General features: G+C 41.2%; 1 protein-coding gene and 1 long non-coding RNA gene across 4 annotated transcripts; one reads left to right on the top strand and one right to left on the bottom strand.

Annotated features, from left to right (window-relative positions):
- The first annotated feature begins 13113 nt into the window (after positions 1-13113).
- On the top strand, positions 13114-15375 carry LOC129060075 (uncharacterized). Its single transcript, XR_008526464.2, has 2 exons — positions 13114-13323; positions 14900-15375. It is a non-coding gene; the product is annotated as an uncharacterized LOC129060075 (long non-coding RNA).
- Positions 15376-30456: 15081 nt separating this feature from the next.
- Positions 30457-68617, bottom strand: MYB (MYB proto-oncogene, transcription factor). 3 transcript variants are annotated; one of them, XM_024248972.3, is made up of 16 exons: positions 68328-68617; positions 63893-64010; positions 62006-62077; positions 60044-60136; positions 59579-59799; positions 57362-57596; positions 56004-56084; positions 55464-55568; positions 53920-54174; positions 52599-52961; positions 50875-51017; positions 49726-49840; positions 49510-49635; positions 48153-48263; positions 46255-46362; positions 30457-31760 (listed from the first exon to the last, which is right to left on the bottom strand). In XM_024248972.3, the coding sequence occupies exons 1-16, from the start codon at positions 68348-68350 to the stop codon at positions 31644-31646; spliced, it is 2286 nt and encodes a 761-aa protein (XP_024104740.1). In that variant the 5' UTR covers positions 68351-68617; the 3' UTR covers positions 30457-31643. The 3 variants fall into 3 exon arrangements, with proteins under 3 accessions (XP_024104740.1, XP_054414159.2, XP_024104741.1); XM_054558184.2 differs by lacking the exon at positions 52599-52961 and adding an exon at positions 46885-47166 and having other exon boundaries at positions 68328-68426; XM_024248973.3 differs by lacking the exon at positions 52599-52961.
- Positions 68618-72089: the final 3472 nt, after the last annotated feature.

Genomic DNA, 72089 nt, shown 5'->3' with positions numbered 1-72089 from the left:
ACTTTCTAACTAAACTCTTTCCTCACATCCTGATTATAATATTTACATTTTTTCATTATTTCTAGCTATTGTTTAGTTCGTTCTATCGGCAATACACTGTGCCAGGCGTTTGACTCATGGGAACATCTTTATTCTTCAAAACAATCACATCAGGTGGAATTATTATTATTATTATTATTGTTTTTTGAGACGGAGTTTTGCCTTTGTTGCCCAGGCTGGAGTGCAATGGCATGATCTCGGCTCACTGCAACCTCTGCCTCCCAGGTTCAAGTGATTCTCCTGCCTCAGCCTCCTGAGTAGCTGGGGTTACAGGCATGTGCCACCATGCCCAGCTAATTTTGTATTTTTAGTAGAGACGAGGTTTTTCCATGTTGGTCGGGCTGGTCTCGAACTCCTGACCTCAGGTGATCCGCCCACCTCAGCCTCCCAAAGTGCTGGGATTATAGGCGTGAGCCACTGCTCCGGCTAGGTGGAATTATTATCTCCATTTTACCGAAGAGGACGCTGAGGCCCATCTACATTGAGAAAGGAACATGAACAAGAAAGTATATGGGTCTGCTACAAAGCAGGCCCCACAGTGGAGCAGATCTTGGGGTCTCCTGCCCTTCAAGGCCTCTTCTCTGATACTCTCCAGTGGAAGGATGGCCTGAATAACCTCACAAAAGGAGTTTGGAGCCTGGAAGGCCCAAGTCAGCTGTCAAGGTCCCCAGTAAAAGCAGATACTCATCAGCCCTCACTGAAGAAGTCACCAGTAAAGACTGCCAAGACATCATGGGCACATCCTGTGGTCGCTCCTGGCAAACTGAACTTCTTTTGTCTAAAATACAAATTGTATCCATGTGAACCTGAAGATTTCTTAAATTTCTGAATTTTCTTTAGTGTCATGCTTGGAAGCACCTGCATGTTGTGAGATGTTTACATTATGGGAAAAGAGGGGAAAATTTAAATACAGTAGTCCACCTGTTACAGGGGGTCCTTGCTCCCAGAGTTCCCAAGATAGTGACGGGCCGCTTCCAAGATGGTGGAAGCCTCTTGTTCTCTGACCTGGGGCTCTTGGCCTCAGGGATTCCAAGGAATGGAATCTTGGGCCATGCGGTGAGTGTTATAGCTCTATTAGAAGACGTGGGTCACAGAAGAGAACTGTGGAACCCGGCGACTAGTGTTCAGCTCGATTAGGACAAACCCGTGCACTTATCCATGCAGGAACAATGGCGAGCCATTAGCCTGAGCGAGAGCCACAATGGGCGCCTCGCTGGATCAGGAGCACAGGGAACACCCTGCTGGATCCAGAGGGGTGGAAGTCAGCGGCGGGTCTGCGATAGCAGCAAACAGCAGTGGTGGACGGCGAGGGAAAGCTCAGCTCGAGCTATAACAAACACGAACCAGAAGAGTGTGCAGTTGCAAGATTTAATAGAATGAAAACAGAGCTCCCATAAAACGGGAGGGGACCCAAAGGGGGTTGCCGTCGCTGGCTCAAATGCCTGGGTTTATATCCCGATCATTGTCCTCCCCCTGTGCTCTGAGGCAATAGATGATTGGCTATTTCTTTACCTCCTGTTTTAGCCTAATTAGCATTTTAGTGAGCTCTCTTTACTACCTGATTGGTCGGGTGTGAGCTAAGTTGCAAGCCCCGTTTTTAAAGGTGGATGCGGTCACCTTCTCAGCTAGGCTTAGGGATTCTTAGTTGACCAGCTAGTCCTGTCTCTCACACCTTTATCCTTGGTGGATTATGTCCCAAGTCCCACAGTGTGTGTCTGAAACCCTGGATAGCACAAACCCTGTATATATTCTGTTTCTTTTTATTTTTTAATAAAGGTGGATGCGGTCACCTTCTCAGTTAGGCTTAGGGATTCTTAGTTGGCCAGCTAGTCCTGTCTCTCACACCTTTATCCTTGGTGGATTATGTCCCAAGTCCCACAGTGTGTGTCTGAAACCCTGGATAGCACAAACCCTGTATATATTCTGTTTCTTTTTATACATACATACCCGTGAGAAAGTCTAATGTGTAAATTAGGCATAGTAAGAGATTAACAACAATAACTAATAATAAAATAGAACAATTATAACAATAGACTGTAATAAAAGTTATGTGAATGTGGTCTTTCTCTCAAAACATCTTATTGTGAATACTGAACCTCAAAAAGTGAAACTGTGAATAACAGGGGACTACTGTAATGCAGACAAATATTTTCTAAAAAATATTGCCTCAGTAAGGCAGATAAAGAATTGTGTCTGATAATCTACATATAAAACAAAATTTTGCATCTTTTTGACTGATTGGGTTGTAAGGGAGAAAACCCAATCTTTCTCTCACCCATCACTAGGTCTCTGGCTGAGGCACCTATCAGAAGCATTTGAACCAGAGCAACTCTGTCTTGAACAGGAGCTGGGTAAAATGAGGCTGAGGCCTACTGGGCTGCATTCCCGGATGATCATGCATTCTAAGTCACAGGACGAGATACGAGGTCAGCACAAGATACAGGTCTAAAGACCTTGCTGATAAAATAGGTTGCAGTAAAGAAGCCAGCCAAGACCCACCAAAACCAAGATGGCGATGAGAGTGACCTCTGGTCGTCCTGACTGCCACACTCCCACCAGCGCCATGACAGTTTACAAATGCCATGGCAACATAAGCAAGTTACCCTATACGGTCTGAAAAAGGGAGGCATGAATAATCCACCCCTTGTTTAGCATATTATCAAGAAATAACCATAAAAATGGGCAACCAGCAGCCCTCGGGGCTGCTCTGTCTATGGAGTAGCCATTCTTCTATTCCTCTACTTTCTTAATAAACTTGCTTTCACTTTATGGACTTGCCCTGAATTCTTTCTTGTGCAAGATCCAACAACCCTCTCTTGGCATCTGGATCCAGACCCCTTTACCCTAACATACCTATAACAACAGACAGATTAACAAGAAAAAGAGCAGACAAATTTATTTAATACCACAACCCAAACAAATGTTTTCTCTTGCCGGCCTGAATTGAGAAAGGAAGCACCAGGAGAAATTTTTACCCCGTCTTTTTTTTTTTTGGAGACAGAGTCTCGCTCTGTCACCCAGGCTGGAGGGCAGTGGCTCACTGCAACCTCCGCCTCCCAGGTTCAGGCGATTCTCATGCCTCAGCCTCCCAGGTAGCTGGGATTACAGATGTGAGCCACCATGCCCAGCTAATTTTGTATTTCTAGTAGAGACGGGGTTTCACCATGTTGGCTAGGCTGGTCTTGAACTCCTGACCTCAGGTGATCCACTTGCCTTGGCCTCCCAAAGTGCTAGGATTACACGGGTGAGCCACCGCACCCGGCCTTACCTCCTCTTTTGACTGGGCATTATAGACAGAGACTCAGAGAGCTGACCTAGGTGAGAATTCCTACCTTCTGCTGGCTTTTTGTCGGTTGTCTCAGGATCTTTTCTGCAGGCTTCAGAGGGAGTGTAATGTCTCCGTTGCCCCACGTTGGGCACCAGAAACTGTAGAGGAGAAAAGTAATATCTTTTCATCACATCAAGATGCAAGGCTGAGGCCCTACACAGAAGACAGATTAACAAGAGAAAAGCATACGAATTTACTTAATGTAAGTTTTATGTGACACAGGAGGCTTCAGAAATAAAGACCCAAGGAGACAAGGAAACCTGTGTATTTTTATGTTAAGTTTGATGAAGAAGTGGATCCTTGTGGAGAAGTGAGACTGGACAAAAGAGATATGATCAAATGGTGATAAACTGGGGGGAACTTAGCAAGGGCTACTTGTTCAGATTCTTCTCCATATCCTTGTGTCTTCAGAGACAAGGACACTATTTCCCTATGGGATAGAACAGCATCCCTGGAATGAGAGTTTTATGACCTGCTACAGAGAGAAGAGTATGGGGAAGGTGAGGGAGGCTTTCCTGCTTCTGCTGTTTTCTCAAGTGCCAAGCAAGGTACTGTATCTAGGAGAGCATGTCCTGAACCCTATTATTGTATTATACGTAACTTTTAAATGGTCTGTGGCCTCAGCACAATATTTAGAGTCAGGATTCTTGTCTTGTTCCAGTTTATTGCTCATATCAGTGTCTACAAGAGAGTCAATTCTTTTTTTTTTTTTTCTTAAACAATGTCTTGCTCTGTCACCCAGGCTGGACTGCAGTGGCCCAATCACGGCTCACCTGGGCCAACCTGGGCTCAAATGATCCTCCTACCTCAGTCTCCCAAGTAGCTGGGATCACAGGTGTGAACCATTGTATCCAGCTAATTTCTTTATTTTTTCATAGAGATGGGGTCTCCCTGTGCTGTCTAGGCTGGTCTCAAACTCCTATACTCAAGCAATCCTCCTGCCTCAGCCTCCCAAAGTGCTAGGATTACAGGCATCAGCTGCTGCGCTCAGCTGGAGTCAATTATTTACCAAGACCCAAATTATATTAGCTATACAATATAGAACAGTAAACAAGCTGTCAGTCTGAAGCCAGAACTGTACTAGAAGTATTTTAAAGGCCCGTATTCCTTATATAAAACGCAGATTGCAGTAACACTTTGCTAACTAACAACCACGGCTTCCTCCAAGTGTCCCTTCTCAGCATCTCCACTGCAGGGTCAGTGGAATTCTGAAAGACGTGCAGCTGAATGCCGCCCTAGAAACTAAATTGTACCCTGCCTTTCAGATGTTCTAAAACCATCAGTGTAAGCACTGGAAAATAAAAAATGAAAAAAAAACCCAAACTCACCTTTCAACTTTAAAGATTCTGATGAGAAGTAGGGGGCAGGAAATGGAGATCCTTTTTTACTTGTAGTCTTGGGCTTAGGTATTGAAAGGAAATAGGCACTTGGAGCGTTTCACAGTTGAGGAAGCTAAAGCAGGTACAGCTGAAAATCTGCTGTCTCTTCCACCTGAAACTGTCAGCTCAGAAACACTGCTGCCCATTGATTCCAAGCCAGGGCAGTGGTTTCTAGGGTTGTTAGAGGGGTTTTTCTTGGCTGCTAGGCTGACAGCAACACAGAGCTTAGAAATGACAACTGAACAATAGGAAAATTCCACCATGTTGGTATTAATCATTACAAAGGAAAGCCTGTTCCCTGATGCCAGCAGCAAAAACCTAGAGCAGGGAGTGAGTCCCTTTGCTCCCTTCCTTCTGACCAAATTCAGGCACCAAAGCAATCAAACAAGAGTAAGGTGGATAGGAAGAGGGAGAAAGCCTGTTCAAAGGCCAAATTATCCTATTTTCTTAGAAAAAGTACCTTTGTAACTATGGTGAAGTGCATTGTTATCAGATAAAGGCCCGTGTAGCAGCCTGTACGACTGAGTGACTGATAGTTTATTATTTGATTCTGGTGATTAATACAACAAAGCGCCAATAAGTGACTCAATCCTCAATCCCTAGTCAGAAGATTTTATCAGGTGCTTGCTAAAAGCTTGCATGGAAATATGAATAATCGTTTACCTGAATAATATTCTTCCATGTATATGTAGAAAGGGGATGTGTTTCAGCATCTCCTGACTTAAATGAATACATAAATAGATCTATTTTATTTATTTATTTATTAAGATGGAATCTCACTCTATTGCCCAGGCTGGAGTGCAGTGGCGCAGTCTTGGCTCACTGCAGCCTTTGCCTCCCGGGTTCAAGTGATCCTCCTGTCTCAGCCTCCCGAATAGCTGGGACTACAGGCACATGCCACCACGTCTGGCTAATTTTTGTATTTTTAGCAGAGTTGGGGTTTCACCACGTTGGCCAGGCTTGTCTCAAACTCCTTACCTCAAGTGATCCACCTGCCTTGGCCTCCCAGAGGGCTGGAATTACAGTCATGAGCCACTGTGCCCGACCAGGTCTATTTCTTTTAATTTTCCTATGTTTTCTTTGTCATCCATATTCTAGCAACATGCAGGGTCAATGAAAAGCTGCTCGTCTCCTTGTGAACACTGAAGAGTGGGTCATGTCTGCTGGCCTGGAGGTGTTGGGGTTTGCATTAGTTTCCTTCTCATCATTGTCTATGATTTGTTACTATTGTTAGGGATATAAAGTAACAGTAAAGAAAATTTGGAAGATGGACACAGTAAATCCCAACTATTTTCCCTTTTGAAAATTTCCATCTAATATTAGTTCTTCGGCATTCTCATTTGTTTACATGGTAGCTCATTTCATATGTGCATAATGATAGACCCTGTGTTCCTTTACTGAACATTTCACAGTGGCCATTTTACCTCCTTTATGTAGGCTACTATACATATATATATATATGTGTGTGTGTATATACATATATATATGTGTATATATATATAATTTTTAAAACATAGATAGGTTCTTGCTCTACCACCCAGGCAGGAGTAGGAGTGTAGTGGCATGATTACTGCTCGCTGTAGCCTCATCCTCCCTAGCTCAATCCATCCTCCAGCCTCAGCCTCATGAGTAGTTGGGACTACAATTGTACACCACTGAGCATGGCTAATTTTTTTAATTTTTTTTGTAGAGATGAGGTCTTGCTATGTTGGCCGGGCTGGTCTCAAACTCCTGGGCTCAAACACTCCTCCTGTATCAGCCTCCCAAAGTGCTGAGATTACAGATGTAAGCCACTGTACCTGGTCATATTTCAAATGGCTTCATTGTACCATAATTTAATTAATGCCTTATTGTTGAATGTATAGCTTGTTTTCTTCCTTTCTTCCAACTTCTTAACTTCAAATCCTGTCTTCTTCCTTTCTTCCTGTGCTAAATCCTACCTCTTCTTATTTATTTTGGCATTTTTATACCGAGTTTCCAGAAGTGGAATTATTATCTCAAGGCAAATAAAGATTTTTACTGTTCTTTATATAATATTGTTAAATTGTTTTCCAAAATATTAGTAGCAATTCACACTGCCAGCAACAGAAGATGAGAGTAGCAAATTCCACACCCTCTTTTAACAGTTTGAATTGCCAAAAAATCCTCACACTTCGAGGCATATATTTTATTTTTAGTGAGGTTCATAATTTTAAGTCTTTTATTTACTAATTATGCTTCTTTTGTTGAAATATTCATTGATCTACTAGGATCTCTGTGTTTTTCTTACCAGCTTGTATGACTGTTTTAAATAGTAAAGAATTGCTGTATTTAACATTTTTGCTATATTCAGTTTTCACAGCCTCTTGTATGACTTTCTACTTTGGTTAAGGAAGTTTTTTTTTTTTTTGAGATGTAAATGCTTTCAACATTTCCTTCCTTCCTTCCTTCCTTCCTTCCTCCCTCCCTCCCTCCCTTCCTTGCTTCCTTCCTCTCTTTCTTTCTTCTTCTTTTTTTTTTTCGGAGTCTGGCTCATTGCCCAGGCTGGAGTGCAGTGGCGCAATCTGTGCTCACTGCAACCTCCGCCTCCCAGGTTCAAGCAATTCTCCTGCCTCAGCCTCTCGAGTAGCTGGGATTACAGGTGCACGCCACCATGCCCGGCTAAGTTTTGTGTTTTCAGTAGAGACAATGTTTCACCATGTTGGCCAGGCTGGTCTCGAACTCCTTACCTCAAGTGATTCACCCACCTCGGCCTCCCAAAGTGCTGGGATTAAAAGGTGTGAGCCATCGCACCAGGCCTCAACATTTCTTTTTTCTGTTGTTTTTTTTTTTTCTCACTCTGTCACCGGGCTGGAGTGCAATGGCACAACCTCAGCTCACTGCAACCTCTGCCTCTCAGGTTCAAGCGAATCTTCTGCCTCAGCCTCCTGAATAACTGAGATTATAGGCGCGCGCTACCACACCCAGCTAATTTTTGGATTTTTAGTAGAGATGGGATTTTACCACATTGGCCAGGCTGGTCTTGAACACCTGACCTCATGATCCCCCCACCTCAGCCTCCCAAAGTGCTAGGATTACAGGTGTGAGCCACCTCATTTACAGGTGTGAGCCAGCTCATTTCTTTAGCTAAATTTATTGACTTTTGGCATTCTGATTTCATCTTCTAAAGTTAATAAAGTAATCCAGCAATTAGATATTTGATAAATATTCAACTTTTTCTATAAATTAAAATAATATTTAGTTTTTTTACTATATCATGTAGCATATGATACAAGTATAAATGGATTTTTTACTCCAATTACTAACCACTAACCACTGTTCCTTTCTTTCCTGGTCATTTTATGCAGCCTCCCTTATGATATATTAAATTCTTATAAACACAGCGCTATCTCAACCCAGTGCTACATATGCATTTAGTGTCACTTTGGAATATGCTCCCTTATAGGGCAGTGCTGGCTTTCTTCTTCATCTTTTTCTTTTCTAGAATATTCTTTGATATTTAACATATTCCTTCTTTTAAATGAAATTTGAAATCACATCATCAACTTTAAAGCATCATGTTGGGATTTGGTGGTATTGCTTTAAACCTGAGAAATTATTTCTTGTGCTACCTGGGATAAAGTAACAAACGATGACTGGAATATTTTAGCAATGGATATTGTGAGCCAAGCTGGACTACACGAATTTTCGCTCAGAACAGCCTGAGGCAGATATGAATGGAGAGGCCAATATACATCATAGCCAGTAGGAGGATTGTAGATCCATATCAGAGAGAAATGTCAAGAATCAGGTCCAAGGGGAGTGAGTCAAGCCTTGAAAGGTATAGACTATTAAGACATTTAAAACCAAGGAGCAAGAATAGACCAGAAAACAGGTGCTACGTGGCCATCGGTGCATAAGCAAACCCTTGATTCTTCCTCCTGGAACTTTTCTACAACTCCATTGACTTTCCCTTCATCTTAGCAGTATTGTCCTGTGCCTGGCTATCATTTTTGTAAACTGGAAATAAGCTTTCCTGATCCATTGTAAACTGTCCTCATGAATGAAATCCAAGTATCTCTGAGCTTTCTCCAGCCTTCAATGTGATCTCAGTGTTTAATGAATTCTGTAAAAATCTCCAGCAAATTGAGAATGCCTCTTTCCTTGCAGCTACCTCATTCTGTATTTTTTTAATAGGTTGAAGAAACATTTGCTTTATAAAATTCTGTAATATTTTGTTTCAAAATATGTACTCTTGGAATCACCTTTAAATTGTAATATATACCTTTAATAATTTTCCAACTTCAAAATTGCTTTTTTAAAAAAATAAAGAAGACATGATGCTCTCTTAACTCTAAACATTGTTTTCTAAGACTAAAATATTTTCAACAAAAAATTTCAGGTATATTCTATTTTCTTCAATCGAGATCAAGATAGCAGAGAATAGCCAGATAAGTTCCCCATAAATCTGTCTTTACTCAAATGCTGCTATGAGTTCAAACACATTTTATTTATGAATGGTTTCTGAAATTCTCCAGAGCTTTTTATTTCTATTAGAAACTCTTTTTACAAATGACATCTCCATGAGTAAATATTTAAAAGAACAAGTGTCATAAAGTACTGAATGTTGCATCCATTATAATACTGTATTCCAATGTTAGATCTCAAGACCAAGACTCCTTGAAACTTCAATGTTATCCGCAGAATTCCGGTTTGAAAGTGCTTTCATGTTCTTAATCTTTTAGGAGTATTTTTAGTAGACAATTATATTTTACCTGTCTATCACATTCCTTTGGAGGAACTTCTTCTCCTAGTTTTAGCCATGAGATCCAATGGTAGCAGCCATCATTTATGTCACCCCACATTCTTGGCCACATCGCTGTTCAAGAAGAGAGACCTTGAATCAACAGAGGATGCATGGAATTCCAAGGCACTTGAAAAAGCCTCGTGTAACAGACACTCTTGGTTCTTTGTGCCACTCCACTGGCGTACCCATTTCTGCATGCCTGTGCTCTTGGCTCTGTGTGCTTTGTGTCTAAGAGCTCACATCTGTGACTCTTTTCTGAGGTCTATCCTAGGCTACTGAAGATGCTTTGCCTTCATATGTTGCCTGCAGGCAAGTGCAAAGAGTCAGAAGCACTTGAAATTCATGCTCCCTGGGGTGGCCTTTAGCCAATGCCTGACTGCTTTGGGAGTTTAAAGCCCAGGAAACTTGTCTGGTGTCTGGATAACTCAGAGCATCATTTATACACTAGAGCGACCTTGCAGGATAAGCCTAAGACTGGAATTTTCCTGAAATCATGCCCTTGCTTGGCTTCTTCCCCATTCCCTGTCCTGTTCCCTGTACTTTCCCCGAGCCCCCTACCTCTCATTTCCTTTCTCTTAGAGCACTTTCATTATATTAGTTTGGTGCAAAAGTAATTGCCCGTTTTGTCATTACTTTTAATGGCAAAAAACCCCAATTACTTTTGTACCAACCTAATACATCACACTCGCACACACAGCCTCATGGCAGGGTCTGCTTCTAGGGAATCTGATCCAAGCAGCATGGACTCAGGCTGGGCCAGTGAGGGAGTGTCTTTCCCTGAGATGTTCATACTTGGAGCTGGGAGGTAGCAAGCTTATCAGGATGTGAGTCTGAAGCTGCTGGTGGCTTGAGAGAATGAAGCTGACCCACAGAAGAAGCAGAAACAACCCTGACACTATTGTAGTCTCTGCCTCCAGCTGCCTTTGAGGCTATCCCCGTGCCTTCCTTCTGAAGATGTGGTTGAGATAGTTAAGTTAGGTTCCTGTCATTTGCATCCAAGAAAACCATAACTAAAGGGGTCAAGACTAAAGAGTTCTCAAATCCTAAAGACCCTTTTTGTGGAGAAAAGCACAGTTATACATAACTTTGTATGCAATCGCAGGGGTACACAGTCCCATTCCTTATAGTTCAGCTCAACTGTATTAGCATCTTACGTACACTTATGATTTTATGAGCATTAAATACTTATGGTTTGCTCATGACTTTTCCTGACAACAGAGTTTGCCTTGCTAATCTCTTAGACATTTTTGAGAAAAACAATAACCAGGACTTCTGTTTTGGGTTTTTTCCCAAAGTAAACACAGTCACCATCACAGAAATCACAACTGATCAAGTCAGTAAATAAGGAAGTTAAAAAAAAGTATGCGCAAGCAGAGTATATATTCAAAGCTGTGCAAATGGCCAAATGGCCAGGCGCGGTGCCTCATGCCTGTAATCCCAGCACTTTGGAAGGCGGAGGCGGGCAGATCACTTGAGGTCAGGAGTTTGAGACCAGCCTGCCCAACATGGTGAAACCCCGTCTCTACTAAAAGTACAAAATTTTGCTGGGTATGGTGGCGCACGCCTGTAATCCCAGCTACTCGGGAGGCTGAGGCAGGAGAATTGCTTGAACCCGGGAGGTGGAGGTTGCAGTGAGCAGAGATGGCGCCATTGCACTCCAGCCTGGGGGACAAGAGCAAAACTCTATCTAAAAAAAAAACAAAAAACAAGCAAATATTAACATGAATAGAAAATGCATGAAGACAAGGAGGCAGGAAAGATGTATCACTGGACCATTGGACTATCATCTCACATTCTTTTTTTTTTAAATTATTTTTTGTAGAAACGGGGTCTCACTATGTTTACCAGGCTGGTCATGAGCTCCTGGCCTCAAACGATCCTCCCACCTCAGCCTCCCAGAATGCTGGGATTACAAGCATGAGCCACTGTGTCTGGCCTATCATCTCACGCTGAGCAACATGGAAGTGACTGTAGTACATCTTTGGTTGGGAAAAAATATTTACACTATTGTAAGATCAATAGAACTATGACTTAAATCCCACAATTCCCCTAGAGTTTATGAATTTTGTCATTTTTTCATGTGTCCAAGTGAAAAAACAACAATTCTCTCAGCACACTTGGGAAAGCTCCTGTGTTCTCCCTGCCCTTCCCGCTTCAGCACCCTGACTCCACCCCCGACACAGTACATTATGTCAGAAAGATTAAGTAGCTTAGCACCACCAAGCCCAAAATGACAGAGTCATGTTCAGGGCCTACATTTCTTTTTTTCTTCCTTTCTTTTTTTGGAGATGGGGTCTTGCTTTGTTGCCCAGGCTGCAGTACAGTGGCACAATCATAGCTCACTACCACCTGGAACTCCTGGGCTCAAGCGATCCTCCTGCCTTGGCCTCCCAAAGTGCTGGGATTACAAGCATGAGCCGCTGCACCCGGCCCCACATTTCTTTTTTGAGTGCTAATTCACTTCTCAGATGCACCTCACATTGTTTTCTCTGAGCCTTCTGAAGCTCCCCTTCTATCACCAAGAAACCCTCATGGTGCTGAGCATGGCAGGTTATACCTGTAATTCCAGCACTCTGAGGCTGAGGCAGGAGAATCTCTTGAGGGCAGGAGTTTGAGACCAGCCTAGGTAACATAGTGAGCCCGTCTCTACAAAAAATAAAAAAATTAGCTGGGTGAGGCAGCACGTGCGTATCATCCCAGCTACTCCAGAGGCTGAGATGGGAGGATTGCTTGAGTCCAGGAGTTTGAGCCTGCAGTGAGTCATGATTGTACCACTGCACTCCAGCCTGGGCAACAGAGTAAGACCCTGTCTCAAAACAAAACGAAACAAAACCAGCCATGGGTTGGGGCTTCAGACCAGCCTGAAGCTAAGCCTGCTCACGGTGCTCTTTGGACATTTGCCTTCATCTCGCTGCATCTAGAGCAAACAGGAAGGTGTTAGGAGAGGCGGGAAGGCAGGGTTTCCATCAGCATCAGGCAGGAGGGGACAAAGGAGTTTTTCATGCCTGGCAGAATCTTCATTCTAAGATGGTAGGAACGTACAGTTACAGCTATATATCCCTTTGGGAAACTTTTTGGGAAGTAGGAAGATCTACCTCCATCTGACTGGTATTTTCCGCTTTATGAAAAGCAGAGATATGTGCTTTTCATGTAGCTTTATGAATGTAATCTTCTATCCTGTGACAGAAAAAGAAAGAGGAAGGAAGAAAGAGGGAGAAAAAAGGAAGGAAAGAAAGAAGAAAATGAAGGAAAGAAAGAAGAAAAGGAAGGAAAGAAAGAAGAAAAGGAAGGAAGGAAGAAAGGAAGGAAGGACAGAAGGAGAACTTGATATTTGATAACTGTGTTTGTGAGCATCTTTCTGGTCATCCTATCATCTTCTCATTTTGACAGGCACATGTCAAACTTCAGTGCTGCCTGATCTCTTTCTCTTCACTGAGACTTGATTTTATTTGGTGACAGTTTTCCTTTTAACCAGTTATCAGGAGTAGGCGGCTTGTATTCCCTTTCCCCTTTAAACTTCACACCTTTAAACTTCCTAGTCACACATGTTGCTACATAACATATTACCACAAACTTAGCCACTTAAAACAACCCTCCTTTATGAGCTCACAGGGATGTGGTCCACAGGCTAGGAGGAGAGGGCTGGTTTCTTAGGGTCTCACAGGGCCGAAATGGAGGCAGATGCTGGATGGAGCGCTTATCTGGACGTCCTGGGGAAGAAGAATCAGCTTTCAAGCTCCTTCAGGCTGTTGACAGAATTCAGATCCTGTGGTTGGTGAGGACAGAGGACTCCCTTCCTTGCTGGCTGTCAGGTGGGAGTGACTCTCAGCTCTAGGGGCTTCTCTCCGTTCCTTGCATGAGGACCCCTATATCCTCAAAGCCAGTAATAGGTGTGAATCCCCTCACGCTTTGAATTTCTCTGACTTCCTCTTCTATTACTTTCTAGAGAAAATTATTTTCTTTAAAGGGCTTGCCTGCTGGGCTAGGCCCACCAGTATCTTCATGCAGGGTGGCTGACTGGGGAGTTTAGTGACAACTGCAAAACTCTTTCATAGCTGTGCCTAGCTTAGCATTTGCATAAGTAGGGCACAGGACTCTGCATGAAGGGGTCATCTTTAGAATTCTGCCCACCACAGCTACCAACCTGGAAGCACTTTAGTCCCCTCTAGGGGTCCCGGATGAATATGGAGGTCTCCATGTTCCAGAGCTAGTAAGAGAATGTTCTCCCAGGGTGGCTTCCGCTTTTGGGGTTACTTGCTGCATATGGCTTGGATTTTGTCTGCTAGGCCTCTCTGTCCTCTTATTCTTTGTCTTCCTTGGGTGGGAGGTTTAGAGATTCCTCCTACATTTTTGCGAGGCTAAAAATTCTTTTTAAAAGTGTGTTTGTTGAAATGTATACAGGAGCTAGTTATATTGGACTAGGAGGGCATTTTGGAGTATATAATCCCGTATAATAATAGATTCAATGTCCACAGATTCTTTATTAGTCAAATGAATCTCTCCCTCTCCCTGTGTGTGTGTGCATGCGTGCATGCATGCGTGTGTGTGTTTATTTACCAGTGATATGGTATGGCTACTAAGCAATCAGAATGAACACCAACTATGAGTGACACACACAGCTAAATAACAGCCCTGCTCTGCTCCCAGTATCTAGGAGGCACTGTATTAAGTGCTATGGGAGACACCAAGATGAACACAAAAAAAGAGGTCTGACATAAAAATCTTGTGAGAAGCTAGACATGGTGGCTCATTCCTATAATCCCAGCAATTTGGGAGGCTGAGGTAGGAGGATCACTTGATGCCAGGAGTTTCAGGCTGCAGTGAGCCGTGATCGCACCACTGCACTCTAGCCTGGGTGATGGAGTGAGACCCTGTCTCAAAAAATAAATAAATAAATAAATAAATCTTGTGAGGAAGATGAAGTATGTGTATAAAGGGTAAAGAGAGATGAAAATATTCATAAACTGTTCTTTGAGGTGAGAGGGGAGAAGGATTATTTCTAGCTCAGGAGTCCAGAAGATTCCATGGGCTTCCTGCTCATGAGGAGAAGCCTGCAGACTAGGCACTCAGGACTTACACATCTCAGCTAGGGAAAAGCTGTTTCTCAAGGTTTCTCTAGAATATGCACACGAATGTACTGCAGAATATAAAAGGCCCTTTGATGTCCAACACAGGAATATCTCTGTTTTCTGAGTTAGACCTAATTTTGAATATTTAAAAAATAAATCATGACATCATGATGTCATCAATTTCATGACGACAGGAGACTCAGAGACTAGTGAACAGATTATCTATTGCTATTTTGTTCTCCATCCAAAGTAATATTATAGAATGTTCAGATGTTATCTTACTAGCCTTCCACCTGCTCACAAGATTTCCTTGTTTCAGGTTTCTCATCTTTTGATGAGCAATCTTGAAACTGGATTCTGTTTCAACAACTGCACTTATGCTTTAAAGGGGAAGACATGCTGACCCTTCTGGTGGCACCTTTCAGGGTGCAGAGGATTGCTGTGGTGCTCGCTTTGATGGATTGTTTGCAAAAGTGGCTGCAATTATTCAGCTCCCTCTGCAGTGGTGGACTCTGTGTCCACTCCGCTTGACTCTCAGCTGATCCTGTGGCCTGCTTAGACCAAGAGACTGCAAAAGAAGTGACTGTCTGTGCTGAGCGCTCATCTCTAGAGACAATGCATGCTTCCACCTGCTCCTTTCAAACTCTGCTGAGCCGCCTTGTGAACAGCCCAGGCTCCTCATCCAGCCCAATCCAGAGGCAGAGCGGATGGCAGTTGCTTGAGGGAAGGCATCTGAGGTCAGCAGAAGTGGAGATTCACCAGAAGGAATTTATGACTGTTATTTTAAGACACTAAGTTTTGGGTTGCTTTGCTAATATGATCATAGTTCCATTTCTCTTCGGAGTCAGGTCAAACTGATAAGTCCCACCCTGTTCTTGGGAGCAACATTAAACAGTAGTCTGGGACAAAGGTTTCTCACAGAAACTTCACAAGCATGATAGACTCCATATGTTTCAGTAACAGGCAAAGTATCTTTCTGTGAAAGTCACACTCAGATTTTGTGTAATTTATTGAAGAACTCCAGTTAAAAGCCACAATATTTTGTTTCCATCTTTTTCCTAAGAGTGGAAAAAAACCATTAAATGTATGATACATTTTAGGAGCTTCAGACTTAAAGGAGAATTTAATTGAGGGTCTTCAGGACCTCTGATCTTTCAAAATGCTCTAGTGGTGCCATTCATACAGCATTGACCAAATTTTGGGGGTCGTGTCTGAAACGTTTGGATAACAAAAAAGTCTTTTTATGTTAAAAATTATTTTACTTGATTTCTTTTCTTAAGTAATATTTACAGGGTACTTTATCTTTTTTACTTTATCTCTTACAGAACATTTAAACCTTATGACTTTAAGATGTAGGTATTATCCCCCAAATTCTCCCCCACAAAACACACATGATACATGAAAAAAACTGAGGCTCAGAGAGATGAAGTCACTTCCCATAATGGAAGAGGCAGGGCATGTTCTTATTACCATCTGACACCAAAACTCATCCTTTTTCCACATGTTAGTAAATGATCAGTGGTTTGGCATCAGATAGTATATTTCCTTTAAGGCCTTCAAAATGTTGATCATTTCTCTTCTTGCACATTTTTTTTTTTTTCCAGAGACGGAGTTTCATTCTTGTTGCCCAGGCTGGAGGGCAATGGTGCGATCTCAGCTCACTGCAACCTCTGCCTCCCTGGTTCAAGTGATTCTCCTGCCTCAGCCTCCTGAGTAGCCTGGATTACAGGCACGCGCCACCACACCTAGCTAATTTTGTGTTTTTAGTAGAGATGGGGTTTTACCATGTTGTCCAGGCTAGTCTCGAACACCTGACCTCAGGTGATCCACCCACCTTGTCCTCCCAAAGTGCTGGGATTACAGGCATGAGCCTTCATACCCGGTCTAACATCTGTCTTTAATTTGGAAAATATGGAGTAAAGAAATCGTTAACTTATAACTATAAGCCATTAAATTTTTTAAAAAGGTCAAGTCCAGTTGCTCACATCTGTGATCCCAGCACTTTGGGAGGCGGAGGCAGGTGGATCACTTGAGACCAGGAGTTCGACAGCAGCTTGGGCAACATGGCGAAACCCTGTCTCTACAAAAAATACAAAAATTAGCCCCATGTGGTGTCGCATGCCTGCAGTCCCAGCTATTCAGGAGGCTGAGGTAGGAGGACAGCTTGAGCCTGGGAGGCAGAGGTTGCAGTGAGCCATGATAGTGCCACTATGCTCCAGCCTGGGCAACAGAGCCAGACCGTGCCTCCAAAAAAAACAAACACATACACACGCACACACACACACACACAAAACCCCACAAAAAATCCCAAAATATCTCTCCAGTCTTACTTGTATGCTCAACTTTCAAATGTTTATAATGTACCACTAACCTTACCATTGCATGGCGTTCACCCTTCCTATCAACATTTTATTACGAATATTTTAAAAGTCCAGAAAAATCAAAAGTTTTTTCTTTTTTTTGTCAGAGTCTTGCTCTGTCGCCCAGTCTGGAGTGCAGTGGTGAGATCCCGGCTCACTGCAACCTCCGCCTCCCAGGTTCATGTGATTCTCCTGCCTCAGCCTCCGGAGTAGCTGGGAATACAGGTGCACACCACCACACCCGGCTAATTTTTATATTTTTAGCAGAGATGGGGTTTTGCCAGTGTTGGCCAGGCTGGTCTTGAACTCCTGACCTCAAGTGATCTGCCCGCCTCGGCCTCTCAATGTGCTGGGATTACAAGCATGAGCCACCGCTACTGTGTCAAAAGATTTTTAAAGCAAACACCCATATACTTAGGCCTAGATCTGCAATTGACATCTTACACTACTTGCTCTAGCATAGCATCAAACCATCTAGCCATCCCTATCCATCCACCAACCTATCTGTATTCACCTTTAATTGGATAGGTAGGTAGCCCAGGACAAAAGACTGTTAAGAATATTGCTTTGTGAGCAAAGGTTTGTCACTTCACCTTGGCACCAGGTTCTGCAGACAAAACCACCAATGATCTGTAAGTCAACTTCAAAGGAAGGACACCAATAAAAGCGCCAACTGCAATCAGTTTCAAAATGACTTACATAGTCTGAATGGTGGCATTGCCTGCCTGCTCATAGGAAGGGTTGGCAAGAATGCAACTCCTGCCCGGTGGCCCAGAGAGTGTTCCTTCATTGAAGCTCTAATTTTGAGTCATATTTTGGGTCCGTCTTTATTTTCTTTCTTTTTTTTTTTTTAAACTCCCGGGGCTTCCTTCTCTATAGTGATACAAACAAAGATAAAAGATAAGGAAAGAAAATCATGGACTGGGGAGCTGTAGAAGGGTAGAAGATTATCTCACGGCTCTGCCAAAGGGATTAGTTATCTGGGACAGAGGGTGAAATCCACTGAGTAGAGAAAACTAAAAAACACATATAGTGGTGGAGAGAAGAGGTAAGGCAACTCCAGAAGAATGATTCAGCTATTATAGAAGTTAGGAGGAAGAGCAGTCAGCATGTGCTACAGAACTGGAGTTCTGGCAGAGTTCTGGAAGTGGGGCCCTGGAAATAACTCCACAACTGTTTTCAACTAGAATAAGGCCCACATAGCCCTATAATTGATTTTATGTCCCAAGCACATGCTACTTCATGTCCCAGACTACTCTCTTAAATAATAATTGAACCAAAGGGACCCCATAATCAGTATTATAAATAGATTTGAGACTTGTGACTTAGGGAGCTCCACAAATTTCAATATGTACTGGTTGTTTTTGTAGATGGGGTGGGGTGAGTTCTCTGGCTGCCTGATTGTGGTTGCTGGGAGCTTCTCCAGTGAGTGTAGTCCTGCAACTCCTCCTCTCCCTGCTAAAACCACCACCATCCTGCTTGGAGATAAGAAGATGTTTAAAAAATGTTAATGCCTACCAAGAGAGCACTCAGAGGAAAACAACCAGAGGAATGGGAAGAGGATGGAAGGAGGGAATTGTGGAGAAACTTACTCAATTGTCTTGCAGTAGTCAGTCAGGAAAAATTCTACTCCACCAAAATCTATTATTGGTGTAGTACTTTATTCATGAATCTCCCTGTGGACAAGATTACTGAGACTTTAGCTTAAAAAAAAAATGAGGGCCTCTGATACTAGTTTGTAAAAGAAAGAAAAAAGAAAAAAAAATTCGGCTGGGCTTGGTGGCTCATGCCTGTAATCCGAGCACTTTGGGAGGATGAGGTGGGCGGATCACCTGAGGTCAGGAGTTCAAGACCAACCTGGCCAGCATGGTGAAACCCCGTCTCTACTAAAAATCAAAAATTAGCCGGGTGTGGTGGCACATGCCTGTAATCCCAGCTACTCGGGAGGCTGAGGCAGGAGAATCGCTTGAACCTGAGAGGCAGAGGTTGCAGTGAGCCGAGATCACGCCACTGCACTCCAGCCTGGGTGACAGAGTGAGACTCCATCTCAAGAAAAAAACAAAATTCAAAAATTAAGTCCAGATCAAAAACAATCCTGTCACCTCATTGGCTATGAAGATAATATGAGGCTGTAACCATTTTGAGAGACAGGGGGCGCTCTTAGTGGGCCTGCAGACCTGCGTGGGCAGAGGGAACAGCAACTGAGCCACAGAAATGAAGACTAAAGGGGAAATTGTGCCATCAGAATCACTGCAGTATTCCAGCTAACCAACCTACCAGCTCAAGGCCTGAATATTGTTTTTTATGTTGTATTTTTTATTGAGACAGAGTCTCTCCCTGTAGCTCAGGCTGGAGTGCAGTGGTGCAATCTCGGCTCACTGCAACCTCCGCCTCCTGGATTCAAGCAATTCTCCTGCCTCAGCCTCCTGAGTAGCTGGGATGACAGGTGCGTGCCACCACGCCCAGCTAATTTGTGTATTTTTAGTAGAGACGGGGTTTCACCAGGCTGGAATCAAGCTCCTGACCTTGTGATCCACCTGCCTTGGCCTCCCAAAGTGCTGGGATTACAGGCATGAGCCACTGCGCCCGGCCTCAAGGCCTGAATATTGCTGCTGCTGAAACCCTTTTTGTTTCTCCCATACTTCTCTTTGTGTCCTTACAGAAAGGCCCCATTAGCTGAGACCACCTGAGTCTGAATGTGTCTTGGGTCTCTGCAATCTTAACTAGCTCAAATAACTGGAAGTAGAGACCTCTAATTCTAAGGTGAGCTAGCACTCTGGACACTGTATGTGTGTGAGGTGGGCAGAGGAAAGAGCTATATAACCTTCACTCACACCTCCACAGCCTTCCTCTTGGGAATTATGAGGACTGTAGATATATTAGAGGCAATCTAATTTCATAATTGATTAAATAGGCCTATGTTTATAGCCAGTGGCAATAAGAACAAAGTAGGAACCTAAATCTGACTCCTGGTGAAGCTCACTTTTTACTCTTCTTTTTATCTATCAAGCAGTGCACGTGCTCTCTCTCTCTCTCTCTGTCTTCCTGCACCCACACAACTCATCAATCTTTCCAAGTGAGCATTCTCTCCCTGTTTTCCAGTTGACCTAGTGATGATAGACCTTGGCAAAATGCTATTTAAAAGAGGGATTTTCAGAAGGCTAGGAAGCCCTGGGCTCAGTGATTTCTATGGGCCACTACAGTGTTCCATACTTCCCTTTTGTAGTATTCATACCCACTCTTGAGGTCATGTATTTCTCTCTAGAGTGTATGCTCCATGAGGACAGATACTGTTTGTCTTGTTAACTGCTATATCCTAGCACCTAACACAGACGAATCACCAGCATAGACTCTGCCAGAATTCCATTATCTGTTCAGCAAACACAAACAAAGGACTTACTATGAGCTAGGCACTAGGCCCATGGAAGATGGTAATGGTACAGTGGTTCTCAAAGTGTGGGTCCTGGACCAATGGTATCAACGTCATCCGGGAATTTGTTAGAATTACAAATGCTCAGGCCTCAACCTAGACCTACAGAATCAGAAACTGAGGGGTTGGCACCAAAAATCTGTGTTTTCACAAGCCCACCAGGTGACTGGATGCATGCTGATGTTTGAGAACCACTATGCAGGCTTGCCCCAATTATTTATTACAATTGTCCACATTCTTTTCTGCAGTTGGAAGGAGTCTATAGCACCCAGCACATGCGTATTGCCAAAAGCCCTTGGTAGTTCCATAGTTCTCAAGCCTTACTGCACTTCAGAATCACCTGGGGTGCTTTCCAAAATTACCAAGGGCTGGGTTTCTCCCCCTTGAGATTCTGCTTCACTTGGTCCTGGTGTGGCCTGGGCATTAATTTTTTTTTCAAGTTCTTCAGGTGATTCTAATACACAGCTAAGATTAAGAATCACTGAGGTAGCTGGAAGACTACAAAGGGAGCGGGGAATTTGAACACACTGAAGGAAGCCAAAGTATTAGGTTGAGTCACATGAAGTTGACCACATATTGTAGGTCAAATCAGTCAAATATTGGCAATTTAACCTACCAGATGTTCTCAACTCCCAAAGAGAAGCAGTCATGGTGTGTAGCCAACAAAAGGACCTAGGTAATAGAAAAATCACGGCTGGGTGTGGTAGCTCACGCCTGTAATCCCAGCACTTTGGGAGGCTGAGGCGGGCGGATTACCTGAGATCGGGAGTTCAAGACTAGCCTGACCAACATGGAGAAACCCCATCTCTACAAAAAATCCAAAATTAGCTGGGCATGGTGGAGCATGCCTGTAATCCCAGCTACTCAGGGGGCTGAGGCAGGAATCGCTTGAACCCAGGAGGTGGAGGTTGCGGTAAGCCAAGATCACGCCATTGCACTCCAGCCTGGGCAACAAGAGCAAAACTCCATCTCAAAAAAAAAAAAAAAAAGAAAGAAAGAAAAGAAAAATCATAAGCTCAATTACACTGTTTAACTGAAGCAGAATCCATTATCTTCACCACTAATACTGCTATTGTGATTTTTGTGCTATTGATATTTCTTCTAGGGCTGGGGTCACAAACTTTTTTTCTGTAAAGGGCCAGATAGTAAATATTTCAGGTTTTGGAGGTCACATGGTCTCTGTTGCAACTATTTCACTCCACCATTGCAGCAGAAAACTAACCATAGATAATATGGGAAATAAAAGGGTGTGGCTGTGTTCCAATAAAACTGCATTTATTAAAACAGGAAGTGGGCCAGATTTGGCCAGGAGCTATAATTTGCCCACCTCTGTTCAACAGTATTGGTTTTTCCGTAAGAATGTTGGAAAGTAGATGTAAGTTGTTTTAGACTTTTGCATGATGAAACAGCTGGCTTGTGATATGAACTAGCTGTAAGACATACAGAAAGCTTCCTGATGTTGCACAGCCTTTAAATGACACAACTGATTATTGTTGGGTTCCTTCGACTCCCATTTAAGCAGAAATTTTGAGGCTTGGTGATAGAGATGGGAGGAGACCCAAAGTGTGGAAACGCCTCCCTTCCTTTACTTGGTGTTTAGCAAATGTTATCAAAGGCATTACCTTCATGAGCAATATACACTTCAAACAAACCTCTAAAATCACTGTAGTTTTGTTACCGGTGGAGGGTGTCCAGGTTCTTGGTGTCTTGGACAAAGAATTGGACAAAATGTGCAAATAAAGCAAGGAAAGAATGAAGCAACACAGGCAGACATTTATTGAAAATGAAAGCATACTCCACAGGGTGGGAGCAGACCTGAGCAAGTGGCTCAGGAGCCCAGTTACACAATTTTCTGGGACTTAAATACCCTCTAGAGGTTTCCCATTGGTTACTTGGTGTACACCCTATGTAAATGAAGTGGTGGCCTATGATCAGTCTGATTGGTTGTGGGAGGGGATAAATTAGAGGCTGAAGTGAAGTTACAAAGTTATACTCCTATGCAAATGAAGACTTGACCCATGATCAACCTGATTGGTTGCAGGAGGGGACCAATCAGAGGTACTTTCAATATTTCATCTGCCATGCGGAAAAAGTTGGGGGGTTGTAAAGGGAGTAGCCTCTGGTCCTTTTGATAGTTAGGCATGGCAAGTTGGGGGTTTTCCTTTTGATTTAGTTCTAGGAATTAATTGTGAATCAGCCCTAGGTTCCCTGCCTCTAGACCCTATTCTCCTGCCTCAGTTTCCCATATCTTCATGACTTCATTTACTCAGAGATAATTAGAATTGGAGGGAATCCATGGCTGAGCTGATCCCAATTAATTTATAGCTGAGCAAGCAGAGGCCCACAGAGATGAAGTGGTTGACCATAGAAACACATGTAGGGTGGAGGTGAGACCACTCACAGATGCTCAACCACATTCATACGTGGATTGTCTGAATATTTACTGAGCACTTATGTCATGTTGGGCATTGGGTTAGACACTAAAGAAAAAAGGGAGTTTCCACCCTGAAAAAGTTCAGACATGCATTAACCCATGAGCCACAGTTAAGCATGTGGCTCTGAGTGTCTGGAGACAGTGGACAAAGTTTTTGGGGAGCAAAACACCTGCTGGTTTCATTACTAATGAAAGTTAGGTGAGATCTCACCACTGCACACTCCAGCCTGGGTGAGAGAGTGAGATTTTGTCTCAGAAGAAAAAAAAAAAAAGAAAGAAACCTGAGGGGTCCTTTCTGAAATTTCTGCTGGTTAATTTCCAAGCTTTTCCTTTATTTTATGGTATCATCAATTATAAGACTCTATGGGTTTAATACATTTTCAACAAAAGAAAAATCAGACCATGTTAAAGACACAGTCTGATGTCAGAAATGGTAAAAGATGAAAAAGAATATGTTAAAGAAATATAGTTGTTAAAAAAGCAAATTTGAAACAAGCCTGTTTCTTAATACATCTGTGACTATCCAAGAAAATATTACTCTGCCAGTAACTTTATATATATGTTATATATTGTTTATATGTAAACATATATGCTGTATATGTAATACATATTTAATTGTTTTGAATTCTGTCCTGCTTGCAGAGGAGGTGCTCAATAAATATTTTTGAATAAATAAATGAGTTATAGGCTCTTGACAAATAATCTCTTACCTGTTGTTTTCTTTAACTTGTATATTTATGCCCCTTATTTGCTGATTCATTGTCATTTAGTGAAATTTTGTGATGGAGTGTCATTCATTCGTATTTTCAATCACCGTATTTAACCAGAATATGTGTTCCTAAAGTCTTTCATTTTGTAATATTTGAAATGGGAAAGGAAATATATTTGGGATGTTCAAAGTAAGGCCAAACTGGCGAGTACCCTAACCAATGACCACTTTCCAGAAGGCTTCAGGTCATACACTGAGCACTGCGCGCCTTGACTCGGAAACTGACCAAGGAAGGGAAGGGAGTTGTCTGTCCATTGTTAGCTATTTAGGACCATTAAAGAATAGGTGGATGGATTTGTATTCTTTAGAAAACTGACCGAATGAAAACAAATCCTGACTCTGCCTAACATCTGCCCCCAAACATAGGCGAAGGGTGATTTGTTAACTTACAAGTTCATTTCAGAGGATGTTTTCTAGCAGGAAAAACTCACAATTATATCGTTGGTATTCCAATGTCTCTGGGCTACTAAAGCTTTCTTTCAATTTTGTCTTTGATCAGAGGTTCTCCCTGGGCTTTGTAACTATATATAGGATTAAATACTTACCCCATTTAAATAGAAATCCCAAAGCACAGAGGAGTAAAGTGATTTGAAACAAGGGTTTTCAGCATGTTGATTAGAGACTGGTTTAGAACCAAGGATTTCTGAATGAAAATGTGTGTGTGTGTTTTTTTCTTTTGGTCTTGTTTTGTTTATGCGCTTAACTTCGTGAGATATAAATTCCCTTATGACAGATCATATGCAATTGAACCATATTTCTAAAGAAGTTTGGATATATACAAAATTATGCTTCTCCATATATTATAAAAATCAAACAAAAGATGGACCAGAGGCCAAGGTTACCCTTTATTACTACCAACATCTGGAACATAATAATTCCCTGGATTTAAGAAAATCTACTTATAGTTAGGGTCTTAATATTTTTCTAATACTCTATAGACAAATGGGCATTTTAATTAAAAATTATGGGCCCCAAAGGAATTGAAAGCTATTGGGGAGTGTTTAGACAGAAAACACAGGGTTGGGGGGAGTAAGGCAGGGTGTTTTAGTGTGGTCCTCTCAGACCACCTGCATTAGAATCAGCTGCAAGCTTGTTAAACATTCCTAGGTCTACACCTGACTCATAAATCGGAATCCCTGAGGGTGACGTCAAGAATCTCCATTTTAAACAAATTTCCAATGTGTTTCTGAGGATCATTGACTCTACAAACGCATTCTAGATTAAAGAGTAAAAGAAAATATAAAATTAAGCTAAGAACACCTTCAAGAACAAATATTGGCAGAATTTCTTAATGACCAAAATATCAAAATATAATCAAGGATTATTCCATATGAAAAATTCAATAGAAGATTTGGCTTTTGAAAATGATGAGGAAAGTTTTAGATAAATTATTTGTTGATAATATTCTGCTCTTAAAAGAGAAAAGTGTTTTAAGTAATCAGTTCTTCCTGAACTACTTCATGGACTATAAAACGTGAAAACAGCCCTTATGAACTTTGGATCAAAAGATATGTCTTCAATAAGATTTTTCTGGGATTAAAGCACATTCTTTTGAAATTAAGAAGCAGTAGGAAGTGCACTATGTACAATCCAATTAACTGAGTACAAGATTCAGGCTCTGCCAGCATTTGGCCTTGCTAACCTAAGGTTTAATTTTATACTGTCCATGAAAAAGGGATTTGAACAAAATTATTTATATGAATCAGCTATAAATAAGTAATTTTAATCCCTGCCGAAACCATTCCATAACTCCCCATATCTCTACGAACAAAGTTCAAGCTCTATTTACACTGCTTTTCTCTCCGGCCTCATATCTTTTTTTTTCCTCCAGGTTTCTCTTTCAGTTTCTCAAAACTCACCTCTCAGACATCACCCTTCTTCTTCTTTTCTCTCTCCCTCTTTCTTCTTCCCTAGCATATTGTGAGCACTTCATAAATATTGTGTCGTTACTAATAATATTATTACAGGTAATATAAAAAGCAGACATATTTAAGATACATTTTGCAGATAGAATATTCAGGTCTTTCTGAGCATTTGAGTGTAAGGAGGGTAATAAGGTAAAGAGAGAAACCAAGGATGATAAATTTTTGGCTTGAGAAATGAAAAAATTAAGATACAAGGGCCAATTACTGCTAATGAGAAAAAAGCATTTAAGTGATTATGAGTTCTGGTTTTTTCATACTTAATCTAAGATGCTTATATGGGAAGATGTTAACATGGAATAGGCTGCAGGAGTCTAGAATTTCAGAGCGGGCTCAGGGGTGAAGAGATGGTATTTAAAGCCACAGCACTGATGAAATCCTTTAGGAAGAATGATGGAGAGAGAAGGAGGAAAGGGCCACTTGAGGCCCAAAGTGAGGAGGAGCAGCGAACAGAGGGAATCAGTGAGAAGCAGGAAAACCAAGAGAGTCATGCCTGAAGCCAAGAGAGAAAAATGGTTCAAGAAAGGGGGGGTGTAAACTCTGTTGACTGCTGCCAATAAGTGAACTAAAATGAGGCCCAAGAAGTGACTAAGGATTTGGCAAAGTGGAGGTCACTGGTGACATTGAAGAGGCAGGCATGGCAGAGTGGGGGCAATGAAAGTTCATGTGGAGTGGGCGGGGGGAGGCAACCTGGGGAAGTGGGGACCTGCCACACAGAATTCCCTTAAGCAGTTTTGCTGAGGAGCAGATAAATGGGGTGGTATGATGGGGTATATAAGGGGATATTGTCCACTTGGGTCCAAGAGTTTGAGACCAGGCTGGGCAACATGGTGAAACCTTGTCTCTACAGAAAGTACAAAAATTAGTGGGGCTTGGGAGCACGTGCCTGTAGTCCCAGCTACTTGGGAAACTGAGGTAGGAAGATCACATGAGCCCAGGAGGCTGAGGCTGCAGTGAGCCCTGATTGTACCAATACTGATTAGCCTGGTATGACAGAGCATGACTCTGTCCCCCTGCCAAAGAAAACGGAAAAAGAAAAAAAATGGAATCATACTGATGAGGGAATATTGTCTTTCCTGCTGGGAGTTGTAGACCATGTTAGTGAGATGGAATAATTGGGAGAGAGGAAGACAATGATGATGTCGGGGAGAGAGAGAGTATTCACAAGATGAAGCCCCTGAGGATACAGAGGAATGGCTTGCAGAGGCCAAATGGATGGGCCGGTCCATGATTGCAGCTGTGCACGCTCACCCATGCTAACAAGAGACAGAGTAGGCACGCAGGTGTGGCTGTTGATGGCTTCTCTTTTCTCATTCGTGTAGAAGTCAAAGTTATCTGCTGGGACTGGGTAGAAACGGGATGGAGAGTTTGAAAGCGGTGTGAAACTGTTTGGAGCATGGGAAAAAAATATACTAACTAGATATACTCAGGTAGTAGAATTGCCTGAGTGTCCAAATACAATATATCATCATGAATTTAAAGATAAGTTGTTATATTTGGGTTTTTTATTCAGCAAGTTTAAGAAGTCACATCTTACTCTACTGTCCTTTGCAACTTTTGCCTGACTTTATCTGTCAGTCCTGCCTAGCTGTCAGTTCTGTAGGAAACCTGTCTTCTTCCTCCACGTCTAGATCTGGTGCTCTCCTGTGGTCTCTGTTATCCCTATTCTGATTATATAGTAGTAACCTTTACTCATCTGTACCTCCCATCTGAACATAAGCTCACAGAGGGCAGGGACTTTGATCTATGTTGTTCTGAGCTCTAACCCCAACTTCTGACACAGCACCTGGCACAAAATAGAGCCTCGACATGTACTAGTTGAATTAAAGAAATATAGTCTAAAGACAAATATCAAACAACCTCTTTAATTTCCATATTAGCATCAAGATTATTTTCTTTTCTTTCTTTCTTTTTTTTTTTTTTGAGATGGAGCATTCCTCTGTCACCCATGCTGGAGTGCAGTGGTGCAATCTTAGCTCACTGCAACCTCCACCTCACAGGTTCAAGTGATTCTCGTGCCTCAGCCTCCCAAGTAGCTGGGATTACAGGCATGCACCATCACACCCCACTAATTTTTGTACTTTTAGTGGAGATGGGGTTTTGCCATGTTGGCCAGCCAGGCTGGTCTCGAACTCCCGACCTCAGGTGATCCACCTGCCTTGACCTCCCAAAGTGCTGGGATTACAGGCATGAGCCACCGCACCTGGCCAAGATTATTTTCACTGAATAGTAATTTTAAAAAATTATTAACTGTTTATTACCAGAACACTAACAAGTTCCATAAGATTTATAGTTTAGCTTCCTTTTGCTATAGGGAGCAAAGTTACTATGTATAATTGTATATAAGTAAACTTTACTTTCGAAATTTATTTATTTTCAGAGATGGGGTCTCTCTGTGTTGTCCAGGCTGGTCTCAAACTCCTGGGCTCAAGGGATCCTCCCACCTCAGCCTCCCAAGTCGCTAAACTTTACTTTTACAAAGAGATTTGTATTTTAGCTGACTTCCTTTCCTCAACTCTACCCTCTAAAAATGGTGACTAAGGAAGAATTGATTTTTATAATAGTAATGGTTCAAAGGAGAAAAATAAGCCCCAAAATTGTAAGTATTTTAAGTGGAGTGTAACAGACCTGCACATCGCATTTTTTTTGGATTAGAAAGCAGCAAGCTTAAGGAAAAATATGCCCCCTACTTCCCACATACATATTTGTACAAGGAGGAGAAACATATTAACTAAAATGTTAGAATGATTAGTAATATTTTGAGAAGATATAATTGAGTTTTAAAGTAAGTTTTTAACAGAATAGTCTTAACACACAACTGGGGACATGGGTCTTGGAAGTATTCACTTTCCCATTGCTGGGTAACAGACATTTTTCGCTAATTGATCGTAAGTCATCATGGTAACTTATCTAATCAACAGGCACGGCAACATTTTACAGAGATGCAATAATGTATTTACTTGCAGAATCTTCACAATAACAACCTTGACTTGAGATGCATTTTTATCTCCAGTATAATTAAAATATAAGTAAAATGAAACTTTGAGAGATTAAGTAAAACATACAAAGTCACACAGCTGGTAAAGGGTAGGGTCTGAATTCAAATCAAGATTGGTGGCCGGGTGCAGTGGCTCACACCTGTAATCCCAGCACTTTGGAAGGCTGAGGTGGGAGGATTGGTTGAACCCAGGAATTTGAGACCAGTCTGGGCAAGATGGCAAGACACCACCCATATTTAAAAAGAAAAAAAAAGATTGGTCTGGCTTCAAAACTGATTTTCTTTCAATAAAGCAAGACAGTGAGCCCCTTATGGGAAGCCCTGATGATATCTAACTTCCCTTTCAGTTCTAATATTGTATAATTTCTAAAGAAAGAAGGAAGTTTATCCCTGGGCATCTCTCTTATCTTGAATTTTCAGTCCCATCTAGAGGTCAGGGACACATCAGTCTTCTCAGTGCCTCTCCTGTTCTCTGGATGGACATACGCAGAAGCAACTTCACACACAGTAACTCACAAGTGCAGCCTTTCATTTAAGTCGTATACAATACTGTTTTCACTTGTACTACCTGAATTCCTGCCGTAGAGAGCAGGATGATTTTCAAAATTGATCAGAACAATCAACGTTTTGGAGATGCCTGTGAACTGGGAACATGTTCTGTGAGTGTGAGTATTTGACCATAACAGCTAAATTTACACTCCTTTTCATGAAGTTAGGTTTTTAGTCTCTAGTTATTGGGTTACAAGCGTGTTGGAAATATAAATATCTATTTCAGTTCTGTAAGATGTTGAGTTCACTCTTGTCATTAATAATTAAGTGACCTCTCAATCTAACTGTGTAATTGGCAGTGCACATTATCAGCAAGATGGGCATTCGACACACTACACAGCAAGCATCACTGGACTGTGGTAAGTGTACATAATAACAAACATTTGCATAGTGCATTATTTAATAAAAGTTTCACTGTGGGAAATAACTCATTGCCCAGATAAGGAAAAAAGGCTCAGAGATGTGAGTGACTTGTCTAAGTTCAAACTGCTAGTAAGTGGCAGAGTCAGCGCTTGGAAAAATACTCAGAGAGGGCACGAATATAAAGAGCTTCCTAACACTGGGAAGACGTGTCATGTCATCTATCAGCAGGACAGTAAAAGTCCACCAAATTGACTTAAAAACTAGTAATTAGGCGTAACAAATCCTTGGCTCTATGAACACCAAGTGTATCACGCCCATGAGAATTCAGAGTTGGAACAGAGTGAGTAAAGGAAATTTAAAGGAATTTATGTTAAAAGGGGTATTACAGCATAGTGAAGAGAACAATAAGCTGAAGATGGAGCCAGCAGAGATTCATCTGTGAAATGGGGCTATTTTGAACGAACGACTCCGCATACCCTTGAAGGATCACAGGCTGGCTCCCATACTGGAGCTCCCTTGTCCTCCAGCTTCTGGTTGGTTCTGCCAGTGAGGACACCTGGGCAGAGATAGGAGAAATGGGGAAACAAAGTTAGGGTTTACCCTTGGCTCCCTCCCTGTGGGGTCTCCTTCGATGGCAGTGGTCTCGTCAAAGGCTAGTGCTCCTCTCAAGGGCTCCTGCTTTCCTGACTGTCCCCCTCCAGGCAGCCTTCCAGGTTCCTTCAGGCCTGCACCCTGTTGCTCTCCTAGCCCCTGCCCATATCTGTGGTATCAGTACATTTGTGAACGAATTTCCCTTACAGCATCCGCACTCAAATGCCGCTAGACCCTGACTGATGCATTCTGGAAGATTCCTCCCCATTGTCCATGTGATTGTTTGTGAATTATTTAACTTGGTGTGCTTGTTCTTTCTTCTCCATTGTAATGATTCCTGGCTTCTTCACACGAAATGCATATGGTGTGCAATTATTAGAGGAAAGTGCTTTGAGTCTGCTCCATTTTCTTTAAAGTGTAACTGTTGTCCATAGTGACAAATAAGAGAGAAAACAAAAGTAGGTAAAATAAGGGCACATCTTTATTTTGCTACAAGGCAGTAAGTACACCGTCATATCTCAAAAGTTCAGTGCTGGCCATCTTGCATCAAATGTTCTTAAGGCAGTGACTGGCTATCAACCACAGTTTCTGTCTCCCCAGTTGCAAACACAGGATCCATGCAACAGTTCTGAGACCATACACTTAGAAACCACAGGGGATGCGGATCTAATGCAGAACTCCCAAATTATAAAACAGTCAGGCTACACTCAAAACAAAACATAGAACATCAACAACACAGATCTCCCAAAAAAGAAGTGCAATGCATGCTTTTATAAACCAACAATAACAAAAAAACCACAATAAAAAATGCAGAGTCTCCCAAACAAGTTTTCAAATGTATTACAAAAGGAAAAAAATGTATATATATATAAAATTAAAAAGTCTGAAATACTAGTGCATAGTCAATTACCTAACACCAAGTTTCTTTTCTTTCCGTCCAAGCTCTACTGCCCCTCTGATACTAGCAGCATGTCTACAGGCTAAGACCATAGCAGCAAAAAATGTTTTTCATTTGGCATTTACAAAATTAAATTACTGAATAAAAATATAATTTTTTATAAAACTATTTCTTACAGTAATAATTTTTAAAGCAAGCTAACAGAAAACTCATAAAATGGTTTGGTACAATAAATGTACCTTCAATGTCATTAACCATAAATGAGCATTTACAATCTGGATTAAATGTCTCATGGTATTAAGTCTACACTTAGAGTAATGCTTTTACTGATTTTTAAAAATATATGCATATGTTTAGTGATCGAGAAAAGTGAAATACTGGAGTACCTTTTATGTGTAAAATTTCAAAAAACCCATCACAGGAAAAAATACTGATCTGTTGGATCCTTTAAAATACAGATAAATCATTTTATGTTTTTTAAAAAAATCTGCATTAAGATATTAACAACTGGCTACAATTCATTACCTAATAATTTAGGTAAGACTGTTATTTATTTTAAAAAATCCTTTTAGTTGGGTGAAATCCAATAAGATTTCATTCAACTAAATGCACTTGGTGCTGCTCTCAACTGTTGTACCACAACAAAAATAGGTTCTTCTCCCATTCATGAAAAGTTTCATGTTGAGGAATGATATATCCCAAGTCAACTTGAAGTGTTCTGAAAACCATAATGCTTTTCTGGAAATGTCTCACATGACCAGCGTCCGGGCTGAGAATGCATTCACGTATTTACGAGCTTGACTGGAAGCTGTCATCTGCTCCTCCATCTTTCCACAGGATGCAGGTTCCCAGGTACTGCTACAAGGCTGATGGAGAAAGGGACGGCAACAGAAACGTCAAACAAAGAAGCTCATTCTATAGACCCAGCAGGGCCAGTATTGACCAACAGATGGCAAGTGGTTGACACCAGGAAGGCTTTGTCAGATAGAGTCTTACCTCCCTGGCCCCCAGAAATCCAGTGTTCTTAAGGGATATGGATGATCAGAAATTATTTGTTAAGAGGGAAAACCCATTCCAAGCAGCTTCATAAGATATAATCACATCTTCATATTTTAATGCCTTCAGTCTATTAGGCAATTTTACAAAGCTGGAGACAGGAATGAGCATTATTCTCCAGATACCTAAGGTGAGCTATGGCCATCTACTCACTAAGCAAACTGCTGAGTGCCGTAGCCGCAGTGCAAAGCAGCTCATGCACGCGCTGGAATTGATCCACACCTGCTAAGTGTCATATATATGTTTTCATCAATTACTTTAGAAATATTTATCAGTATAGTTTAATTTTTTTCTTTTTTTTTGAGACAGAGTCATGTTCTGTCATACCAGGTGGATCAGTATTGGTGCAATCACAGCTCACTGTAGCCTCAGCCTCCTGGGCTCAAGTGATCCTCCTACCTCAGCTTCCCAAGCAGCTGGGACTACAGGCATGTGCCACCAAGCCCCACTAATTTTTGTATTTTCTGTAGAGACAGCGTTTCACCATGTGCCCAGGTTGGTCTTGAACTCCTGGACTCAAGTGATCTGCCCATCTTGGCCTCCCAAAGTGCTGGGATTACAGGCATAAAGCCAGTATAGTTTAATTTTTAAAGATACACTAGAAGACACAAGATGGACCTAATACCTAAGGACAGCATCTCCATGCCAGGGACAGTGGCACTTCACATTTCACATGCATTATTTCATTAAAACAGCACAATCACCCCAGGAGGCAGGTTCATTCTCTCTCTAGACAGGCTAGAGAATGGAGACAGAAAATAGAGGTAACTTGCCCAAGGCCACTCTGTAGGTAAGTGGTGGACTGGCTTTGAACTTTGCTGTCTCCAGCTCCTGCGATGCCTCTGTGTTGCCTCAAATGCAAACACGTACTATTTATGCCCCACTTGGTTTCCAAAAGGACGTAAGATGATTACAAAAGAAATACAAGACAACAGAGTTTAAAAATGTGTATAAAGCAGAGTAATAGGGAAACAAGTTTGGAAAAAATAAACCCAGTTGGCCCTCTGCATCTGTGGGTTCCATATCTGTGGGTTCCACATCCATAGAGTCAATCAATGGCAGATCAAAAATATTCAGGAAAAAAAATTGCTGTGTATTGAACATGTATAGGTTTTTTCCTTGTCATTATCCCCTAACAATATAACAACTATTTCCATAGCATTTACATTGTATTAGCTATTATAAGTAATCTAGAGATGATTTAAAGTATACAGGAATGAACGGTTACAATGTACGTTATTCCAGTGATAAATACACTCACAGCCTTGACTTTGACCACTATGCAATATATCCATGTAACAAAATTACACTTGTACCCCATGAATGTATACAAATAATAAAAAAATTTATATGGGAAGATGTGTATAGATTATATGCAAACACAATGCTATTTTATATCAGAGACTTGAGCATCCCTGGACTTTGGTGTCCTTGCAGGTTCTGAAACAAATCCCCCATGGACACTAAGGAACAACTTAGTTGTTCATAACACGAAGATGGTATGAGATTTGCACACAAAACACCTGCCATAAAGCACAGTGCCCCAGCTAGATGTAACCTCCCGCTTGACTCTGATCTCTCTAGCAGTCAATGCAGAGAGGGGAACAGAAACACAAACAGACATAAGATTTGGTGGCTGTAAGCTCAAAAGGAAACCAGTGGGTTAGAAAAGGCACTATTCCTGGTATTGCTATCTGGAGGGATTATTTTCCATGGGACAAAAGAATAAGAAAGGCCTTAGCTCTTCAGAGCCTACAGTGTCCTTTATGAGACAGAATGGACACAGGTGAAACAGGAGGAATAATAACAGGCCGTGTGTGCAGGTTTGTGGTGTTGCCCATGGGAAGAGAGGATGGGACATGAGGAACTGTCAAGGCAATGCTATGGGGAAAGGGTGAAAACAGCTAAGATTAGGGGAGAGAGAGGTGGAAACGCAGGGATGTCATCCAGGGAGCAAGATAGCAGGAAAAAGGCAGGAAGCTGCAATTTATACATTGCCAGTGGGAGGGGATGTGGAGGGGCGGAGGGCAGAGAAAGAAAGGGTTAAACGACAACATAAAACAAGCCCTCACTATATGCCCCGCATGCCTCTAAGTGTTATTGATATAACTTCTCTCATTTAATTCTCACAAAAAACACCTGTGGCATAGGTACTATTCACTGCATCCATTTTACAGACCAGGCAATTTGAAAGGAAGAGAGGATTTAGGCGCCATACTCAAGGTTACCCAGGTAAGAAATGATGGAGCAAGAATGTCACCCATGGGAACACATCCCTAGTGAGTACCAGACGCTGCCTCTATTCGAGTTCTTATCAGAAACAATAAAAGGAACCTGGGAAATTGTGTGCTCAGGGCACCAGGGCCTTGGAATCCAGGATAATGTTGAGATGGGGTGTGAGAGTCTCTAGACTTTTTAGCAAAGAAACATAATTCTACTAAAACAAGGTATGGGTACAGTGGTAGGGTTTCCTTGCCTAGCTGCTGGAACAAAGTTTCCTGACATAGGGTTTGCAGTGTAATGTTCTAGCTTTTAAACTTTCCTAGGGCACAAAGCTTGTGCCATCTCCCCACTGATGTCAACAGCACTGTCTACGAATAGAAATGTTCACTCTGAAAGCTCAGAGGCTCAACATATAACTTGAAATACTACACAGCAAGATGGATTATCATAATATTTTCCATGAACTGAGTATCTCAAAAATGACAAGACAAAGATAACAGACAGGTATTCTGAATTGCCTTCTATTCCGAATTTAATGTTTTCCTAAACAAAATTACCAGGTTAGTTACAGTATTTGAAATAGTTCTGAAGAAATCATGTTTCTCTAGCCTCAAGCATGCAGGTGAAATACACATATCTCTCTGGTGTCTATCTGTCCATACAAATTCCCGAAACATGAAATTGACACAGGAAACCAATTAAAAAACAAAATTTAATGTTATCTTTTCAGTTACTGAGCTTGCATTTGTAGTCACTACAACAGTGTGACATTTAATAGTGACTACTTGAGGGTGAATAGTTCAATATGGTGAATATGAAGTACGATGCAGGGCTTATAGCAATGATTAGATGCACATGGAGCCAAGGACTTGGATCTTAAAGAGCAAGTGACAAAACAGGAAGCAGAATGAAATATCTTCATATCATAATATCTTGTATGTAAATTTAAATTTACATAAAGACACACATAGAAAAGAAAAATACTTGAAATGAATGGAGGGGAAGGGGAATGAAGGTGAGAATGGAGATGTGAGAACCAGGAAAGAAAGGACTGTTTCTGTTTTACTCTAGCTAAGAATTTTTCCAAAGTCTTTAAAATGGCCTATTAGAATTTTCTTTTTCTATTTAGCTGGGCTTCAATCAATATAGAATTTTCTTTTCTATTTTTCTTTTTTTAGATATAGGGCCTCATTCTGTTGCCCAGGCTGGAGTGCAGGGGCGTGATCACAACTCCCTCAAACTCCTGGGCTCAAGCGAGCCTCCTGCCTCAGCCTCCTGAGTAGCTGGGACTACAGGAGTGTGTCACCACGCCCAGCTATGTTTTTTTAAAAAAATTTTTTGTAGAGAGTGGGGGTCTCGCTATGTTGCCTAGGCTGGTTTCAAACTCCTGGCCTCAGGTGATCTTCCTGCCTTGGCCTCTCATAGTGTTGGGATTAAGGATAAGCTACTACAACCAGTCAGAATTAATTTTCTAAATGTGTAAATTATCTTAAATGCTATGTTAAAACAATCTTATGCTTGCTATTACTATGCCTCCTGTTAAAAGTCAAGTTCTGTGTCTTTTCTGTTTTTGTTTTTGAGAGAGGGTCTTGCTCCTTGCCCAGGCTGGCACGATCACAGCTCACTGCAGCCTCCATCTCCAGGGTTAAAGTTGATTCTCCAACCTCAGCCTCCTCAGTAGCTCAGACTACAGGCAGTTGCTACACTACACCTGGCTAATTTTTGTATTTTTGGTAGAGACAGGGTCTCACTGTGTTGCACAGGCTGGTCTCAACCTCCTGGACTGAAGTGACCCACTTGCCTCGGCCTCCCAAAGTGTTGGGATTACAGGCGTGAGCCACTATACCTGGCCTAAAAGTCAAGGTCCGATCCTTTGTAATATAGTCCTTAGGCTGACTCAGAATTCCCAAAGTCGATTCAGGAGAATCTAGTACTAAGTATTATCAACTGAATCTACTTTCAACTTGAAATCCGACTGTGTTCCTGTGAGATCCCCTACATGGCTCATCACTGTATTCATATTTAGCTCTTCCTCCAGGACTAGGTATTTAAAAATGAGATCAATATAAAGAAGGTACCATTTATTTTTAATTAGAGTTCTGAGAGACCTTTCCAAACAGTTAGCTTCTCCTGAGTCAAGAGAGAATTTACCAAGAAACAAATAAAAATGAAATATCCAAATTCCAGAAAGCATAGCATTTCTGAGTCATATATTCCCTGAAGCTCAGAGCTAGGGCAGCCAAGATGACTTGGAACGCCTGATTCTCCCAGTATAGACAAACACCAGGATGTGGTAGCCACCATGTACGAGAACCACTGTGTGTAGGAACAAAAAGGCCACCAAGCATGAGCGAGGCAGCTCCTTTTCTGCACCAGGAAAGCACAAGACAAGCACATCTTACCACAATAAATGAAACAAACTGGTCAGAGTAGACATATGCCTATGTCGTGAAAGTCAAGGAAGATCAGAAGATTGAGTACTTTGGTACAAAAAAAAAGAAATGCTCCCTTTCTCCCATCTTACCTGAAGCCTGGGAGCCCCATGCCAACTTTTCATGCAGAAAGAATTATTTTGACAAAGGAAGATTAATGTCTTTGTGCTGGAAGAACATTTTTAAATACTGTCATACATATCTTTGCAAATTCTCCTTGTTCTCTCTCCCTAAACTTTAGTTTCATTTACCCTAAAGAACTGCTGAGAATTATGGGTTTCTGCATATGAATTCTTGTTAAGTTACTAACCCATGGTGCTCTTGCAGACATGTCACTCTATCATAATTCATTTCAACATTAATAATCCTACCCACACATCCTCCTCCTGTGGCCGGGGAGTCATCTCGCTTATCCTGTAATATGCCTTTAATTGCCCCTGGGCAGAAGTGAACTATAAACAGTCTGTCAAAGCTTTAACTGGGATATCCTGTTAAAGCACTTTAAATAAATATTGCCATCCTTTGTAGAAAACAGAAGAAATAAAAAGAAACAAGACCATGTCCACAGGTGGTTTTCTGTCAGAATTAGATGATCTTCACATTTTCATTTAGAACATGAATAGTTTTTTCATCAAGCTGAACAAAAACGGTTCTTATTATTATATTCATACAGCAACTTCACCCAGTATCTGCTGGCTTCAAAAGCCTTGGCAAATTATGTGTTTTACAATTTGCTGACCTAATAAGAAACTTGTATAAACTAAAAAAAAAAAAAAAAAAGTAAAACCAAAGCAACTCATCAGATGGTATTATGTTTTTATTGTGTTTTGTTTTAAAATAAGCAGGCATCAATGGTATCTAAAACAGTAAAAAATAAGAATTTTCTGCTTATTCTATTTCACCTATCTGAAAAAAAAATACTTCCTCTGGACTAAAATTCTAAAAATGAGAATTCCTTCCCAAAGGGACATCTTTTGAAAAAATGGATCAGTTATAAGAGAGACTGTAGAAATCTTTAGTTGTCTCTGGAAAGTCAGGGATAAGCTTAAACTGAAATGTTGCTAAGGTAAGATTAATGGTTACCAAACTCTTCTCGAGAGTAAATGCTTCCCTAGGTTGGCACAAATCAATTAAATGAGTCCAACTTCAGCAATATTGATTGTCTATAGAAAATAATCTTAAAAGTTACGGAAATAAAAATCGAGACGGTGATTGGAAGTTGCCTCATCCACCAAAGCCTCCACTTCCCAAGCGTAAATTAACAATTGCAAATGTGGATGGACCTTTCCCAAATTTGGAGTTTGTCCCAGATGTCTCTAGAGGTTTCTTCACCTTTCACATTGATAGACTTTCTAAGTTTATATCATATAGCCTAGGGTGGCACAACTTTTTGCAATATCCTTTTCCTTAGTCACATATGAGTTCCAAACTATTAAGATTAAGACCAGTGCCAAATTGCTCTAAAGCAATTCTATCTTTGCTGGCCTGCCCAAGGAAGATTTTATCTCAGAATGTTTATTCTCTCTAAGTGTCACCAAACAAAACAAATGAAAAATCCACATCTCAAGATGTCTGGGGCAGGGCATTCTGACTCTGAGCTCAACATAGTTTCTCCCTTCACTTAGCCCTTCTCAGTTCAACCCAAAAGCTATACACAGAAAAGCTGCTTAATTTATAACATTTTTTGAAAGCAGGTCACTGAATTACTACTGACAGCCACGTGAATTTCTGCCAGGGTAAGTGGAAAAAAGTGACCAAAAGGGAGAACCAAATGAGTGTGCAGGCATCCAGGGGAGCGGGTCAGCACAGCACACTAGATGAAAAAGGCTCAGAAAGATCTCTGTCATGTGCAGACGGTTTCCATGTCTGTTTAAATGACAACACGAGCAGCAGAAAAATAGAGAAAACCAGTACATCAGTTGCTTCATCTCCATCATACCGTGAGGTCTGACTACCTTTATTTCAAGGAATCAGTTGAATCAGCTCTCTCTTTTGGTGACCCACTGACACAGTTCTGTAAGAGTGGGACAGGGAATAGCATGCCAGAGGAAATAATATACCACAATGAAAAAAACAAACAAAAACCCGAAAAACAAAAAACCACCCTGGCCTTTGGTGAGGGCTCCTTGCCTGCATTTCAAGGACAGGGACTATGTGGAGCCTCTGCCTAATAATACCACCAGTGTATAGTGGCAAGTGTGCCGCCATCTTGAAAGCAATATTATACCCATTGGATCTTCACAGTAACCTGTGTGATGAGTGAAGGATATTCCACGGTCCCAAACTTATAGTTTGCTTAATTGTGTTCACTTGATGAATTAAAGTCATGCCATTTGAAAATGGTGGAGTCTAGCCTGGAACCCAGGTTCTGTTGCCCCCATGCTTGTTTATTATACTGCTCAGCAGTGCCTCTCAGGCAAAAAGGGCTTGCCTTATTTTTTTGAAAAATATAAAAGTTCACAAACAAATAACATAATAGGAGCAATCTAAAACACGCTGAACTGAAAGCTGAGTGGAGTATCAACTGCTAGCAATATTTTTAAATTCTTTGATACTGTGTAAATGTGTTTAAATAATAATGGCTGGAGAAATTTCTTTAACTTAAACTCCTTGTTTTAAAAAAGTCAGGCCATGGCCAAGCCAAGTCAGGAAATTAAAATTTAAGGCTGTCATTCTGTGGTTACGAAAAAGAGGAAAGTGAGTGAGTAGAAAGCCTATGAACACATCTTTTACACTTGGGTTTTAGATAGGAATAAAAGGAAATTATAATTTAAGAGAAAAATACAGAAGTTCAGAAGGCTTATAACTTAAAGTACAGTTTTTGATCTACCAATAAAAATGTCTACCTTAAGAAAAGTTGATTAGCATAATGTGCTTATTTCAAAACAAAGGAAATGGAAAGCACGCTGAGGAAAGCAGGCAACTCTTTTCTCCTTGCTGAGGAGGGAGCTATGCGTCTGCCTCGGTCTCTCTCGGGTAACTACTGAATGGCAGAATCCAGCAGCGTTCCACAGTGCCTTTCCTACCACAAATGCACGCTTTCTAGGCTGAATGTTTTCACTACTTCCTCATTTGTGACCATTTTATAAGCTTCTAGACTCTATCCTCTACCCCACACAATGTGGAGAAAAGGCTGAATACTGACAATGATATGACATGAAAATCTCATATATTCTGAGCCACATGAAAGACACAAATATGAAAAACATCTCAGAACATTTTTATTGTAAGAATATCCTGTTTGCTTTTACAATTTAAAATGAAAACAACTGTGAAAATATAAAAGAAACATAACAATTATAAGATTATGTAGCTGTTGCAAATTCCTTTTGGAAAAAGACTAAGTAATTAAAAAAACAAACATAACATGAGTGTACATAACGGCTTATAAAAGCCTCTATTTAAACACTGTAAATTATAGATTGGGGATACATGGAGAGCTCTGGATTATTAAAATTCACTGAGTCTTGGCTGGGTGTGGTGGCTCACGCCTGTAATTCCAGCACTTTGGGAGGCTGAGACAGGCAGATCACCTGAGGTTGGGAGTTTGAGCCTGGCCTGGCCAACATGGTGAAACCATGTCTCTACTAAAAATGCAAAAATTAGCTGAGTGTGGTGGTGGGTGCCTGTAATCCCAACTACTTGGGAGACTGAGGCAGGAGAATAGCTTGGACCCAGGAGGTGGAGGTTGCAGTAAGCCAAGATTGTACCACTGCACTGCAGCCTGGGTGACAGAGTGAGACTCTGTCTCAAAAAAAAAAAAAAAAAAAAATTATTTGTATCTCAATGACGAACCACATAACAATGGACAGACTTAGCACCCTGATTTTGGTGTCTATGTACCATTTATCACTAAGAGGATTCAGAGCACCATGGGGAAATGGCTGATTCCAGTAAGAGAGTAAGGAAATGTGGCTATTAAATTAAAGCAACTTAAATTCATTCAAATTGAAAATTCTGTTCCTCAGCAGCACTTGCCATATTTCAAGTGCTCAAAAGCCACTGGCTATCATAGTGGATAGCAGCATATTAGATATTTCCTTCACATCACTGTAGAAGTTCTATTAGACAGCACTGGACTAGAGAGTAAAAGAGATTTAAGAGGCTTAACCAAATGCAATGTGTGAAATTGTTTCAATTTTGATTCCTTTTTGGATTAATGGGAAAATTTAAATATACCTGAGAATGAGAAGATTAAAGAATTATTGTTAAATATGTAATGATGGTATTAGGTTATATATAAAAATGTCTATTTTTAGAGACACATCTGGAAGTACACGAGAATAAAATGTTATATTAGTTGGAATTTACTTTAAAATACTTCAGGCTGGGCAGGGTGGCTCCTGCCTGTAATCCCAGCACTTTGGGAGGTCAAGGCAGAAGGACTGCTTGAGCCCAGGAGTTTGAGGACAGGCTGGGCAACACAGCGAGACCCCATCTCTTAAAAAAAAAACAAAAAAAAAACTAGCTGGGCATGGTGGCATGTGCCTATAGTCCCAGCTACTCGGGAGGCTGAGGTAGGAGGATTGCTTGAGTCCAGGAGGTAGGCTGCAGTGAGCCATGATCTTGCCACTGCACTCCAGCCTGGGTGACAGAGCAAGGCCTTGTCTCAAAAAAATAAAAAATAAAAAACTGGCCGGGGGCGGTGGCTCACGTCTGTAATCCCAGCACTTGAGGCGGGCCGATCATGAGGTCAGGAGATCGAGACCATCCTGGCTAACACGGTGAAACCCTGTCCCTACTAAAAATACCAAAAATTAGCCGGCATGGTGACACGCGCCTGTAGTTCTAGCTACTCGAGAGGCTAAGGCAGAAGAATCACTTGAACCCAAGAGGTGGAGGTTGCAGTGAGCCGAGATCGTGCCACCACACTCCAGCCTGGGTGACAGAACGAGACTCTGTCTCAAAAAAAAAAAAAAATTAAAAAAAAAAAATAAAAACTTCATAAAAAAGAGATGAGGTAGGCCAGGCGTGGTGGCTCACATCTATAAGGCCAGCACTTTGGGAGGCCGAGGCAGGTGGATCACTTGAGATCAGCAGTTCAAGACCAGCCTAGTCAACATGGTGAAACCCTATCTCTACTAAAAATACAAAAATTAACCAGGCAGATGTCTGTAGTCCCAGCTACCCAGGGGACTGAGGCAGGAGAATCGCTTGAACCTGGGAGGCAGAGGTTACAGTGAGCTGAGATCGCGTCACTGCACCCCAGCCTGGGCGACAGAATGAGATTCCATCTCAAAAAAAAAAAAAGAGATGAGGTATATATGGCAAAATGATAACAACTGTTGACTCTAGAACATAGTATATTTTCCATATTTCTATGTGTGTATAAAATTTATAATAAAATGTCAACCACACAGCTTCTTGGCATTTCTAATTTTAAAACAGCAAACGTAATTTATACATATTGCATGTGCATTTATATGTATGTTAGAAGCAAAACCATAATGGCCCAGTGTATGGGCCTCAAAAATAGTAATAATTGCTTGTCTAAAATGTTATTGCCATAATCAAGCCGGGATGATTAAAACTGAAATGATAAAACACAGAATTGTGTAGTTCCTGTGTTCTTCAATAAACTGTTCTTGCACCTAAGTTATTTAGACAATTTAGAGGGATAGATGATCAACTGCATTACACCAGTTGCAAACATTTTACATTTTAGAAGTATTCAAATTTTAAAATATTTTGAAACTCCTATTTTGCTGTTTTAATAAAAGCATTATGACAAAAATGTCTAGATGGTTTGGCTAAAATCCCACTTAATATTTGATTTATTATAAGTACAAATTACAAAAATTACAGATTATATAAAGTACTCTTAAGTAAAATACATATCATTTAATAAATGTGCAATATGTTCAATAATACCATGTGTGAGAAATATGCCTAATTAGGTCAAATTGGATTATCAATAGAAATATATGAAATAGCACTGTGTTTTAAACAAACAAAATTACCAAACTGCATGGAAACATCTATAGAAATATTATTGAGTCAGGATTATATGAAATACAGGCGATGTATGTTTAAATATTTAGAGTCACTTGATGCATTTTCCAATACTTATCACAATAGTCTGAAACATTTTAGAAATCACATATTTCTGTGGTATCAGAAGCTAGAACTCCAGGACATAAAATGAAGGAGATACTTGGTGTATAACATTCATTCATTTAGTGAATATTTCTTTTTTCCTCCCAACTGGCAAGTATATAGAACAACATTCACTAAGTATGTCTTAAAATAAATTAGTATCTATTACAGCAGATTAAAATTTTTTTTTTTTTGAGATGGAGTCTCACTCTATTGCCTAGGCTGGAGTGCAATGGCGTGATCTGGGCTCACTGCAACTTTCACCTCCTGGGTTCAAGAAATTCTCCTGCCACAGCCTCCCAAGTAGCTGGGATTACATGTGCGCACCACCACGCCCGGCTATTTTTTTGTATTTTTAGTAAAGGCAGGGTTTCACCATGTTGGCCAGGCTGGTCCCAAACTCCTGACCTTGTGATCCACCCACCTCAGCCTCCCAAAGTACTGGGATTACAGGTGTGAGCCACCGCGGCTGGCCTTAAAAAAATTTTTTTAGACACAAGGTCTTGCTCTTGTCTCCCAGGCTAGAGTGCAGGGGTATAATCATAGCTCACTGTAACCTCGAACTCCTGGGCTTAAGGGATCCTCCTGTCCTAGCCTCCCAAGTAGCTAGGATTACAGGTGTGTACCACTACACCCAGCTAATTATTATTATTATTTTTTGAGATGGAGTCTCGCTCAGTCACCCAGGCTGGAGTGTAGTCGCGCTATCTCAGCTCACTGCAAGCTCCGCCTCCTGGGTTCACGCCATTCTCCTGCCTCAGCCTCCTGAGTAGCTGGGACTACAGGTGCCCGCCACTACGCCTGGCTAATTTTTTTGTATTTTTTGTAGAGATGGGGTTTCACCGTGTTAGCCAGGATGGTCTCGATCTCCTGACCTCGTGATCCGCCCGTCTCGGCCTCCCAAAGTGCTGGAATTACAGGCATGAGCCACCATGCCCAGCCCAGCTAATTAGTTTTTAATAGAGACTGAGTCTCGCTATGTTGCCCAGGCTGGTCTCAAACTCCTGGTCTCAAGCTATCCTCCAGTCTTGGCTTCCCAAAGTGTTGTGATTACAGGCATGAGCCGCTGCGCCTGGCTTTATAGCAGATTATTAAAATATATCTGGTCAGTGTAAAACAGTAAACTATATAGTTTAGGCAGGAGTATTGACTCTAAAATTAACTTTCAAGTCTCAATTATTCAGTCTGATAGAATTGACAAATATTACCTTCACCATACACAACTTAATCTCAGTGTACAGATGTTAGAATCAATAAAGTGCCAATATGACTCACTGATAGACAGGAGAATACGGATTCATAAAATAGAGCTATAACTTAATTTTGAGTTTCAAAGATAACCAATATTTCCATTAAATAAAATACAAATATACTGATAAAGTTCAATACTGAACTATGGGTTTCAACTTATGTAATGGTAATTGTCCCCAAGTATATTTATGTGTTGGCTTTTTGAAATTTAGAACAGACTTTTTCTATGCTACTACAAATACAAGTTGGCCCCAGACTAGGTTAGAAAATATACACAAAACTTAATCTAACTTAATTAAAACACTAATAGCAGTAGTTGAATTCTGTTCTCTAGAAACCAAGGGCCAAGTAACTTAGGTGGGAATAATAACAAAAAAAAAAGCAAAAGCTTTCCTTCTGGACCTAAGAACTGCTCTCAGGAAAATTTTGAAATGGCTACCCTTTGCCTTGAAATCTTTGTAACTCCCTTTCTGGGTTCCTCTTATGTCTGAGTGGAGTTCATTCTCTTCCTCCTCTCCCAATTCTTTGTGATATTCTTTTTTTTTGAGATGGAGTCTCATTCTGTCACCCAGGCTGGAGTGCAGTGTCACGATCTCGGCTCACTGCAGCCTCTGCCTCCTGGGTTCAAGTGATCCTCCTGTCTCAGCCTCCCGAGTAGCTGGGATTAGTAGAGATGGGGATTCACCGTGTTGGCCAGGCTGGTCTCAAACTCCTGACCTCAAGTTTTCCGCCCGCCTTGGCCTCCCAGAGTGCTGGGATTACAGGCATGAGCCACTGCGTCCGGCCTCTTTGTGATATTCTGAGTCTTCTCCACACGGGGCCGACTCTAGCCTCACTGACGCAGGAACTTGTCCAGATTCCCCATAAATACTGACTCCCTGTCTCACACTCCAGTCCACAGCCATTTTACCAAAACAATTGCTGTCAGAGAGAGGCCAGGAAGGAAGCAATCTGATTTAATTAAACAAAATGTGCTTGCAACCCTTATTTAAAAATAATACTAAGTACCAGCCGGGTGCGGTAGCTCACACCTGTAATCCCAGCACTGTAGGAGGCCTAGGTGGGCAGATCACTTGAAACCAGGAATTCAAGACCTGCCTGGCCAACATGGCAAAACCTCGTCTCTATCCAAAAATAAAAAAAACAGTTGGGTTGCTGGGGGCTCACACCTGTAATTCCAGCTAATTGGGAGGCTGAGGCACGAGAATCACTTGAATCTGGGAGGCGGAGGTTGCAGTGAGCCGAGATCACCCCACCACACTCCAGCCTGGGCCACAGGGTAAGACCTTGTTTCAAAAAACAAAGCAATATCAACAAAAAACCCTGAAAAAGTAAGCGTCGCAAATACTTAAACAGGGCAAGTTTTCAGATTCTCACAATTTGGAACGAGAAAGCATCACAAGGATGGGAAATCCCTTTAAGGGAATGGGCAGACTCTCAAAGGCTGCTGTCCTATGATCGTGCCATTTAACTTACAGCAAGAAATATGACTTTCAGCTTCTGAATCCAGGCTCTTCACTTCCTCTAGGGTTATGAAGTTTCCCTCTGCATGGCACAGGGGGATGGAGGAGAGGGCTCTGCAGGTGGCTGGGTATTGGGCTATTTAATGTTAGAAACTGCTTTAAATAATTTAGGGAAGCAAAATTTGCATTCTTATTTACATTTGGCTCAGGATTAATTTGGAATTTGTTATATTTCATCAACACACACCCACTTTAGGGTTACAAGGGAAATCTCTTTTGATATTAAAACCTGACAGCAGATGGTCAACTTCAGATTGGCCTCACAACATTGACAGTTGACTTTCTTATTCTGACAGTCAAATACATTGCAATTATTTTCTGTCTGACTAATTTCAGACTTCATTTAAAATTGGAACAGTCTCTGAGCTTTGGTTGCCTAGGGATACAGCATAAAAAATAAAAAATTTGGAACATAAAGTAAACTATATCGATATATTTTTATAAAACATTTGAGGGCAGAAGAAGATAGTGACACATGTGTAATACATCTTAGTCTCACTCACAATAAGAAATGTTTCATTTCATCATGCTTTGGGGAATCTGCACTCATAAAAATTTCTAGCATGTCTCATATGAATAGCAAAAAGGAATTATTGGATTTTTGTAGACATCAAGAATTGTATAAAAGCATTACTCCTCTATGTCTAAAACGTTGAAAACGAAAAACAGACCACCAGCACTACCATCACCACCACCACCACCACCACCACCACCACCACTGAAGATGACAGTTTTTCAGTGAATTAATTTTAAAATACTAATGTTGGAATAGTAATTACCTGCAAGGGGCTCGCCAGGGACCTGTTTTTAGGTACTGTAAATGCTTTGAGAACATTGTCTTCATCTTCTGATGCTGGTGCCATTAAAACGGAGCTTGTAAGAATATTCTAAAGGGAAGAGAATAATTTGAAATTTAAATGAGGTTGGCTAATATGAGAGCCAACATTTTTCTAACACTGTAGAGAGTAGATTACTATGAGATGATACACATTAGCATAAAAAAATGCAGTTATCTGCCAGAAATTCTCCCCACTATGAGCTAAAAGGAGAACTCAACTATGTCTGAACCTTAATCCCATTGTGGCAAACATCACCACAACACAAAGCTCCTTTGGGATCCCAGAGTTCTAGGCATGTGTTAGGCACTCAAAAAACATCTGCTAAATGAATTAATAAATACATGCCTTTCAAAATAGAAGATTTACTAAGTTCTGGGGAGAGAACACTTTATTTCATATATTGGTACAGAACTATCAATGTTTTAGAGCTATAAATTATTGGCAAAAAATGGTGAAAAGTAGCGAATTTAGAACAAGACCTTCTGAATTCCGACCCAGCACCATCCCTTATTAGGTATATAATCTTGAGCAAATGACTAAGCCTCTTTGTGCCCCTGTTTTCCAGTTGACATAATAGAAATGATAATAATACCCACCTGGCTGGGTGCAGTGGCTCATGCCTGTAATCCCAGAACTTTGGGAGGCCGAGGCGGGTGGATCACCTGAGGTCGGGAGTTCAAGACCAGCCTGACCAACATGGAGAAACCCTGTCTCTACTAAAAATTCAAAATTAGCCGGGCGTGGTGGCGCGCGCCTGTAGTCCCAGCTTCTCAGGAGACTGAGGCAGGAGAATCGCTTGAACCCGGGAGGCAGAGGTTGCGGTGAGCCGAAATCGTGCCATTGCACTCCAGTCTGGGCAACAAGAGCGAAACTCCGTCTCAAAAAAAATAAAAATTAACAAAAATAATACCAACCTTACAGTATAATTGTGAGAATTAACTGAATCATTTCATCGAAAGCCCCCAGAACAGTACTTACCACTTAGTACCCACTAAATAAATCTTTTTTTTTTTTTTTTTTTTTGAGACGGAGTCTCGCTCTGTCGCCCAGGCTGGAGTGCAGTGGCACAATCTCGGCTCACTGCAAGCTCTGCCTCCCGGGTTCACACCATTCTCCTGCCTCTGCCTCCCGAGTAGCTGGGACTACAGGCGCCTGCCACCACGCCCAGCTAATTTTTTGTATTTTTAGTAGAGACAGGGTTTCACCGTGTTAGCCGGGATGGTCTCGATCTCCTGACCTCGTGATCTGCCCGCCTCTGCCTCCCAAAGTGCTTGGATTACAGGCGTGAGCCACCACGCCCGGCCCTCACTAAATAAATCTTAGCAGTTGTTATTAGCTCTGATTTTTCTTAAGACATAAGGACAACCATTCACAAATTATAAACTTTAAAAATGGTGGTAGTAACCCAAAGCAATTGGGTACAATCCTGGGCATCTACTATAGACAACGTGGTTGATACCATATGAGATCCTACACAAACCAAACAAGAGACAACTTAACAAGAAGATAATATTATTTAGAAGACAAATAAAGGAAAATATATAAATGAACATAGTTTTTATATCCATGTAGCAGATTTTTTTAAATGGCCAAGGCACTCAAATAATAAGAAAACAAATAATGAAAAAGTCTGCAATGTTTCTAATACATGAAAAAATCTCAACTTTATACTCTACATTAATAATCATTTTTAAAAAATCATGTGCAGGAGAATATTTAGAAATAAGATGCCTTAAAGAGGGAGTGCTGAAACCGCAGCAGCCCCACATGCCACACACAGGATTTTGTGAGGCACCAGCGTCACATAACAACTTGGGGGCTGGTGCACACGTACTTACCGGTGCATCTGCCACAGGCGAGGTCTGCGTGAACAGTTGGGTATTCAGACTGTCCCCTTCCCAGTGGTGTGAGCAGAAGAAGTTTCCTGATTTATCAGTTGGAGATTCCACCTAAAAGCATATAGAAAGTGCTTTGTTGTTTCTAGAACTTCCTATGAAACATGTACAGTCAGGAGTATATTTCTGGCCAGTCCCTCAAATACTTAAAAACTATGTTGCTAACTTACACTATCAGCTCAATTTGCTCTAAATACACTATCAGCTAAATTTGCCATCAGTGGATTCAATAAAGAACCACTGATGGCAAATTTAAAATGTGACTAGCTCCAAATTTACTGCCCCTATAAAGCTCCTACATTTTCAACCAATGTCCTGATTCTAGGTGTTTATTCTATTAAGAATATATTTTAATGATACACCTAGTAGTGTTGTATCTGTCAAGGATTTTATTTTGGTGACATAAAAGATCTTTTGGTGACAAAAGACTGGTTTTTAATCACACTTCTGGTAAAACTCTCCATTACTAAATAAGCAAATCAGATTTTTAGCTATAAAAAAAAAAATACTTACTTTACATGAAAATAAATTCAAGAAGCACTGTATCTAACCTGCTGGAAAACAGCTGTTGCCAACAAGCTAAAACTTTGATCCTTGCAGGTTAGATTCCCTTTTTTAATTTTAATTTTTATTTTTTTTGAGACGGAGTCTCACTGTCGCCCAGGCTGGAGTGCAGTGGTGCGATCTTGGCTCACTGCAAGACCTGCCTCCCGGGTTCACGCCATAATCCTGCCTCAGACTCCTGAGTAGCTGGGACTACAGGCACCCGCCACCAAACCTAGCTAATTTTTTTGTATTTTTAGTAGATACGGGGTTTCACCACGTTAGCCAGGATGATCTTGATCTCCTGACCTTGTGATCTGCCCACCTCGGCCTCCCAAAGTGCTGGGATTACAGGCGTGAGCCACCGCACCCGGCCTCCCTTTTTTTAATACAATTAATTAAAGATACTATTATTTTAATTTAAATTCCAATTCTTCACATCTAAAAATGAAATATCAACTTTCTATAATCAGTAATGTTTAAAAGTACATTAAAATCCTGTTTCCCTCCCTTTTCTTGATACTCTCTAGCATGTTTTCTGCCCAAACATGAAGTAGATAGAGATGGCTTGGCTTCCCAAAGGAAAGGTTGATGATGCCTACAGTCTGGCAGTGCCTTTTCGCTGCACCTTGTATGAAAATCTTGCATGAAAAGTGGTGGTGTTGCACAGTGCCAATGGCAGACACATCAGGCTGCTCACAAGGAACAAAGGGGGCAGGATTCTCAGCTTGTTGCTTCCAAAGGATTTCGTGTTTACCTCTTGTTTGATTTTCTTCAGTAAGGGTGGTCCATTTTCTTGAAACTCAGCAACAATTCCAGATTCATCAGATTCCTGTTTGATCACATCCTGCAGATCTTCTACTAGATGAGAGGGTGTCTGAGGCTAAAGGGAAGAGTGGGTATTTTTGCATCAGAGAGAACTCCTGATGGGACTAATAAACCAATGAAACCCAAAAACTTTTCTAGAACTTACTAGCATCTTCAGGGGACCATATTTAATTTCTTGAGCTGCAAGTGCATGTTTGAATGGTGTAGGAGTTCTTGGAGAGCTTTCCAAGATTGACCTTTTGATAGCTGGGGTTCTAAAACTTTAAAAAGAAAACAAGCAGTGGCTCAATATAAAAGAATAAATGTCCCTACATGGCTTTACCTGTTACATTTAACATTTTTCCACTGAATACAATAAACTCTGTTCCGGATATGGAATTGGGGTATGCTGATTAATCATATTATTCGTTAAGAAAAAGAGAATATGCATATCACATATTTTCAAATATTTCAAAATATTATACCTCGAAGACTAAAAGCATTAAATGATTTAACATCTTTCCTTAATGGCTCTGAAGACACATGTAGTGCCTATGATCTGTATAAGACTATGAGCATCAAGAAGACCTGATGTCATTTACAAATCAGTTTTCCCTATTCACGAAAACAGAGCCCATACTACAAAACATGTTAACCTTTTAAAATTTACTTTTTGTACTTCGAAATAAGAGTGCATTTCTTTTCAAGCTTTCTGACAATTCACACTTTCTCTACCATTTCTCTGAATTGATTAAGGCTTTATTGAATAAAAATGACTGCTTACTCATCCCTTGGCTTCTAATCATATAATATTCCTGGGGATGTCAGAAGAGGTCCTATCTACACATAAATTCAAAAAGAAAAAATAAGATTAAAAAATACAAACTAAAAATAAATAAATAATAAACAAATAAAATTAAATAAAAATACAAACTAGGTAAGAAACCATACTCGTTCTTATTCTGAAGCTTATAATTAGAGAGGAAAGGAGGCTGAAAATCTGGCTTTCATAAGAAGGCCTTATGGTGGGAACAAACAAACTGAATGGAAAAGTTTCATGAAAACTATTTGTGCATATATAGGAAATTTTGGAGTAAGTTACAAAAGGAATCTAGTTTATCTTCCCATCTTCTACCTGTAGGTAGTTGTAATATGCCCAGGACAGATATATTCAATGTGGGAATAGACATGATTATATATAAATGGTCAGTAAAATCATGCACATACAAGTGGATCAGACATCTGGGGACTATATTCCATTAATTAAATATAAGTAAATAAGATAAATCATTTTATTCCTGAACCAAAGACTTACACAGCATTTTCCTTTTGAGTTTTCACAGTCTGGTCTCTATGAAATGGTGTTGTAACAGTCAATTTGTGACCAATGAGGGGGGTGGAAGTTAAAGAAGGCATTTCCAAGTCTGAGTTTTCATGGTTACTGGAAGTGTTTAAGAACTAAATATGGAGAGAAAGAAAAAAAATACTTAGATTAGATGGTAATTCTTTATTCTCCCCAATTTAAAAATCACACCTAGATAACAAGAATGTTTTACTGACCCACTATATTAAATAATAAAGATGCTAACAAGCATGTTATGTTGACTAGGGTATTGTTTTATTTCAATTGAGCACCCAGGATTTGGGTGTGGTTTCCAAGAAATAAAATTTAGGGTCAATGCTGAAAAACTTGCAAAACTGTGAGAAAATACTCTCAATAAATGACACCTGTCATTAAAGAGAATGAGATGTGTTCTTTATTAACATTTAAAAGGCTTTAGTGATTTTGGGGAAAATAATAGTTAATAATTAATAGTTTCCTTTCATACTTTGTTTTTTCTCTTTAATAATCTATGAACCAAAATTAGTATTACAGAAGGTTTACATTATGTGGAAAATTCTTGAATAATAAATTGTGTCTCTCAGAACACTAAAGTTCTGGGAAAAAACTAGGTATTCCTTAAACAATTCCAAGGTAAAATAAATTTGGGAAACACAACATATTGTAATCTCCTCCTGGAAATTCACAAGGCACAATGGTGTATTAATAACTCTGAGAAGGCCTGCAGTTAAAAGAAAAAGTTTTTAAAGAAATGGGGTCTCGCTATGTTCCCCAGGCTGAACTTGAACTCCTGGGCTCAAGCAATCCTCTTGCCTTAGCTTCCCCAGTAGCTAGGACTACAGGCCCATGCTACTATGCTCAACTAAGAAACCTACTTTTAACTTTGTTTGATTCAGTGTTTCCCAAATGTATATACCTATATCATACCTAAATCTGTTCTTAAAACAAATTCAACAGATACAATTGGAAAAATGTTTTAAACTGCCAAATTATCTATTAATTTTAATTATTTAAATAATTTAGGAACACAAATCTCTGATAAGAATTGTGATTTTCATGCCTTAAAAAAGCTGTATGAAATAAAAATATTCCTTGGCAAAAACTGCACTAGTAAAATAGTATGGCACAACTCAAAAGAGCCAGTGTTGAGAAACTGAAATTAAAAATATGTTCTTTTCCTTAAGCATCTGTTTCTCATCCTCTTCCCAAACTCTTCCACTTAAAGATGAATTGGAACCTTTAAATTTTCTAGCTTTAAATTTTCTAGTTGCAACCCAAATGTTATATAAACACAATTGGTTCCCTCCTCCCCTGGGTCAGTGAATCACATAAGAATAAATGAACAACAAGGAAGAAATGATGTTAACAATTTTAAAGGGAGGGATCAGATGGGAGAAAAAGGGACAGAAATGTTAAACTCTAGTGTTGAAGGAAATAAAAGTACATCTCATGCAACTATCTTTCAAAACCACCCAAAAAGTAAAAGAGAGAGAATGATGCCAAAATCAACAGTTAGCCTGCAGACAGCCTAAACTTTGGGAGGCAGTATAACTTAGCAACAGCTAGATTCAACGACAGAATGAAATCAGCAAAGGCAGCAGTAATTAGTCATTTGTTCCGAAGTATTAGTTTCTAGATTATTAAGGCTCAGGTGTCTGTTGAAAATGAGTAACAGCTGTGCAGAAATTGTGTTCTACCTGCGAGGGAGAGAAGGGTAGGCTTTTGACAGGGGAACGCTTGGGAGTTGAACTGCTGACGTCAGCAAATATGAAGGAGCTAGAGTCTCCAGTGGCTAAGGGGCTGGCCTGGCCCCGTTTTTTTCGAAGGATGACCAGTGGAATTGTGCTGTGCCTTGCAGGAGGTAAGACCTTGGGTGGGTCAAGTGAACTGTCACTCAACATACGTTTGTTCACCCTTGGGCTAGGTTCTCCTGCAGGTTTAGTCCCATTGCCCTCTCTTTGCTGAAGCTGTAGGGCTTTGCCTGTGTGATGTTGGCTAGGTGAAAAATCTGCTTCTTCAAAGAATTCAAAACTGCTGAGATCACACCATGATGAAGAATCCTGAAACAATGTGGGAGGCACAGAACTTTGAGACAGTGTGTGCCATCATCACCTGAAACACAGCACTGAGAGAGAGATGCTCGATGCAAAGCAAACACTGGGCCCATTGGTTTGGCTTCTTGAGCAACAGCTTCAAGATGAGCAGTTGCTCTATTATACTGCAGTAGAGCGGGGTCTAGTGGGCTGCCTCAAGGCTGGCCCTCTGATGTGCTGCAGGGACCTCCTGACACTACATCTGCATGCAATGGAAAGCAAAATGAAGACCTTTTCTAGATGGCATATTATGGCAATGGTCATCTCCTATCCAATGAGTGTGCAATAAATGATTTTTAATCAACTGGGAAAGGAACCAAGTGTTCGCTGAGAAGGTACTGAATACAAATTTGTTTCATGAAAGATGATTCATCTCAGTGAAGCAATGGGACCAGTAATCAATAATCAGCATTTTGTGGAAAGAGCCAGGTATGACCAAGTTGCTGATTATCACTTCAAATACACTAAAAGACTGCTTTCAGCTCTGAGTAAGCCAAATCATTAATGTGCTGTTCAAAAGCAAGACAAAATTCTAGAGAAGAACCATGAAGTAAGCAAATAAAAAAAAAAGTTACAAGTAACTCAAACACCATTCCGTTCCCATAAGCCAAGCTCTTCCTTATAAGTCATCAATTTGACTATTTTTAAAAATATGACTTTTGAAGGAAAAGTGTGAAAATGTGAAAAAAAAAAAACTCTTCCTTCAAAAGTCCTATTTTGTAAGTATTTATAAATACTTTTGTCTCGGTAGGCAATGAAATCAGGTCTTTGAAAAAACATATTCACGAAGACGAAAATCATACTTCTACCTTTACATTAATATATGCTAATAACATCTTGGCTATAGAAAATGGCAATGATTTAAGAAATGGGTTTTCTAATTTATCTTCCAGAATCGTTAACCTCCCTTCACAATTCTACTTACAGAATCTATAAATTGGAGTGTTTCTGCAAATTCTAAGAGGTTCTTAACATTATCCAGAATGGTGCCCTGGTGGACGATCATGCACCTTGCTGGCGAGGCGCTTTCTTCAGGTAGGGAGCCAGGATCCGCTGGCAGAGATGGAGTGGAGTGGTGTTCTCCCAAACAGGAAACAGGTGCACTGTCTCCATGAGGTCTGGTGTGGTCAGCAATGGTGGTGCTGTGCCACCCGGGGTAGCTGCATGTGTGGTTCTGTGTCTAAGGAAGGGGGAAGGGTGTAGAAATAAAGAGAGGACAGAAGAAAGGGAGAAGGAACTTAGCAATGAAGTTGCACAAGGTATCAGATGCTGTTGGAGGAAAGATAAGAGTAGTTGCATCATCCCAAACTTACGCCTATGAAACAGTTGTCAAGATGTTTCCTTTTATCAATGCAAGACCCTGTTTTTAATAGTGCTAGAGGTTGTACCTATATGATTACCTTGTTATCATTTTGTAAAAATGTCAAATCATAGGTCTATATTTCGAAGTATAATTATCATATTGTCTTAAAATTCCACTTTAATATAATTTACCAAAGGTCCATAAATGCTTGCTGTGAGTGAAGAACTGAAGAACTGTCCTATTTGCATTCTAACCACAAAAAAGCTAGAGGACTCAGGAGTTAGAGTTGCTTTGATCTACACATATTCTTGTTGCTTCTATCCCTTTCTAATGCTACAGATTGCACTGATGCAGTGAAGCGCTGCCAAATCAACGTGGTTAGGAAAGCAGAAGAGCAAATTAACAGAAGTCTCCTTACAGTATGACCACACAACAGGAGAAATTGCAAAACATTAACTAAAGTTAAAAAGTGGTAGAACTAGCATGTGCACATAATCATCTTATTATTTAACAAAAAATAAATTTACACCTAGGAATACCTACTGGGCGTCACTTCTCTTTTATTGTCTTTGTTGATTAATTATATATGTTACAAAGCACAAGGAGCCATCCCAGTTGGCTGCCCAGTTGCTAAAGATGTCAGAATTCAGTAATGGCCCACATAACTTTCACACATGCAAATAAAAGAGAGCAGCTAATGTTATTTATAAAGAGGTTTTATATATAACCTTTTACATGTATACACTGAACATGCATCAAATCGTGTCTGAAATTATAAAATATGAAAATATAGGTTAACAAAATAATAGAAAAAAACCAAAATGGTACCATATAGATACATAGCTCTGTAGAAAATGCAGATTTTCATTCATTTTATCTTTGCTAGTCTTTAAACTGATTATAGTCCTTCTGAAGAAAAAAAAATTGATGATAACAATCATAAGTGGATATTGCATTTTTATTGCAATTACAAAAAGACTGCTTCCAATTTAATCAGCATATAATCTGATACCAACTACATTTTGCTACAAGCAACTTCTTGTGTTGAGACATTCTGAATGGATATATGGAGCCTTGCTAAGTGTAATATTTAGAAGAGAAGAGCATTTAGGTAAACTGAGGCAAAGCTGCTATGCCCTCATTCAAGCACATGATGACAGTCTTACTGGTAGCGCCTGCTGTCCTTTTAGCTCATTCTCGGTTGACATTAGGAGCAATTCTAATTCCTTTATTCGCTTTTCCTTCTCAGGGTCTTCATCATTATAGTGTCTCTGAAATTACAAGGTAAGGGAAATAAAGGCAAAGGTCTGATTGGAAGCTGCAAATACAATGGGTGTAGCCAGTATGGTCATGAGGTACCACACAGCCCAAAGAGCCTCGCTGTGACACCACCACCAACCAAATTTGTCCTGCAGAAATCTTTGTGAATGTTATTTCAGACTTAAGGGAGTGATGTGAAATCTCAGGCTACAGTGGATGCTGACTGATGAGTTATTTCACCTTGCAACATCAAAGAATCAGAAAATTCCAGAGCAAACTCATTCTAGAAGACAAGATTAATGGATTGCTGGCCAAGACTCTGCTCTCCTCTCCATGTTCCCTTTCCTTTTTACTTCAGTTGCTCAGGTGAAAATATGTGTTTAGATGAAAGAAATAAGCATTTCTTAAAAGTGGTGCTTTGAACAGTGAATGATCAATGATCTTACCTGAATGGCGGCGGCAGCTGGCTGAGGGACATTGACTATATTTACATGTAACGCTACAGGGTATGGAACATGACTGGAGACCTAGATGGAAAAGACAAAACAAAGGCCACGTCATTCAGGGCTACATATGCTTCAGGGCACTTGGCTTCCTGAGGTTTTGTTCTGGGACTGAGAGAAAAAAAACACTTTACTGATAAAATACACTAAACAAATTTTTAAAACCTTTTAATGTGAAATTTAGCCAGGCCTTTAAAATGGCTAAACAGCTAAAGGAACATAGTGAAAAATCCTTGGGAAGTGTTGATGAGCACTTTAAATTTTGGGAAGTGTTCCTTAATTAGAGAAAAACACAATGAAAAAAACAATAAAAAATATATTCTAAAATACATTAATGAATGTTTCAAAATTGTTTCTATGGGAAAAACTGATGGTACCAGCTGTTTGTAAATAAAAATATTTTTCTTGGAATAATTTTGAGTTTTAATAAAAAGCACAGGACTTCTTAAGATAATTTATTCATCTGAGACCTTTCTGTAAAGTTTGTAGTCAAATCCATGAACAGAGAAGAATAAAAACTATTTATGAACATGTTTTGCATATAATTTGCATATGAGCTCTCTATTCTTGGGTAAGTTTTATCATTTATTATTGTTAGTCTTAAGATTAAAGTTTCTCAATTTTTTTCCTTTCTTCTTCTTTTTCCACCTATTATGGATTATCTCTTTCCCTAAATATAAGTATCTAGAAATAAGGAAGGGATCACACTGATCCAACGGAGACTAAAAGGAGACATCAGAAAATGAATGTCACAAAGTTCTGCTCCTGACTCAGAGTAAGAAGGTAAACACTTACTGAGTGAATAAATTAAGACATGTCTGCCTGATCACTGCCAGAATGAAACATACCATAACCACTGAATTTCAGTGTCAAACTCTCTCCTCTTTAAACATAATACTACCTTCCCTTTTCGTTTTGGAAGAGAAAAACATTACATCTACAAATGCGACTCCATTCCCCTATTCTTCAATAGTACCTTAAGTAAATTTACATTCAAAGGTTGCCTTCAAATTAGATTTGAAGCAGCAAGTTAGAATCGGACAGCTCATTTTCTACTCAGCACTATTTCTATGAGCTGTGTCACCCTGGGCAAAGCACTTACCATCCTCGTTTCTGGAGACATAAACCAGGGGTAACAAACAATACCTACACCCTATCTACTTCAAAGGGCATAGGTGAAGACTGGTCATAATCACGCTCAGGAAAGTTCTCTGAAAAGTATACAACTGCAAAGTATGATTATTACCTGGAGCTAAACTAACCATCTCTCTCATTAAACTAGATTCACAGGAATGGCTTACATTTTGTGCTTCAGAAATGTGGTAATAGGAATAGTCGTTGTTAACAGTGGGCTGGCCAGTTGCAGGGAGTTGAGCTGTAGGTGGAGCCTGAGCAAAACCCATCAAATGACTGTTCTTCTGGAAGCTTGTGGCCACTGCTGGCTGGCTGGCTTTTGAAGACTCCTGCAGATAACCTTCCTGTTCGACCTTCCGACGCATTGTAGAATTCCAGTGGTTCTTGATAGCATTATCAGTTCTGCACAGAAATATATCACACAAATTTCACAAACAAAAATTTCAATTCAGATTAAAGTGAATTGACAGAAAACTGTTTCTAACAGAGACCTTTCCCTTGGGACTAATAGTTGTTTTCTCTTTTTAATTGTTTCCTTCTTCTCCACCTGCTAAGATCAGGCTTTCTCTATTGCCTAGTTAGAAATCCATAGATTTTTCTTAGTTACACAATCTGGAATGCATGTCATTTTCTAGAAATATCAGTATCTTTTAACCATTTCATTTCCTTTGTAAAGGAGTACTTTCAATACAATAACGCTTCATGTTTATTCTGACCGGTCACGGTACGAGACTCCAACACAATGTAAAGTTCCAGCTGCCTTGGAGAAATTACTCCTTTGAATGTGGCACAGCAGGGCCTACACACCACGAGAGGGACATGGTGAAGTTTGGTGGATGATAAGATGCTGCTGATGAAGAATACTTCACTCTTTATCTCTCAAAGCACTAGTGAGTACTTTTGAGACCAAAAAACCTCCTACCCTTTGAAAGCCAACCCAATTGTTTTCTGAATCAGACAGAGATGAGAGTGGAAAATGGGATCCCTAAGGGAAAGATCCTAACCCCCAGTATATTTTCAAACGGCAACGCATTTTTACTAAAGTCTTTCCATTCTCAGGAAAACAGTTTCTCAATTCAAAAAAACCGTTTAAGCCTCCTTTTTTCTATTTCAATGGGGGTGGGGGAATGTATGCTAAAGAAAGAGGAAGTTCAATAGCCCTGCTAATTTTGAGAAGAATCAGCAGTGTATCCTCTCAGGCCATATGGGAGGAAAGGCCTCTTTTTACCAACCTCTTAACATTTCTAAGTTTATACTGAACCACAAGGGTGCAAATGCTCTGGAGCATCACTAGAGAATACTATATAAACTTTTTCCTGGATTATGAAGCTCAAGAATAAAACTATTTTTAATATTTTCAATCTACATCATTTTAATGCAAGATTTACCATTAAAAGTATTGCTTTCCAAAGTAACAAAATCTGTTATATACTACTTAAGTGGGAAAAATGGGACAAATATGAGCTTCCATAGTTATCCCTCATAATGAGGTCATTTTCTTGCCTTGTTCATTAAAAAGAAAGCATTATTACCCTGACATTATTTAAAAACCTGGAAGTAGTATGATAATTCAAGAAATACATTATTTCTTTAATCAATGAAGTAAAAAATTAAGCAAAGTGGTATAATGAAATGAATACTGGTGGCCAGGTATGGTGGCCCATGCCTATAATCCCAGCACTTTGGGAGGCGAAGGGATTGTTTGAGGCCAGGAGTTTGATACAAGCGTGGGTAACATAGCAAGATCCCATCTCTACAAAAAGTATTTTAAAATCAGCTGGGTGTAGTGGGGTGCACCTGTAGTCCTAGCTACTCAAGAAGCTGAGGTGGGAGGATCCCTTGAGCCCAGGAGTTCAAGGATATATTGACCTATGATTATGCCACTGCACTCTGTCACTCATGTGTGACAGAACAAGCCTCTGTCTCTAAAAAATAATAATTAAAAAAAATTAGAAGAAATGAATGATGGTTATCAGGAAAATGGTAGCTGAGTTCCTTTGAGTCACTTAACCAGCTACGTGAACTGCCAGAGACAAACTGTCTTCAGTTTCTTTCTATGCATTTAGAGTTTCATAGTTTACCAAGTCCTTTGACATTCATTTTACTTGATCCTAACACTGGCCCTGTATGTTTCATTTTGGAAATGGGGAAATTGAGGCTGGGGAAAGCTAAATATCTTTACCCAGGGCTCACTGTCAGGTGGGAAGTTCGCAACCAAATAAACTCTAAGATGTCCTCAATCTCTAAAAGCTATGTAGCTGGTTTATCTAAAAAAACACTTACGACTGATGAAATATAATTTACTCACCATACATTCAAAGCAGAATGTTCAATACCCACTCCCTCATTCTTCCCGATCAATATATTTTTTGACATATTATTACCGTCCAGGCAGTAGCTTTGCGATTTCTGCCCATCTGTTCCCCAGTCTCTTGTGTGCCTGGTAAATAATTCTGTCTTCCTCTTCTGTCCAGGAGGTTTTCTTAACTTCTGGATTCAAGTGGTTATGCCACCTCTCCCTACATTGTTTTCCAATTCTCCCCTTTAAGTGCTTGGCAATAACAGACCAACGTTTCGGACCGTATTTCTGTACAAGCTCTATCACCTTCAGATAAACACACAAAAATAACCTATGTTTTAACGTTATGTAATGAGTCAGTATAATCATTCTTCAGTGTTACAAGATCTTTAGAAAATTTCCAAAATTTGCTTTCATTCATTGGAAATATGGCAATAGAGTCCTCTATTTCCTGTTTGCCCATTTTACCTGCTTCCTCAAATAGGAAAATATTCAGCATTTTGGGAATATTCTTAATTATGATTCACACACCAATGAAGAAAGAACTTACTCTCTGATCTTCTTCTTTGGTCCAAGGACCCTTGATGAGCTCAGGGTTTAGTACTTTCTGCCATCGATGTTGGCACTGCACATCTGTTCGATTCTAGACAAATAAAGTATGCACCACCATAAAGATATGATGTGATAAGCACGTGAATTTTTTGTTGTAATGGGAATCACACATAGACCATATGCAGTGAAAATATTTAAGAACATTTTAGAGCATGTTTAGAGCCCATCTATCCCTCATTACAGGCTACAGAACACGCAAGTAATATATCACAGTTGCATCTAAAATTAAGACACTCTGCCTCCTGAGAGAAACATTCCTGCCACATGATCTAAAGGACCATCATACTACACATGTGCCTGCCAAGTTAACCTTAACCTCAGATACTTTTGCAGAGTATCTACATAGCCTGAGGCTTGATAGAGATTCTATGTTGTCAGGCTTTCATGGAAACCACCCTAAAAGACTAAAATTTGCTTCCCATTCAGACAAGAGATGAGCTTCAATCCAGGACCAAAGTATTTATATTGCAGAAAGAATAAAGATGCATAAAAGATAGGTCCTATGTTACAGGAGTTTGTAATCTTATAAGAAGGAAAAGACAAGTAGATGACTGACTATCACAGAGGCTGAATTTGATTCATCTGGAAGAAAAGACCAAAGCAAAATGATACTGAAATGAGGAGAGAAGCATCTTCTTAGGAGGAGAAATGGTTTCCTTGGGAGGAGTCTTGAAGAGCTCTTCATAAGGACTTTGAAGGATGGACAGAACTTTAATTAGTGACATAAAGGGAGAATATTCTAGGAGGTGGGAAGACCAGGAGCAAAAGCCCAGAGGAGGGAAAGCAGAAATAAATTCAAGCAAACCTGCTTAGAGAGAGGAAGTAGGAAACAGAACTGGAGCTGTAAGTTGGGGCAATAGAGGAGGGCCTCTGTGTGCCAGGTCAAGGCAGTTTACTTAATTTGTGAGATTCTGTCACTGTGGTTGGTTTTGAAAAGATAAGGGACAGCTGCATTTTAGGAAGTTCCACCTGCCAATGGTGTTTGGGATGAATGGAAAAGTAGAAAACTGGCTGGGCATGGTGGCTCATGCCTGCAATCCTAGCACTTTGGGAGGCTGAGGGGGGCAGATCACTTGAGGTCAGGAGTTTGGGACCAGCCTGATCAATATGGTGAAACCTTGTCTCTTCTAAAAATACAAAAATTAGCCAGGCATGGTGGCAGGCACCTGTAATCCCATCTACTAAGGGGGCTGAGGCATGAGAATCGCTTGAACCTGGGAGGCGGAGGTTGCAGTGAGCTGAGATCGTGCCACTGCACTCCAGCCTGGGCAACAAAGCTAGATTCCATCTCAAAAAACAAAAAACGAGAAAAAAAAGAAAGAAAAATGGAAAACTACAAGTGGGGAAGCCAGTTAGGAAGTTATATGATAGTCCAAATGAGAGGGCAGGAGCCCAACCTTCAGCACAGCCATGAGAATGAAAAGGACGGGACTGACTATAAAGGAATTCCACGGTCCTTAGTAACTGCTTAGATGTAGGGGTTGGGGGAATGTGATAAGTCAAGAAAGGTCTCCAGAATTTTAAACCTTGGTGCCAAAAGTATTGCTATTGACAAAAATAGGGAATTTAGGAAAAACTGACTTGGAGGAAATATCAAGTTTAATCATCTACCATGTAACAAATCATCAAAATACTAATTATCCTATAAATGAAAAGATAAAACAAGAAGCAACTGTTTTTAAAATTTGATAATCTAAATTATAATCGATTCTAATAATCTAAATTCTAATAATTTAATTATATGCATTATAATATAAAATATAAGTTATAGGTAGGGCATATCTCCCACTTCTTAAATGTGAGTAAATTATACACTATCTTAATAACTCCTGCTAGAATATTTTATAGAAATCTTTGGGAGAAGCTTTCCTTTTGTTATAAGAAAAACTTACTAACTTACCGGGAGATAATTGGCAATAACTTTCCAGTCATCTGTTCCATTCTGTTCCACCAGCTTCTTCAGTTTTTCATCCTAAGACATTTAAAGGTAATCCTAGGATATCAGTTATTTACTATATAACTCTGTTCAAGTTAAAGTGAATGAGGGAACGAATCTAGAATAAAAAATCTCTCTAAAGTATCCAAATACAGCAGATATTAATGTAATATATGGACTTGGGAGTATAGATTTATTTAGAGTCAGACCAGAGTTGGCATCTTGACTCAATTATTAATTGTGTAAAGCGGGTATACCATTTTACCTTTCTGGGCCTTAGTATTGCCATCTATAAAATGGAAATTAACAGGGTTATTTGGGGATTACATGAGGCAATTTATTAACATGAGGCTGATATTAACAGGGTTATTTGGGGATTACATGAGGCAATTTTGCAAACATTTATCATAATGCCTGGCATATATTGAGTGTTTATTATAAATAACTGCTTTACTCTGTTAGGAAAAAATGCATTCCAGTGCTAGATTCAGTACACATTTACCTATGGTAATAAATAGGATCTTGAGCAAGAAATAGAATATTTCCAGTTAGTTTAACCTTTTATAAAGAAATAAAGACCATTTTTAAAATTAAATTTGAAGGCTATATAAGAAAATCAGTTAGATTTAGATAGGCCAAATGTGTTAGAACATAAAAGACACCAAACATTTCCAGCTAATCAGTTCTTTTAGTTTATATGCTGTTCGCAATCCTACCAGTTCATAAGTATATACATGCATTCCTTCTTATGTTTCTGCAAAGGTAACATTCACACACAATGGAGGTCCCCGGTACAATACAGACACAAGAATTAGGAAACCAATGTTGACAACAGAACTTCCGTATCATAAGGATTATCCCAGTGGATAATCTTAATAGGTAAAATATGAATTTCCTATGGGCCTCTCTGGGACTCCTACCTGCCTGTTAAAAGGAGCTCTGGTTTAAATGAAGCAGAGAACAGTGAAACTGAAGAAGAGCCAATACCGTTTATTGTAACATGAATCATCTAAAATTAGTTGCAAAAATGTTAAGAACATTAGAGAAACTTTTCTCCACATATTAATAATTTCGCTACTAAAATATTTTTCCATTCCTACAAAATCAAACTTTTGATAAGCCAGCTGAAAAAGAAACGGGAGAAGCAGATGTGTCTCCATCCATTATTGGATGCTTTTAAAATATACCTTCATATAGCTGGCTCTGTTAGGTATATCAAGGATATTAAATGAATACACTGTAAAAAGATGAGTTCTCTGAGTGTTTTGTTTTATTCTTTTGTTTGTTTTTTTTTTGGGAGTAGCAAGTCATTCACTTATTGAGAGAACATTTATTAATATCCTACTTTGGGTCCAAGCACTTGTGAATTCAGGAAACACAAAGATGAATAGACATGAGCCCTGCCCTCAGCAGACTTGCAGTCAGCTGGAGGAGGTATATATGTCCCAGCAACAATAAAGTAGAACACGCACCCATGCATGGGATCACAGGAGGATGCATCCAATCCTGTCCAGCGAAGCCAGGGATGGCTTCACAGAGGAGGTGATGCCTTCATGGGTAATGTAAAAGTAGGAAGAAGAAGTGGGACAAAAGGATGAGAACTCAACAGGCAGAAGGAAACATAGATGAAGCCTAAAATGAGAAGAAGAGGACATTCAAAGAACTGCAAATAGTGTGGAAATGGATAATATAATGAAGTGGGGGGCATAGGGCACGCTGCACATGGGGGCTAGGATAAAATCTCAGGGAGCCTGCTAATGAGCTTCAGCACCTGTAGTTTAGTTGAAATTTTGTTTTTTATAAATTATACACTCTATCTATTTTCTGCGTCTTGATAAAATGATTAGTTACCTCTTCCCGGGTCCACCTTGTTTTCCCCAAGTGACGCTTTCCAGACTTGGGAAGCAGCCCATCATAGTCATGGTCACACATCTCAAAGTCCTCATCATCCTCGTCACTGCTATATATGCTGCAGAAATAAGAATGGGTAGACGTGGCCTGAAACAAGAGGATTTAGACTACTACTGGATTACAAAACTTACACAAAACTCCTCAACAATCTTTTCAAAGGTTATGAAGACAAAACTTTGAAAACTTGCACAACAAGATTGTTTGCTGCATTCTGTTGCTCTAGTATTGTAAACTGGTTCTGCTGTTATGGGTATCCACAGATACGGCCAAGGACCTGGCACCTTCCTATTCCCCTGCGTGTCTGAACCTGCTGTTACTATTAGACCAGGGACAAGTTACACATTTGGCCACCTTCCAACCAGTGAAGGTTTACATTGAAAACTTAAGGTTAAGGACAAGAAAAGGAACAAGAACCCATGTCCTTTATATAAGTGCACACTCAAAATCTTTGGCATTTGTCACATCGTTTAAATAATATTTCTCAAACATAAACAATTCAACTATGCTATTCCAATGGGGTTTCTGTTTTATTAAAAGAAGAAAAAAATCAAGAAGTAGTACACCCCAAAACAGAATTATAGTGATCCCATAAAGTCTAGAGGATTAGGAGAATCTAAGAGGAAAGGATTTTAAAACCGAAGCAAAGATAAGAACATTGAGTGATCAAACTTTAATGTTTTGTAAATAAAATTAATACCAAATTGCTCACAACTCCAGGCCTGGTTGATCCAACTTGTGCCCATGTTTACAATAATTAGTTTCTAGAGTAACTAAGTGAATAATTAGGCCACTTGTTAGTCAGAGTCTTAGTTACTCTTATTTTTTCTGTCTCTGACGGAATGGTGTTTGAAATATTATAAAATGTAACCTAATCCAGAAGGGATTTCCCCAGAAGAAATCCATGGATTTAAAAGAACCCATTACTGTTTTCGAAACCTTTTTCTTTTATTTAGTTAACCTAACCTAGGAAATTTTATGACTTTTGAAGAAGTAACTATATGCTTACTGTTTGTTAATCATATACTGATTAGATGACAATAATTTTACAGACACAGTTTATTTTATAGTTTTTCTCATAAAACTTAAAATAGGAAAAATACTATCTTAGAAACTTCACTAAAATTTGTCATTGCAATGTTGGGAAACCCATTAAACTAAGACCAATAAAAACAATGATATAAAGCCATATCATAATGTAAATCATTGTTTTTAAAAAGAAAAGTTACATTCATTACAGATTTTGTCTTCCTAAACTAACTCACATATGCATATTACCAGCCCCCTACAAGTGAAGTTGAAGTGCTTACCAAAAATCCTGAATTGGGGGTTCTCATAATTTAAAGCTATTATTTTAAGCAACAATCTGATAGTCCAGGTTATATGGTGACATGATGTAATCCAAATTTAAAATACCACCACCACCAAATAAAATCCCAGGAAATATATATTTATAATCTGTAATAATTCCTTTCATTTAGTGTCTGTGTTTTGAAACAATAGCCTAGTTCTGTTTCCACTGTCAACAGGAGGCACTAAACAACTTCTGAACAAGAACTACAAAAATGTAAAACACGATATGATAAAGCAAAAAAAAAAAAAAAAAACCTATAAAGCCCAGAGATGTAAGTCTGCATCTTTTGAAAGATTCATAGGGAACTCCTTGGAAAGCCCCCAAATGCAGTCCCTTGTGAAAGAAGGAAAGAAAACCAGAGGAATCTGAAACTGCAGTCATAGATTCAAGTCGAATTAACTTTTCAGGTTTGGCTGGATCTAGAGGTCACATTTTCAGAACTGAGGACATTTTTCAGAGTAGTCATTGAGCACCTCTCTCTCGGCAGCAGTTTAACAACCCAGGAACAAGCAACCTATTCAGTCGCCCGCAGGGGGCAGCCAACGTCAGGTGAGAGCACGGGAATCAACAGGACTAGGGTTCTGGAGGCAAAGGTTCTAGTCTAGCCTCCACCTAGCTGTATGACTTGGACAAATCACTTCCTCTCTCTCAAGACTTCAGTTCCTCGCCTTTACATAAGGGCTTGCTTGGATCCCATTTCTAAGGTACTTTCCAGCGCTAATACATGACCATGCCATGTCCTTCCGTGCCTCTTAAAAGCTAAGCACAGAGGCAAAGATGTGCAAAACCAAGGTCTTTGGGGCAAGGTGGAGAGTGACTTCTGCAGGACCTGAAGGGGCCAGGACGCAGCAGGGCGAGTCCGGGGCTGCTCACGCGCCCAGCTCCTGAGTCTCCCTGCCAGGCTGGCCACCCAGGCTCGCCTTTGAACTTTGCATGCGATTTGCTTGCTCTAAGTCGTCCTAGTAACATGATTAATTTCTACTAAGGAACCTGAAATAACTTTTCCTTTATCTGCTCTGACAAGATCTCAGACCCAACAGTCAGAGGATTTTCAAAGGCTGATTTCAGGGTTGATGCACTCCACTCCCCACCTGCTAGACCCGGTGTGGTTACAAGAGTACAACTATGAATGTTACATTCTGTCAAGGAAACAAACCGTGCAAAGAAACGAAAAAGAGGTGCTGGGGGTTGGGAAGAGGGAGGGGAGCGGGAGGAAGTGCCTTGTGGCCGCTACTGTGATTCGGAGGGGTTCAAACTCATTTCGCTGACCTGGTTAATATAATCCCTGCCGAGTTGACGCTCGCCCTTGCAAGAAACGGCTCCGAGCCCGCAGTCGGGTTTCTCTTCCCCCTGAGGCAGGTTCAAGGCTCCCGCCCCTCCCAGCCGCCTCCCCTCTGGGCTACCTGGAGCCTCAGGGAACCTGCGCGGCCCCGCCCCGCGGGGGCGGCCGAGACCTCGGGGCGCTGAGCCTCGGCCGCGCCTCCTCCCAGCACCCCTGCCCGACTCCCTCCTCCTGCTGCCAGTTTCAGCTCTCGAAAAAAAAAAAAAAAAAATAGATGACCCTCGTAGCTGTCCTGTGAAGTCCTAAAGGCGAAAAGTGGAGCCCTCGAGGGGCAGCACACCGCCCCGCGCGGCCAGGCTCCGGGAGAGGCATAGGGAACCCGGAGCTCCCCCAAGTCGCCCTCTAGTCCCCAGAGCCCAGCCAAGCCCTGGCGCTGCTCCCCGCCCAGCCCAGCCCGCGGGTGCTGCTGCAGGGTCTCCACCCACGCTCTTTGCAACTTCCCAGCGCCGCGCGAGGACCAGCGCCCGCAGGCTCAACAACAAACCAGTAGGAGAAAACCAAACAACCTAAGGAAAGGCGAATGGATTTGCTTTGCCTCCACGGACTTCTCCCTAAAACTCCTTCGCGAGGGTCTGTCCGGTCACCGCGCCTCGGCCGGGGCGACCTAAGGCGGCTGAAGGAGGGTGCGAGGAGGCGCGGCGACCTCAGCCGCATCCACGTGTGCGCGCCGCGCTGGGACCTTTCGCCTGGGGGCAGAGCCTGCGGGGATCGCGTCCCGGTTGGGCGGCAGCGGCCTTGGGTGCTGCCGGCCTCGGTCCCCTTGAGCCGAGTGGCGACCGCGACGGCTGCCGAGCTAGCCCTGGCACCCGCCGCTCGCAGGGAGCCCCGGCGTGTGCTGCTGGGGAAGTCCAGAGGCCGGTGGAGGCTGGGGAATCAGCAACTGACAGTTCGGACGAGGATTTCCCTCCTCCTCCTCTCCCTCTTCCGATCTGTACGGCCAAAAATGTGAAGGGATTGCACCCATCTTCCCGGCGAGCCTCCCTAAGTGCAGTGACATGTGCGACGCCGGCGCGTGTGGGTGCGCGTGCAATGTTTGCAGTGGAAATAAAAGCCTTTCAGAGAATAATGATTCGAACCTCCAAAACCAGGTCTTAAGACAATTTGCAAAAGTAGAGACCCCTTTATCCCCCTAAAATCTGCTTTTCAGCCGCCTGTCAGCTGACACTGGTCCTCGCCTCCATAAAGAATGAATGAAATTTAAATGAACTACCTGCAGCTACTAAACAATCCAGCATTTTCCCTGTATCTGCCATATGCTCTGCACTTCCAAGTCCAAACATATCTCAATGCATCCAGCAATTACGCCGCGGATCCCCCGCCGACACCCGCGGCATCAAGTCAGGCACCTTGATGGGCTCCCCGGGGCTGGTGGGCATCGCTCTGCCCCCGGCTGGAACGTGCTGTTTTCTTTTTCCCCCTAAAGAAAAATGTATCCCCATGCAACTTGCAAAATGAGCCGCAGGGCGTGCTTCCCAAAGTCCGGATACATTTCCCGCAAAGACTCTTCCATTCATCAGTCTCTGGAGCGGCTTCTGCTGCCGAGGCAGGGGCTCCAGGTCCTCGCAGGGTCTGACAGCCCCTCAGATGATCCCGGAACGAATTCCCACCTGATCCCGGGAGCCTGGCGCCCCGCGCGCCCCCGCGCGCCCCCGCCCTCGGCCGCCCGCCCGGCTCCCCGTTACCTGTGCCGGGGTCTTCGGGCCATGGCGCGGCGGGCGCGGGGCTCCGCCGAGAGCCGCGGGGACCGCACCGGGCTGCCGCCTCCCGCTGCCCGCCGCCTGCCTGCGTCCCTCCCCGGCTGCGCAGCGGCGCTCCGCACCGCCGGGGCGAAGTTTCTCAGGAGAAAGAGGAGGAGGAGGTCACGGAGGAGGAGGAGAAGGAGGAGGAGGAAACAGGTTGATATTAAAGTGTAAACTCTGTAAACAGAGATGCCATCAAACAAAGAGCTTTGGACACTCCCCCTCCCGCCAAATCTGGCGCCCCTGCAGTGCGCACGCGCCTTGCCCGCCGCCTCCGCGGTCGCCCTGGCTGCCGCCCGCGGGGCTGCCGGGCTGGCCGGGCCGCCGCTCCCATTCGGCGCTCGCGCCACCGCGGTGTGCCTAGCGCGCCGCGAGGCCCGGGAGGCGCGCGGGCGGGGAGCCCGGGGCCGGGGAGGGGTGGCCGGGGACCGCGGCGGCGCCTTTTCCTGAGCAAGCCCCGCTCCCGGGCCGCGGCGGCGCCGACCCGCGCCAAGTCCCGCCGCCTCCCCTCCTCCCCGGCCGCCGCACCGCGGTCGCCCGGCTACGCGTGCTCCCGGGCAGCGGGACCAGAGCTCCTCCGGCTCCCACTCACTGTCGCGCGGGCGGCAAGCAGTGGGGGGAAATTCCCGCACAGAAGATTGGATTTTCGTCAAGGTTTACAACTGTGCCCTCTGGAGACGGGGAAATTAGGAGTTGGAGGAGTAGGGGATGTGAGCGTATGTATTCATAGGATGTTTGGCTAGGGTTTTTTTTCCTTCTTCTTAAATAAATAACATCTCTAATTTAACTTGTTAGTGACAAAGGACGCTTCAATACAAGTGGGCGGCAGCTATCACCGCTCACTAATGGAGCGCCCCGGCGGAGCTCTCACTCCCCTCCCGGATCCTGTAGCCGCCACCGTCGTATTGTCACATGTCCTTCACTCTCACCCCAGCACACACCCGGGCCCCACCCACCCCGCCCCGCCCGGCCCAGGCGGTGCCCACCGCACACCTCTGCTTCCCTCCCTGCACAGCGCGCGCACCCTGGATTGCACACCTGCAAAAAAAAATACACGGGGGTCCAGACAGCCCGCCCCTAGCAGAACTCAGGAAACCCCACGTTTGCATGCATGGTTTTAGAAGTAAAACAGTTTGTGATTTTGGATGTCGGTATCCCTGCTTAGTGTCATTTGAGGGCTCTATTTTACGAGATAAAAGTCAGCAAAGGCTTTCGTGTTGTTTAATGAGGGTCTCCAGAAATAAAGGAAGAAGATAAGTGCTGAATTTATAAGGATTGATGATTGGGGGGATTTTAGGGGAGTTTTAGTTTTACTTCCGTTTATAGATTAGAACCATTGGGGATTTTTTTTTTTTCATTCTCTGTACACACTAATGTATTTTTCCTTTAATCTTTTAGGAGTTTGAGACTTCTGCTGACTGGGTTTGTGGGTGTCCCATGTGCCCCAGCAGTTCAAACTTAGCTCAGAAAGCATTTTTTCTTACTAAAAAAGCATGTTCTTACTAAAATGAGTCATAATTTTATTAAACGGTGAAGCATGCGCGGTTTCAAGACTATCTATCTGGTGTTTTAGACTTTCTTTAAAATTGTTATATAGTTTAAATCTTTATCAAGTGTTAGTTGCTAGTAAGGTTTTAACATTCCTTTCCTCCTGAGAAGAAAATAACACTGAAACAAAATTATCGTGAGATATTTCGGATCACAATTACAAAGGACAAGTCAAATTAATACTTTTAAAGCCAATATTTATTTCTAGATTCTATAATAATTTTCTTTCTTCACATCAAAAATAAACAAATCTTTTAAAAATATCCAGAATAAACATCTAGAAACCATCCCTAAAGAAATTGCATTCTGGCTTTCGGATTGCTTTATGAATCTAACTGGCGAGATTCCCAATTGCTGAGTCTCTTGGACACAATGTGAGTGTCTGAACCCTTTGTGAAGTGAGTTCATGGCCTCTTTTCCAAGATTTTAGGAGGTGTAACTACTTCTAAGTTCTTGAACCCCTTTAAAGTAGAAAGATACTAAGTTCAATTTTCCTTTTTTTCCCTTTGTAAATCATTTTCCTATGTATCGTTTTGAGAATTTCTAATTTTTCATTTCCCAGATATAGTTTTACATTTTTCCCTCAGTTGTATGACAGTAATATGTTTGGGAATATGCATAGTCCAATGAAGAATTCACATGCAGTAATTTTATTAGGCTAATGTTGGATATACTGCTATCTGATAAGCTTATGGAAAAACAATCAAAAACAAATGGAGTTATCAAAATTCTTGTATGGATGAAACTATATTTTTTAACTCATTACAGAATGTTTGTATTTATACATTTTCTCTCTCCATTTATAATTATTACAAAAATATTTTTAGATGACAACTTTACACATTTCGTCACTTCTTTTTTTTTAAGATCTGCTTGCTACATCAGTTATTTCAGCTGTGGCAGGGCTGCACTGGAGCTAAATTTGGGTACAGCCTTTCATTTGCTAGACTAGAAAGGGGTCAGAAAACTCTTCTCTAAAAGACCAGATAGTAAATGCTTTGTAGGCTATGTTGTATATTCTTCTGTGTCTTTCCTTGTCTGTCTGTCTTTCTTTTTGTCTTTTTTTACAACCCTTTAAAAATGTAAAAACCGTTTTTAGCTCAAAGGCTGTATTGAGTCTGCAGGCCAACACTAGAGTAGTTGGCCAACACTAGAGCAGTGATCCTCAATCTTTAGAGCCCAGGAGTCCAATCTTTTGGCTTCCCTGGGCCACACTGGAGGAAGAAGGGCCACACATGAAATACACTAACACTAACGATAGCTGATGAGCTTAAAGAAATATCGCAGAAAAACTCGTAATGTTTTAAGAAAGTTTACAAATTTGTGTTGGGCCACATTCAAAGTCATCCTTGGCTATATGCGGCCTGCAGGTCACAGGTTGGACAAACTTGCTTTCGAGTGTATCAGAATTGCTGGGCATACCCATGAAAGATGCACAGTCCCAGGCTGTCCCCCTAGAGACCATGATTCAGTAGGTTTGAGATGAGGCCCAACAATCTGCCTCTTTAACAGTAGTTTTCATGGAAGGTCTGCAGAGCACTGGTTGATAATCTCAGTATCAGAGTGAAGGCAGACTGGTTTGATACACTTTTACCTTTTTTTCAAATAAAAAAATATATATTTTTGAGACAGGGTCTCCCTCTATTGCTCAGGCTGGAGTCCAGTGGCACCATCACAGCTCATTGTAGCCTTGACCTCCCAGGCTTAGGTGATTTTGCCATCTCAGCCTCCCAAGTAGCTAGAACTACAGGCATGCACCTCCATGCCCAGTTAATTTTTAAATATTTTGTTGAGAAAAGGTCTCACCATATTGCCCAAGCTGGTCTCAAACTCCTAGGCTCAAGCACTTGATCCTCCTGCCTCAGCCTCCCAAAGTGCTGGGATTACAGGTGTGAGCCACTGCACCCAGCCCACTTTTACTTTTGACATTTGTCTTTCACCACCTTCCTCTCCCTCATTCACTTTCACCTCTCCTGGGCTAAAGATTCAGGCTCTCCATAACCCAAACTATTTTAACTCCATGAGAAAGTTGGTGCCACTGACCAGAGGGCTGTGGCTGCCTGTTCCTTCTTCCTTCGCTACTGAACTTCAACCTCAGCTTGAAGGAAAAGGAATCGCTTGATCACATGCTGCTCATCATTAGGATTCTCCTGCTGA

Source organism: Pongo abelii, chromosome 5 (assembly GCF_028885655.2).
Source record: "Pongo abelii isolate AG06213 chromosome 5, NHGRI_mPonAbe1-v2.0_pri, whole genome shotgun sequence".
In the NCBI taxonomy this organism is placed as follows: Eukaryota; Metazoa; Chordata; class Mammalia; order Primates; family Hominidae; genus Pongo; species Pongo abelii.
Note: the sequence above shows the minus strand (reverse complement) of the source record. Positions and strands in the feature narration are given on the sequence as shown.

Bases quoted from the DNA above. Each gene is read 5' to 3' on its own strand.
- MYB (XM_024248972.3), bottom strand. From the start codon at position 68,350: ATGGCCCGAAGACCCCGGCACAG. The intron at 57,597-59,578 runs GTAATAATATGT...ATTTCTGTGCAG, and splicing joins GCAAAGCTACTGCCTGGACG to AACTGATAATGCTATCAAGA. The intron at 48,264-49,509 runs GTAAACACGAAA...ATATGCTTTTAG, and splicing joins TGAAGAAAATCAAACAAGAG to GTGGAATCTCCAACTGATAA.